General features: G+C 32.6%; 5 protein-coding genes across 13 annotated transcripts; 3 read left to right on the top strand and 2 right to left on the bottom strand.

Annotated features, from left to right (window-relative positions):
- Positions 1-890: 890 nt before the first annotated feature.
- LOC126673785 (ferredoxin--NADP reductase, root isozyme, chloroplastic-like) lies at positions 891-4357 on the bottom strand. Its single transcript, XM_050368050.2, has 5 exons — positions 4125-4357; positions 3893-3949; positions 2517-2849; positions 1826-2045; positions 891-1564 (listed from the first exon to the last, which is right to left on the bottom strand). Exons 1-5 carry the CDS (start codon positions 4149-4151, stop codon positions 1065-1067), a joined length of 1137 nt encoding a protein of 378 aa, XP_050224007.1. The 5' UTR covers positions 4152-4357; the 3' UTR covers positions 891-1064.
- A 31610-nt stretch (positions 4358-35967) lies between these two features.
- LOC126672725 (uncharacterized) lies at positions 35968-39964 on the top strand. The gene is made up of 4 exons (XM_056105055.1): positions 35968-36062; positions 36831-36904; positions 38392-38537; positions 38651-39964. Exons 1-4 carry the CDS (start codon positions 35968-35970, stop codon positions 39962-39964), a joined length of 1629 nt encoding a protein of 542 aa, XP_055961030.1.
- Positions 39965-39974: 10 nt separating this feature from the next.
- LOC126672724 (uncharacterized) lies at positions 39975-40923 on the top strand. Its single transcript, XM_050366681.2, has 2 exons — positions 39975-40181; positions 40498-40923. The coding sequence occupies exons 1-2, from the start codon at positions 39975-39977 to the stop codon at positions 40921-40923; spliced, it is 633 nt and encodes a 210-aa protein (XP_050222638.2).
- Positions 40924-42532: 1609 nt separating this feature from the next.
- Positions 42533-43874, bottom strand: LOC126672723 (uncharacterized). The gene is made up of 4 exons (XM_050366680.1): positions 43659-43874; positions 43455-43578; positions 42852-43375; positions 42533-42755 (listed from the first exon to the last, which is right to left on the bottom strand). The coding sequence occupies exons 2-4, from the start codon at positions 43548-43550 to the stop codon at positions 42533-42535; spliced, it is 843 nt and encodes a 280-aa protein (XP_050222637.1). The 5' UTR covers positions 43551-43578; positions 43659-43874.
- A 5464-nt stretch (positions 43875-49338) lies between these two features.
- On the top strand, positions 49339-56846 carry LOC126674029 (nuclear transcription factor Y subunit A-7). Of its 9 annotated transcripts, XM_050368390.2 has the most exons (8): positions 49339-49446; positions 51481-51543; positions 52266-52423; positions 54739-54846; positions 54920-55084; positions 55202-55301; positions 55876-55920; positions 56107-56186. In XM_050368390.2, the coding sequence occupies exons 2-7, from the start codon at positions 51516-51518 to the stop codon at positions 55917-55919; spliced, it is 603 nt and encodes a 200-aa protein (XP_050224347.1). In that variant the 5' UTR covers positions 49339-49446; positions 51481-51515; the 3' UTR covers position 55920; positions 56107-56186. The 9 variants fall into 9 exon arrangements, with proteins under 9 accessions (XP_050224347.1, XP_050224348.1, XP_050224344.1 ...); XM_050368391.2 differs by lacking the exon at positions 55876-55920 and having other exon boundaries at positions 56107-56250; XM_050368389.2 differs by lacking the exons at positions 55202-55301; positions 55876-55920 and adding an exon at positions 51069-51174 and having other exon boundaries at positions 49347-49446; positions 52278-52423; positions 56107-56846.
- The last annotated feature ends 15243 nt before the right edge of the window (positions 56847-72089 follow it).

The following is a 72089-nucleotide window of genomic DNA, read 5'->3' as shown; positions in this document are numbered from 1 at the left end:
TTTGAAATGAATGGTGTAAATTTATTGAGCATGGAATTCTAATCCTTAAAGAAGTGATGTTAAGAGTTCTATGATGATATTTAAAAATACAGTACCATATTACGAGTTGAATTGGTCTTTTAGGAGTTTAGAAGGATCAATTAATAATTTTCAAAACTTAAAGGTAAAATTATGATTATCAGAAAATAAAGAGTCATATTGATTTTTCACATCTAAACAAATTAAACCAACTTTATTTAAAAAAATACGCGTACCTTATCACTTCTCATTTTTTATTTATTTTTTATCTTTAAAAAACAAAAAACAATAAAATGATAACCACGTACAACAAAAATAACAAAAAGTGAAAAAAAAGAAAGTCAAACAGTCAATATAAAAAATTGAATTTAGAGAATCCATTAGATATAATTTTTTTTATTATAGATATTTTGATTTATGCTCTTAGTTAACCTTTTCTCCATAATAGTCAGGGTCGACGCGTTTAATTAAAAGCCGATCAACTTAATCAAACTAGTGAAATTATCAATTTAACCAAAATCAAATTTGACCGAATATCCAAAATCTTAAAAATACAAAACTAAACCAATTGTACTTTTAGTTGATTCATTTAATTAAACCGGCAAAATATATAGAAAAATAAATGAAAAGTATTAAAAATTTAGTTATTTAATTAGTTGGATTAATCAGAAAATTTAAACTCTTAATTTTAATCAAACTTATTATTGATCAAATTGAATTAGCCAAACAAACCAAATCAACCAAAACATTTAACCAAACCTAACCAAAATAAAATAGTTAACTCTATAAATTCGATTGAACCGACCATTTACTCAACCCTATTGATGACTGAGTTGTTAAGAAAGGAAAAGAGTTGACAGGCTAATTAGCAATTGAAAAGCCAAAAGGATTCCTAAATTATTCTGATGAACAGAATCATTTGATTATTTAATGATACAGATGAATGACAAACAACTAATCAAGTTCATGCAAAGTTAATCAAACTGAACATTTCCACATTCACCATAAATTTCTGTCTATAGAAAGACTGGCAACTTTTGAAAAAATCAGTAAACTTCAACATGCCATTGCTTGTTCTTTTTGAGCTGTGAGAGCTTCTCCTCCCACTTTTCTCCTCTCTCCTCTGCAACTCTTTTGAGTGTGTCCTGAATCCCCGGCATCATTCCCTTGAGCCCGCAGAAATATATATGCGCTCCGCCATCCAACAGTTTGAAGATTTCGTCGCTGTACTCCTCGATCTTATCCTGAACGTACATTTTGCCTCCTTTCTTGTTATTCTGTTCTCTGCTAAGTGCCTTGTCGTACCGGAAGTTATCTGGGTAGTCCTTAAGGTACTTTGTGAATTCATCGTCGTAGAGGAGACTGTCGGTGTTTGCCACCCCAAGGAAAAGCCAGGCAAGGCCTCCAAATTTGAATGTAGGAACGTCCTCCATGAACATACGTCGAAGGTACCCTCTATAAGGAGCAACACCAGTGCCAGTAGCAATCATTATGTGGGTAGCATTCGGGTCGGATTCAGGCAAAAGCATTATCTTTCCAGCCGGTCCTGCCAAAACATTCTAGTGGTTAATAAAAAGGCAACAAAAAGTAAAAGAAGATAATTTAAACATTACTAAACTTCAACAAAAAGAAGATAATTTAAACATTATCAAACTTCAGACACCCAAATTCGCATTTCCGAACATTTTAGACAATATTCTAAAAATTCATAATGCATGGAATCAAGTTGAGTTTCTGATTGCTAAGAAGATCTGATTAAGGACAATTTAAAATTCTTATCGTCTTCCAAAACTAAGTAGAGCCATACCAGTGATCTTGACTTTATCTCCTGGCTTTGCATTGCAAAGAAAATTGCTGCAAACACCCATTTTTGAAGGGTCCTCTTTTCCAGTCTCAGGATCATAGTAGAGTGCACGACGAACACACAAAGTGCCCGTCTTTCCGTCAAAATTGTCTCCATACCTTGTTGATGCAATCGAATAAAGACGCACATTGTTAGGAGTCCCTGGCTTCTTCGGATTTTCACCCTAGGATACAACATGATGTTCAATCAGTAATCATTATGCAAAATTCAGTACAAACAATATAGCAATGTGCACACCAAAATGCCAGGATAGCCCGCAAAATTAATAATACATTCAACTAGCACCATTTTAGCAAGAAAGGACACCAAAAACAGATTGTAAGGAAACAATCTTGAACGTATAAACTGAAACCAATTGTTAACAAGACAGCTTATAGTAATCCAATATGATCAAACAATCAAATGATACTGCAGATTTGATAAGAAGAGTATTTGCATCAATGCATGTATCTCTTGATCAATCAATGATAAAATAGTCAACTCTCGAGTTTTTAGCATAAATGTTTCGAAACTCTATGTAAACCAACCAAAAAAGGGTAGATGTCACCCAATTACAGTAGAAACTTAGCAGTAGCAAATTGAAAAATGATGTGCAAGATATGAAGAGCAAGGCATGCTATATGTTACTACTTACAGGAGGGATAACACCATAACTTTGTCCTTCCCAGTAAGGAACATTGCCACCATGATCAATTACAATATGGCACGTCTCTCCAGGAGCTTTTGGCCCTACAATTCTCTCAACAGAAACGATGGTTGCAGTATAAGGTTCCTTGGGCTTAAAATAATTCAATGGGGGTTCTTTGGCATCTTCAAGTTCTAAGGGTGAAACTGCAACTTTAGATCTGCTGGCTTGTTGAACTGACATGCATACTATGGATCGACTTTTTATCTGAGCATTTCTTGATTTCAAGTCCACGGACAAGGAAGGGGCCCATGATTTACCACTGAATGTTATACTGTTTGTCTGCAACAAAATCAAGAGCAAATGTCATAAGAGCATATTTCAAACAGATACAAAATATTAGCGATCATTATATTTTGTTTGTAATTAAACAGTCGAGAGGATGCTTTATTAAACAAAGAAGACAAGAACACACATGCCAGCGAACTTACTCAAGATAAGGTTTTTCCAGTATCGATCAACAACTAACAAGGTGCAGAAGCATGTAAACAGCTTCATTATCTGAATTTCATACCATGGTTTTCATTCAAACAATATTCGTAGAGCAACATTGTACTACACCTAGCTATGCATAGATGCTAGAAATCATTTTACACCATTTCATGAGAATGAAACTATACAAAAAGGCTAATGAAAAATTTGGCATATTCGAACAAGTGTTTTTCACACATATCATCAGGAACAACACAAAGGTTATTAGAAGTTGTAAAGCCACTCCAAAAAAAAAAACTGCCCAAAACATAGGTCAGATTCTATCAAGCCCAAGGCCTAAAAATTCATCTGACTTTTCCCTTTATCCAACACCTTTAGGCTTAAAGTTTAGATGATTTTCACAAAGGCCAAGAACTGCACTTAAATTGATTTCAAATCAACCTAAATCAAAAAGCTGGATGCTCATCACCACATAAGATGATTAAAAAACACAACAGAAGAGAATCTGATTTTGGACTTCTAATTTCCATTCAATCTCAGGATCAAAACCAACACGCATCTCAGGTCGACTCAAAGTAAATAAGCATACCAGCAAACTTTGTATAGCATTTAACCTCAAAACAGTAACAAAACAAAAGAAAGCAAGAACGAAAGATACAAGATCGTATCTTTATCGCTTACGCTCCTATAGCTCTGCCGAAAAAAATCAAACAAATTCAGAGATACTATTTTGATCAACCATGTAAGGCACGACCCAAAATCTCATGAACAGTCAAAGCATAAGCTACAGACATAAGCTGAGCATGAAACTTGCAATAGTCATATCAAAAATCAAAAGGGTCAATCTTTAATCTCTCTAGACTCCAATACAATCAAAAGAAACTAAAAATCACCTTAAAAACTGATCTCCTTAGAGCTGGATCACTTCCAACAGGCACACCCAAAGAAACCTGCAAAAAAACAAAAGATTCCAACTTTACTAATCAGCCAAAAGGGTCATAATCAAAAAGTCTAAGAGGGTTTTGTGGGCATGTCCACTACAAAACATGATCGTTACAATCAATGCAATTACACAACTTTTTCTTCATGAAACCAAATAAAACACAAAGCAAGGAGGCTGTTGACCTGTGAGATTGCTGCTGAATGGGCCATGGTGTGATGAGATAAAGAGATGGATGAGCAGAGAGTGGGGCTTTGATGGGTTGTGTTATATAGGAAGGGTTTATAAGATGAAGAGGTGAAGAAGATGAATTTTCAGTAATCCTTTGGAGAGCAGCAAAGGACAGACAGATCTCCTTTGTCTCTCCACCTTACTATAATGCTACTACGAACACTCTCTTCACTGTATACAATTCCTATGTATGTTTTTTTATTTGTAATTTACACATTATAGGGGCGGCCATAGTTCATAAACCTGTGGTCCCGGTTTGATTGAAACTATCGGGTCATGGTTCAAAAAACACTTGAACCGGTCCTCAACGGCTCCTTGAGCGGTTCTTGCCGGTTCAAAAACGGCCGGTTATTATTCATGGATCTGGCGGTTCAAAATAAAAATATAAATTTTATAGAAATTAGTATATTAAAATATTTTAAATTAAGCTAAAATTAAAATTACATTTGATACGAATGATCAGTTATTGATGGATATTGAATCTTACCGTAAGTACAATGGAGTTCATACAAGATTCATTCTCCAGAACGATATCGAGCTCTTCCCAAAAGGCTAATAGCCAGAAGAAACTGATAACCAAATCCATGAAATTCGGCTTGACCGAAGAAGTAAAACCAAATCACAAAGATAAGGTTGATCCCTTGAAGATTCGGATAAAACGCGTCCATCTAGGGATTTGGCCAAATACCATATCTACGAATATCTCTTCTATTTGGACACAAACTCCAACTTAGGAAGATAAGCTTATTCAAGAAGATATTTTTAAATAAGACTTCCTCTTAAATAGGGAATCTTTTTCCTATTCAAGGTCAAATCTTATTAAATAGGAATCACTTTCCTATTTAAAGTCCACAAGATATACATCCAACCACTATATAAAGAGTTTGAGGTATGCTAAACACACAATTACATTCAGATACTAAAAACGCTGCTCAAAGTCTAAACTAACTTTAGATCGGAGAGTTAATCGGACCACAACAACCTGATTAGCTTTTACGATTCTGCCCTATTTTGCAGGTTAAATCACCGGTTCATAAGACAGTCTGTTGAAAATAGCACTAAAACTTCGAACAAGAAGAAGCTTTTTCTGAACTCAAAACAAATTCTCATTGAAGGAATGGCTTCTGGCGGATTAAACCTCAAGAATAAACAATTGATGGACCCAAAGCTCCATCAACAAACATCAAGGTGATAAACATCATCGGAAACAACTGACACGATATGTCACGACCCGATTTCCGCCTCGAAACCCGAGCCGAGACTGGCGCTAGGGAATGGGAATGGTTGTTCCGAAACCCGTAGCAAGCCTAAAACCTCTATAAATTTTTCGCCTCCTAAATATAAATATATATAAATCTAGATCGTACCTCGCGTACGACCCGTTTTCAGAAAACACCGTTAAAACATTTTTCCGTTTAACGTGGAAAACACATTCTGAAAATATTCATATAGGCGATATCGCGTTTTCAGAAATGCTGGTTGAATAACCCCAGTTATTCTGACCCACGCGCATTTCTGAAAACCGGTGCGGTGGTACAGGGACTTGGCTCACGTGCCTTGCCTCGCAGGCAGCCCTGTCTCAAACCGCGCACCCGAATAATATGTTTAATAAAATATATCGAACACTTTCCTTTTCAAAGCGTTATATCAAACATATTTAAAAACATGCACAGCAGGCACACAAACGTAAGGCCAGCTAAAACTACACACAGTGTCTTTGCAGACCAAAGACACGAAGCTTGGCCCACCCGTAGGGGACACCATAAAACACCATATGCCTATTAAGTAGCCACTTATTAGAGCTAGACAAAGTCAGGTTCCTGTCAGAGTATATAGACAGAGGAACCATGACGTGGCTACAGGCATATCAAACCTATATACACTATTGCAGCAGCTAAGAGTTTAAAATGTTATTTACATAATAACAGAATAAGCTTCCCTGATGGAAAAGGGTGGAAGCTCGACCAGACCCGGTAGCTAGGTACCTGAAAATGATAAACAACAACGGGGTCAGAAATATAAATATTTCTGAGTGAGTAGATAGGTTTACAGTTAAATACCAAAATCGCGTATAGACAAAATGTTGGTATATAAAAATATTACCAGTCCTCGATCCAAATGAAACCCTAATCCTGATTACGTTATAGTGCTATCATATATATAATGCATATGCACAACTCTTGTTTAATACAGGATGTGCTGTATACATATGTATCACAACCATCTTGACTCTGTATAGGGTTGCTGGGCCGGAACTTAAATCACTGCCACCTCAGGACTACCCATTAGGTTTAAGCCGCTTTATAAGCATCTGGCTTAAAACCTAATCTCAATATGTATGCTTATAATATTTACCTCTCATCTAGTTCATTAACACCGGTGATCACACAGTCCTATTGTTGCCCAATAGATAGCTCGTTTCAGTGGATCTTCCTTGGCTAAATTTCATACTTAGTGCGATTTATGGATTTAAAAACAATTGAATACTAATATTCAAAAGTAAACAAATGAACTCACAAACACCGCTAGGTCTGGAACTTAATCCTGTGGTTGTGGTCAGACTGCTGGCTAGCTGGTCGGACTAAACACACAAAGCAAACAGGATAAAATACATCAATATATGTTTCCTATAAAACTTCTAGGTCCTTAAACCCAGATCTAGGTCAAACATATAATCATTTAAACATATAGCACTTATGGTCTGTTTTCTTTTAAAACCATATTATAGATTCTCGTTTTGAGAAAACGTTCTAACTTCTCTCTGGAAGTTATTTTAGGTATCACAATACCTAAAGAAAACCATTTTTAGCATAGACCTAATTGTCAAAACAATTCTCGGTCATATACTAAGTATTTAGCAAAACCGATTGCTAAATCTTTTAAACCGTTTAAATGTTGACTTTAACTCTTTTAAAGTCCATTATAAACGTTTAACTTTACTTTTAAAATCTCCTTTTAAAAGTCTTTAGGTTTAGTATATAAAACCTTTTCAATTTCTTCTAACACAAGTTATCGTTTTAAAACGTTTTCGAATCAACGAAACTACGTCAAGTTCTTAGGGCAAAAAGCCCCAAAAAGTCCCTATCCATCGGCGTCTCGGCACGGTACACGATCGTGCAGCTTGGGGTAGTGCACGATCGTGCACAACTGGTGCACGTTCGTGCACCCCAGATGGTGCACGTTCGTGCACCTTGGGTGCACGTTCGTGCACCCTCTCATGGTGCACGTTCGTGCACCAAATGGTGCACGTTCGTGCACCCGAGTGCACAGCCCCGGAAAAATCAATTTTCCGGGCTTTCCGACGTGCTTTAACTCCATTTTTTCCGCCCCTAACACGTATACACATTCCAATCTATCCATATTCACGTTCGAAACGTAAAACTAATACGTTTACGTTCGATTCGATACGGTAACCGTTTATAAACGAATATATATACGAAATATATCGATATATATCAAAATAAACGTTTAATACGGGTATACTACCTCGATTACTTGAGTAATCGTTGAAGAAATGGAGTTAGAATCGAGAAATGGACAAAGTGGTTCGGAAACCCTAAGTCGCCGCACTGTTTGAGAGCAAGCTGCTCAATTTTTCTTTCTGAAATGAAAGAATGAAGGAGATGGCCTTCATTTGGTGCATATGTTGTATATATATAGTATTGGCTAAAGTACTCTTTAGTACTAGCTCAATCATGCACTTTAAACCAACTTCTAAACTAGTCGTTTGTAGTCTAAACGGAAACGACTTCCAAATTTCGTGAAAATTTTACAAAAAATCAAATAAAATATAACGAGAATAAAAATATTATTTTTATTCCCATCCGACTTATATTTTACCCTTAATAAATTATTTTTGATTTATTAAGCCCGCATTGACTGCGCTTGATAAAATTTCTGCTTCCAAATTTTATCAAATTTTCACGATAACCTTTTTAAAATATTTTGCGAATATTAGCACCAAAAATATTCGCTAGGGACTTATGAATTATTCTGCACCCAATTCATAAATCCATATTCTCTCCGTTAACTATATAACTAATCAAATTTAAATTCTAAAAATTTAAATTTGTAATCCTATAGCCATATTAAAAATTTAGGGACACTTGTAAATTAAATTTATCTTAAAATTTAATTTACCTACTCCCGTCTAATAAAATATTAGACACGTGGCTATATTTTAAATCCTTAAATTTCCGGGTTATTACATGATACTGCTGGGGGGAGCAACACCGGAGGAATTTCCTTCGCCACCCCCCAGTATCAAACTAACAATGTCAGGGGAAACAATCCCATCGTTTTCCCTGACCTCGGAGCAAATAATGAGCAAACACCCACTACCATGAATTCCTCAAAAAGATGCTGGAAGCCTTCCAAGCTAATCTAGACAAGATGGCTAACGAAACCAAACGATCAAACGACAATCATGAAGAGACCATGAAAATATTGAAAGAAAATTTCAGACTACCTCATGCTCGACGAAGACAAAGAGCAGAAAATACAAGAAATCCAAGTTACCAAGGACCGACCAGAGGAGGAAACAAAGGAAGAAACAATGGTGAACAAGAAACTCCAGAAAATGAAGACCATATGAATGAAGAATCAGAGGAAGAGAATTAAGGGAACGCTGCAAAAAATGGAGAAAATGAAAACGATGTCCGAAGAGGACTTAACTCCAAAAGGGAGGAGAGAAGAGAGAAGGATAAAAAGATGCCCCTACAAAAAGCAAGAGGCAGGAAAAAGACACTAGAAAGGCGCAATCTAGAAAAAATAACCAAGAAGATGAAGGCGAATCATCTGAATCGCCCTAGAAAAGCAAGAGCACGTACGTAGCAGAACATGATCCATAAGAAAAGATAGCTAAAGCCCTGAAGAAGCTAAAAGCAGAAGAGCTGGATATAGACGACCTGAGGCTGAAAGGATCATCCCTGTCAGCTGAAATCATGGAGGAAACAATTTTCTACAATATGAAACTGCCCATCTTGCCGACATTCAACGAAGAAGGAGATCTAAGGGACCACACGTCCAGGTTTACTGCAATTATGGGCCTACTAAGCGTTTCGGACGCAATCCTGTGTCGTGTCTTTCCGACCATCCTAACAGGAACCGCCCAATAAACTCAAACCGAGGTCAATCAAAAAGCTTCGCCTCTTTGTCAACTGAATTCCTCAACAGGTACCTCACCAACATCCCGGCTAAGACTACTACCAGCATCATGAGATCATGCATCTAGGAAGAAGAAGAAACGATAAGAAGCTGCATCGAGTTAATCTATAAATTTTTATTGATATATCAAAAGTATAGTGAAATTATACAAATAAATAAACCAAATACTATTTTCAAATTTTCCGGTTCATAGTTTTAAGGCCTAATGTCTTAAAAAACCCCGACCTTTTAGCCCATTTTCAATCATACTCTGACGTTGAAAATTTGTCAATTTTACCCTATTTTGCATTTTTGTATTTCAATTGTACCCTGAAAAATTAAATTAACGTCTTTTGCGTTTGGAAATTTGTTTAAAACATTCTCCATGTCTCGCATATATTAATTGTATATTTTTAAAATTTATTTAAAATTAGATAAATTAATTAAGAATTTAAATTAGTGTTAATTTGATTATGGTTTTTAGTTAGTTTTTAAAAATAAATTACTTATTTGTACTTTTTTGAATAAAAAAGAATTTAATTTCATGTTTAAACTTAATTAATTGAATGATTTCATCATTTAAGTAAAAAAATTAACAAAAATTAAAATATTGGGGTACAATTGAAAACGGAAAATTCAAAAGTGGGTAAAATTGACAAATTTTCAACGTCGGGGTGGAATTGAAAAAAAGTTTAAAGGTGAGGGTTTTTTGAGTGATTATGCCTAGTTTTAATATACCGAAATTATACCGATATCATACCGACATTATATACACTGTGTTTTTATAAATAATTTCCATTTGTTGCTATTTTTGCAAATAATTTTAAATCAGTTGACGTTTTTATAAATGAAAAAGTTTACGGATAATTTTATAAGTATTTTTAAAATTTTGAATACTTTTGTAAAAATCCCATTAGAATTTGGCTAAGTCTAGACAAGGTTTGACTAGTCTTGTTCCGGGTTCACAGTTCAAAAAGCTCATGACCACCTCTACATTATTAGTCACTTTCCTTGCGTAACCTATTATTACTACATATTACTATTACTATTATTATATTTCAAATTAATATTTTACCTTTACATCTGTATGATTACAAAGTAAAATTATATTTAATCTATAAATAATTGGGTTCACATATATGTATACAATATATATAAAAAAATTAAATATTTTTACTGTAAATAAATATATAAAATTCATATGATCTAAACAAATCATGAGATGTTGTCAATTTTTAATAATATTTTAAAGAAGAAATAAAGAAATAACAAATAACAAATATTTTTTTTTCTCTTTAAAAAATCATAGCTGCCTAGAATTTTTTATTTTATTTTTTTTAGCAGACGTTAATAGTTTAATTTTATTGTTTATGGTAACCATCCATTTTTTATGTTATTTCAATTTTATAGAATAGACAATTTTTTTTAATTAATTAAAATATATCAATAAAGCGCATATCTAGTTCAATTACCAAGAAGTAAAGATAGATTGAATATTTTTTAACAACAAAATGAATCGTTTACTACTTATATTAATTTTATTTAGTTTTCAATGTTTGCCAGTTTTTGAAAGTTTATTTTTTTATTTTTTTTATAAAAGATTTTTTTTTTGTGAAATTTTTGTTATCCTTTTTTTATGAAGGGTTTATCGATAGGGGTGTCAAAACGGGTCATGACACGATAACACGATTCGTCTAACCCGTACGTTTGGCGAATCTGGGTTGAGGCTTAGCGGGTTCGTGTCGAAAACGTGTCAACCCGTTTATGACACGAAATAAATGGGTCGTGTCACGGGTTGACTCGTGAACCCATCTAACCCACCTAACCCGTTTATAAATTCTATTATTTATAATAATATAAAAATAAAATAGTTATAATTATAAAAAATATATAATAAAATTACTAAATTAATTATATTAATATAAAAATAAATTAATTATATTAAACTAATACAATTTGAAAATTAATTGATAAATTTGAGGCTAAAAGTATATTTATATGATTTAAAAAATTCATAAATGTTAAGTGGGTCGTGTTAGTCGTGTCGTATTGTGTTGATCGTGTTACCCATTTATCTTAACGTGTTAATCGTGTCGTGTCGTGTCACTCGTTTAAAATTTGTGTTGTGTTAGGGTTGGGAATTTTGACACTATTAGTTAAATGGGTCGTGTTCGTGTTGACCCTAATTATCAACAGAATGGGTCAACACGACACGAACACGACCCGCCAACCCATTTTAACACCCCTATTTATCGGTGATGGTTGAATCGGATGCCATGAATTTGCGGATGATTGGAAAAAAATTTATCGAAAATTGATTGAATATTGCACTTAATTAGCGAAACAGATAATAATTTATTTTAGTTTTTGCTAGTAAAATTTTCGAATCAAATAATATAGTCTATTTCATGTTAAGTTGTCGAATTTAATTGAGAGATTTAGAAATTTACCTTAAAAAGAAAAATAATAGGGTTTTATACCTCAAAGCGGAAAAGTCAATGAAAATATATCACGGTTTTTATTCTTTTGTGTTTGTACTCCCGTGTGTAAAAAAATTGGAATTTTACTCTGAGTATAAAATGTGCACTATGACACATTCTCTTTCTCTCTCTCTGCATCATGCATGTTCCATTTGCTCTCTCTCTCTCTCATGCATGGGCCACTACAAATTATTAACAAATTTGAATTTTCTTTTATTTATTCAAATGTCCAATTTTTTTATTTTTTTTATTTCTTCATTCTTTAAATTAACAAATATGCATATTATAAATTACCAATAAATAAAATATTTTCTTTTTATTCATTTTAATATTATTAAATATTTTATAATTTAAAAATATATGCTACTATTTAGATATTTTATTATATTAATAACATATTAAAAAATTATATGAACTAAATAAAAAATCATAGTATCACATTTACATATGATTATCATTGTATCATCTTACCATATGATTATCACAGCTTCATCTTATCATGTAATTATCATTGTATCATATTGCATTGGCATTTTATTATCATGTCATTATCAGTATCGTATGTAGCAGATTATTATATGATACTGTGATGATATTGCTGGATAATATAAGATAAAATCACATTATCACCTTATCATATGATCATCACTGTATCACCTTATCATATGATTATCACAGCTTCACCTTAGCATGTAATTATCAGTGTATCATATTGCATTGACATCTTATTATCATGTCATTATCAGTATCGTATGTATTAGATTATTATATGATAATGTGATGATATTGCTGGATAATATTAGACAAAATACAGTATCATATTATCATATGATTATCACAGTATTACATTATCATATAATTATCACAGTTTCACATTATCATATAATTATCAATGTATCATATTGCATTGTCATCTTATTATCATATGCCATTTTCAGTATTGTATGTAGCAGATTATTATCATCTCATTATCATAATTTTTATGTAATTTTTTTTCATGCAAGTATCATATTATCATACTATTATCATTTTATTATCGATAAGAACCTTATCATACTATTATCTTCACATTATCATCTTATTATCATAATTTTTATGTAATTTTTTTTCTTATAAGTATCATATTATCATACTATTATCATAACTTTATTATTTAATTATCATCTGGTTATCATGAATTTTTTTGTAATTATATTTTCACGTGCGTTATCATCCAATTATCACAACCTTATCATACTTTATTATTATCTAGTTATCATAATTTTTATATAATTTTTTTCCATATAAGTATCATATTATCATACTATTATTGTAACTTTATTATTTAATTATCATCTGGTTATCACTAATATCATGAATTTTTTTGTAATTATATTTTCACGTACATTATCATCCAATTATCATCATGCTTCATTATCATCTAGTTATCATAGTGTTATAATGTCATGATACTCATATGACAATCAGACTTTTTTTATTAAAAAAATATTTTTTTTCTTCAGTTTTATGATAATGACATGATAATGCAGTGATAATTATATGATAATCATATGCTGTTTTTTTTTGCAGAAAATCGTTTTTCATCATAACATCGTTTTTATGCAGATTTTTAGATCTAAAGTTGAAAAAAAATTAAGAGTAATTTATTTAAATCTGAAAGTTAAAATAAAGTGTATTTATCACCACGAATTAAGAAAAAAATATCGCTAAAATCAAATATGAAAGAACACCACGAATTAAGAAAAAAATTGCTAAAATTAAATATGAAATAACGGCGGAGCGACGGCGAAACGATGGCGGAGCGACGGCGAATCCATGAAGGAACGAGGAAGAAGAAAAGAATAAAAATAGAGAAAAAAGAAGAATAAAGAAGAAGAAGAAAAAAAAATAACGAAAAAAAAAGAAACCAGAGAAAAGAAAAAAAAAAGAAAGAGAGAAGAAAGAGAAAGAGAGAGAAAAAAGTGACAGGTGGTATAATAAATATGATTAGGGTAAAAGAAATATGATTAGAGTAAAATAATAATAAAAAATAGATATAATTATAATATAAATATGTGTTAGAGTAAAAAAATAACTATATTAAAACTGTGAGGTATTTTCTCTATCTTTTTCTTTTTGATGTAGGAAATCATATTATTTTCAAAAGGCAAAATCCATGCGGAAGCCCCTATACTTTATCTGTTTTGTTCGAGAGGCCCTTGAGGCAAAGTTTGTCACGTCTAGATCCCTATACTTGTCATAATCGTTATTTTAAGGCCCTTTAATGAAAAAAAATTGGCGAGTGTTTGACACTCTTCCTTTCTGTTAACTAACGGAGTTAAATTCCTGTTTTAATAATCCATGTCATTAATATAATTATTCTTTCTTTTTGACATGTTAAATAAGTGGCCCCATTTGGTTTTGATTCCAACCACTTCCATCGAAGAACTTCACCGTTACTTCCACATAGCTGAAAATCCTTGGAATAAATCCCCACCAACTTTCTCAGATATATGTATTCCTTCTGAATCTTGAAACACACCACCATGAAGAACTCGAGTTCCACAACCGTGGTTGTGGAGCTTGTTCTTTTCTTTGATTGGTGAAGGAGAGAGTTTTTGTTTTCGATGGCCACGGTGGCGACGGTGGTTGTTTTTATGGGCGACAATGGTTGTTATTGTGGAATGCAATATGTTAACAGTTTACTGACTTTTTCCAGCAGACAAGCACCGCCGTGGTGGCTTCCTTCTTAACCGCAGCTATATTGGCGTTGCTTATTTTGTTGTCTGCATTTGCTTTCAAAAGGAACTGATTTTGTTATTTGTTTTACTGTATGGTATGTAATTTATATGAAATTGTTTTATGTTGTAATTTATATGAAATTGGTTTGGCTTTGTGTATTTGTGTATCAAAAGCATTAGACATAATTAGTTAAAATTTGCTTTGATTCAGTTATAATTGTTTGATATAGGTAAGTAGGTAATGGTTAAATAACAGCAAAGGCACGGTGGTTGTTTTTGTGGCGGCGACGGTTGTTGGTTTAAGGGTGGTGGAGATAAGCGGCCGGTGAAGATTTTTCAGGTTTGAATTTGACGGGAATGGATATTGGGGGTGATGTCCAGTAGTGAGGACATAATGAGCAATTCAAAAAAATTGGAAAGCCACCACCATTGTCCAGGGTTATCGTTCTTGTGACTCCGGTGGCTGTAAATGGTGAGGGTTTTGAATTGGGGATTTACAAAGAAAGCAGTAAAAGAAGAAGATGCCCACTCATCACGTAAAATTACCATGTCATCACTTATTAAGAAAAATAAAATTGACATGTCATTTTCTTTTTTTTCCTCCACTCTCATTAACGGAGAGTGTGACACACTTGCCAAATTCCATCCACAAAAGGGCCTTAAAATTGGAATATTGACAAGTATAAGGATTCAGACGTGACAAACTTTGCCTCAGGGGCCTCTCAAACAAAACAGAAAAAGTACAGGGGTTTCCGCATGGGTTTTGCCTTTTCAAAAAGAGAGTATTTTTTTTAATTTTTTCAATAATTTTTGAGTTATGAAAAAAATAAAACTAAAAGAAAATAGAAAAGTCAAAATGGGAAGGCTGCTGCCAACAAAGGGGTGATTTTGGAAAAGAAATACTTTGGGCGCGTAAATAGCTTTGATGGGAGAAGCCTTTTCAAATGCACCAAAAGTTTGTGGAACTAAGGCCTAATTATTTAAAAAAATCCCACCTTATAATATTTTTTCGTTTATACCATGACCTAGAAAAAAAATTTATTTGTACTCTTTTTTTGATATTTCGTTTTCGTTTGTACCTTTTATTTAAAAAAATTAACAATTTAATTAGTTTAAGGATGAAAATATTAAAAATAATAAAATAAGAGGGTTATATCTTCATTTTTTCTGTTTAAAAAATACAAATAAATCCTTTGACTTTAAAAGTATTTAAATAAATCCTATGTGTTAATTATATTTAAATTTTTTATTAAAAAGCTACATAAATTACAAAATACTCCCGACCCACTACCATACTCCTCTGATTTATGAACTGCTACAAAATTTTTAATTTTTTTTTTCCGTCTTCCCGACCCACCACCCGGGCTCCTCCTACGTGATGGAGGAGCAGAAATCGCTGCTCCTCCTTCTGAAGGAGAAGCAGCAGATCTGCTCCTCCTTCAGAAGGAGGAGCGGTAACCTGCAGCTCCTCCTTCTAAAGGAGGAGCAGTAGACAGCTCCTCCTCGTGAAGGAGGAGCAGCTCGAGCTCCTCCTCCGGGGAAAATCGGAAGACAATTTTTTAAAAAAAATATTGTATATTTTAAATAATTATTATAAGTTTAATTTTGCAAAGAAGAAGGCATTTTTGTATTATTAATAATATTAAAGTCTAATTAGAATTTAAGTTAAAAATGAAGGACTATTTTAAATTTTTTTAAAAATGAAAAAAATTCAATTTGATGTTTTAGGGTACGGTTGAAAACAAAAAATCAAAAAAAGGGTGCAAATGAACTTTTTCCTAGGTCATGGTATAAACGAAAAAATGTTATAAGGTAGGGTTTTTTTTAAGTAATTAGGCCTGGAACTAATAAGGGTAAACCTATTTTAAAATTTCTGAACTATACGTTTTTTGTTTATTAAGTCCCTCAATTTTTATTTAGCTTCCTTAAATCCCTAAACTTTTATTATTTGATTCACCAGATCCTTCAATTTTTATTTGGCTTCTTCGGATCCGTAAACTTTCATTTTTTGTTCCTTAAGTCCTTAGATTTTTGTTTTTTTACTTAATTAAATCCTTAAATGGATCTCCCTTAAAGGAACTAATGAACCAAAAAACAAAAGTTTAGGGATATGAGGAAGTCAAATAGAAATTGAGGGACATGATGAACCAAAAAAATGAATGTTTAGGGACTTGAGTAAGCCAAATAGAAGTTGAGAAACCTGATGAATCAAAATTATATAGTTTAGGAACCTTAAAATGGATTTTAGCCATCTAATAATCTCCAACTCCGGTGTTTTACCAATTATTAACAACGAATAGCAACTCCAATTAACTCTTTAATTTAAAGAGTTTCATATAAAATTAAAAGTTCAATGAACTTTTTATAATTTAAATTTAAAGGATAGAATGAATTTGTCTCTTCATATGGAAAAAATATATAATTCAACCGTTGCATCATGTCATATACAAAAAATCAATTACGTATTATTTATGTAAAAAATTAAATGATAAAAAAATAAGTAATAATTAAAAGATTCTCTGTCGCAAATGTTTATTAACTTGTTGTAAAAATGACGTGGCGCAACAGCTGTATGAGATAAACACTCCTTCATATGTAAAGAGTCAAACTCACTTTCTATCTCATATTTTATTCATAAGATTTCAAATTTCAAAATAATTTCAACTATATATTTTTTTTAAAATATAATATTATTCCTTTTCCAACATAAAAATTAATATAAAATTAACAAAAAAGAAAATAACTAAATAATTTGATTTTTGAAAAAATAAAAAATTTTAAATTGGAGAGTTTATCGGAGTAAAATTAAAATATTATTTTTTTATTTCTAAAATACTATTTATCTGAAATTTTGAGGAATTCTACCTATATAAAAAACAAATATAGCTATAGGATTTTTTATGTTAAAATATTTGACGGACTAAAATAGTAGTATTAGTTATTTATTTTTTATTTTAATTAGAAATGCTTTAAAAACATACATAAATGAGACCATATCAACAACAATTTGAAAAAACATTATTGTAAGATATTAAAATTTAAATAATGATTCTATAATATTGTTAGGTCTCTTTTTGGTAATATTGTTCACACCGGCCGAGATAATTACGGGTAGTGGATGTGGTCCATGAGAAGATGATAACAGGCTTAACGTGGTATTAATTCTTTTTGAACATCTTTTGGTGACTCCATTGAAAACACGTTTATGTTCATCACAAAAACTGAAACTTAAAGGAAGACTGCAAGCATACTTAGTCACATAGCCGAGCTTAGTTGGAAAGAAGGAAAGTATTTTCACGTGATCTACACTCGGATATCGAAGAAACCATGGTTAAAGGGGATAACATAGTGCAGCAGCCGCCAAAGGGGACTGTGCCACCCCCTCGCTGAAACATCATTCGTCAACCCTACATGAGTTGAGGATTCGAACCTTGATTTCGAGCAAGCTATGGATGATTTGTGATATGTTAAAGTAAGTATTGTGCTTATGTAAGGATAGTATAGTCTTTTACTTATCTAATTAATGTAGCCTATTTTAGACACCTATTTTCCGGACAGGTAAAAAGTGATAATGGACTGAAGCGTGCAACGATGACTTCCAGAGAAATCCGTCCAGATGACGAGCTATCGATTTGCTTGCTAAATTGAAGCAGGCTGCGGACTTGGAGGATTAAAGCGTAATTAGCCGTAAATGATCTATAAAAATCCAAAGAGATTATAGTCTAAGTCCAGAAATTGGTCTAATTGCAATATATTAAAAGTTTATGGGCCAATTTGCAAGTTTGACAGACTAAAATTGACAATATCCAAACCCATAGGGTCCCAAGAGTCTTTTTAATACTTTCGGACACCAAAATAACCTTTTAGCACTCTTTTACTTAAGGGTTTAATATAATTTTGGTGTATGAACTTGTTCAAAAGTTACGAACTGGTGTGTTTTTAGCAGGTCACCATCAGGTTGCAGGTTACCAACCAGATTTTTAACTATAAAAAAAAAGCAAGTTTGGTTCCTATAGTTTTCAAGCAATAGTACTAATAAGTACAAAAAAAAAATTAATTTAGTCCATATTTTCAACTAAGAAGGAAATAAACTTCTGAAATAGTGAAATCAACACTATTTCAAAAATAATTAATTAAATTAAGCTTAATTAAACTAGTTTAATGGGTAACCCAGCCGAGAGTTCAGACTATGTACTTCATCAGGATTGACTTCACTACACAACGTGCAAAGTGAAGTGCATCAACTCCTTGAACATTTTTATGCAAAAGGAATTTTAGGTGATTTACCAGAAGAAATATCTACTTTAGCAAATGAAGTAGGAAAACTGGTAAATGAAAGGTTAGATGCAATTGAAAGGGAAAAAGGTTTAAAAAGACAAAAGGACCAATAACTGAAAAGGAAATTCTTCAATTAAGAAAAGAAAAAATTGTTCCTTTTATTGCAGATCCGGCAACTAAAGCATCCAACATGAATAATAATAATTTGGCACAAGACCTTAGAAAATATTTAGGTTCGGCAGAAGAAGCTCCTCTTCATATAAATGACAAAACTTTTAATGAGCTAGTCTCTACGAAAAGAACAATGTACAAACTCAAATATCCTCATAGGACAAAATAAAAATTTGTGCCTAGGGATAATCCTTTTGCGACCGGCAATTAGCCCGGCGGTATTTCTCAATTTAGATTGTGAAAAATATGCGTTTGAAAAATAGATGAGTGAATTAATATGATTAGATTTACAGTCAAATCAGGTGGCTACACTCCTGGAGGTGCCTACGAATTGTGCAAAGGCACCATGGTTGGCAATGCTTAAAAATACTGGGAATCATTAATAGCTCACACTCCAATAAAAGAAGAGATTGATAAAGAAGTATTTGCAGATGGAGTGCTAGCTATAGTGGTAGACGCCTTGAAAAGAGAATTTTGTGATTTTTCGTTGTCAACAGAGTCATTAGAAAAAGAACAGTCTTTAATAGCTTTAATAAAAATACAAATCCGTGACATGTCCTATTTTGATAACTTTGCCTGTGAATTTCAATAATATTATTATAATTTAAACTTGGCAGCCCAAAATTACATGTCAGAATTATTTTTTGCTAAACTCTCGGATCCTTGGCTGGAAGTAGCAAAGACTGCATTTCAACTTCTCCTAAATGAAGACAAAGTGGTCGATGGTTTAGGAGGAAGGATACAAGCAGTGAGATATGCTATGACAAAAGCATGCACTGAACTCCAAATAAGACAAGATGCAAAACGTCTTCCTTATTTAAACAAGAGTTGTTGCTCTCAGATTGAGTATGTTTCAGGAAGGTATGGATGTTCTTCTGGAACAGAAGACAAATTCAGAACAGGATATTTTTCAAAAAAGAAAAGTTTCAAAGGATATAGGAAGAGAAGAATATTGAGAAGGGATAGCGAGGAAAAGAGGAAGTCTGATAGACCAGGTAGGTTTATTAGAAAAAGAAGTAACCTTAGAGACAAAGATAGGATAGATGCGCTTAAGAAAAAATATGGTAGAGAACCAAAATGTCCTAAGGCAAAACCTTTGAGTAACTGTTCTTGTTGCTGGATATGTGGCTCTAAGAGTCATAAAGCCGATACTTGTCCTCAAAATAATAAGCGAAGAGAAAACCTTAGGAGAGTATCCTACGAAAATGAGATTCTAGCATATGAGCCAATTGACGAAGAAGAATTTTCTGATATTGACTCTGAAGTAGATTCAATTTATGAACTAGTTTCTGAATATGAAACTGATAATGATGAATCTGGTTTATGGACAACTCAATTGATGAACACTTCAGGAGCTGACACGCATGACGAGTTAATACCATTGGATACTACTCTGGTGCATGAAGAGTCCTTTCAGTACGAGGATCCATCTAGAAATTGTCTAGAACGGAAACTGCCTAAGGTAGACATCAATTTTATTTATAGTAAGTCTAGATTTAACTTCAAGTCAATAGTCGATGTCTCCCATTCTGAGTCTACAGCTCAGGTTTCTAGCACGGAATTAGAAACATTGAATGTATCTCTAATTACACTTGCCAAAATTAGAGAAATGATGAACAAGTCTAAAGGTGAATACAAATACATCCATGTTGGTTTAGTTCAAGTAGGATTAGTCCCTTTGTTTAATCTCCCAGCGGACAGTCCTGTGATAGCAGCAGTCTTAGAAAAAAGATGTAAGGAATTTAAAGACCAGTTAATATCAGGTGTTCAGACTAACCTAGCAAATGGTCCATTCTGGTTTCAAGCCTATCCAAATTATTTGATGGCTTTAAGCGATAAATATTTGGGAAACTCTTTGACTCTAAGGATAAAATCCTATAAGATAAATAAAATGAGTTCTCAGGCCAAATATTTGACATATCACACTAGGATTGTCTTTAGACTCATCAACACAACTAATCCAAGAGTGAGGAACATTTCTAAAGTAACAGAATTGTTCGAAGAAGGTTCAAATAACTATAAGCAATTCAGTAGGAAAGAAATAAATCCGGCAGAACTTAGTTGGCCCAAAGTTAGGTGCTTACAGAACCAGATGAATAATCAAGACAAATAGGATCTTCTCAGATAACTCAAAGGGAAAAAGACATCATTCTAAATCTAGAAGAACCTATGAGAGGTTTTAGAATCTCTGATCCTATTCTCAAAAGATCATTATCCTCTAGGAACATGTTTAATTCTACGATAGTAGACCAACTACCTAGAATATCAGTATCTAGTGAAGCTTGAAATAGAGTAGAAATTCCTAGAACATCAATAAGAGAAGAAGATGGACAATCATCTGATAATAGGAGAATTATAGGCTACAAATAAATAAGTCTATTTATCTATGCAGATGAAGAAGAAGTTCAGGAAAGTGTAAGATTAATGAGACAAGCAATAATACTTCCTGAGGTTGTTCAAAAAATCCAAACAATTTCGCAACAACGTTCAATGCCTTTTGAAAATATTTGGAATATGATATCACCTATCCCAATGGCATCACAAAAGATCTTTAGCCTAAAAAAAATAATTTGAGCACTTATATTTCACCAACATTATAATTTTTAGATTATTATGATTATTGTTTAGATGCGTTAACTGACACAGGAGCAACAATCAGTAGTGCAAGACTTAATGAATTACCAGATGAATGGTGGAAGCCATTGGCCGAACCTATTGTTTTACGTATGGCGGGAGGTGAGATAAATCTAGTAACACATTATGTTGAAAAGGTTCCTGTTATCATTAGTGAAAAACAATTCATTATTGATAACATTTTAGCCTTTCTTGAACTAGATGCATATATTATTTTAGGAAATGCTTTCTTAAAAGGACAAAAGAATATCGTCCTTTTGTGCAAGATGATGAATTTATCTCAATTGTAGGTGTCAAAATCATAACTCTTACGAGTCCACAACTAAAATTAAAATTCGGTTTTTATCTAGTGAAAGTTTTTGAGTTTTGTGGATCTATACCTTGTAAACCAGCTTACAGAGTGTGAGCACAGCGTGGTGAGTCATGGATAAGATTAAAACTAAATTTGATGGGTTTATTGAAAGATATAAATTTCTAGGATCTCACTATTATAAAAGGAGTTGAGGTATGCCTTTAAACAAACGTTGAATACACATTTTTCCAGCTTAAACCTATACTGACTTAAGCATTACAGAGCCAATCGGACCACTACCGTCCGATTAGCTATCTACCTTATTTTATAGGTCGGGGGGTCCGCATTCCATCAATTACCGGCCGTCTGTGTCAAGAGCTTAGAACTTCGGTGAAGGGGTTTTTCCTGCGAACTAAACAAATCTATTGATTAGAATGATTCCTAATGAAACTGAGTTAATCATTAGAAAGTCAATCGGACCACCACCGTCCGATTAACTATTTACCATATTTTGCAGGTCACGACGGTCAAATAGAGTCCACAATCTATCAAGTATAAATAAAAATTATATTTTTATGAGGTTTAATGGTTTAATAAATCCAATTTATTTGTTTTACTTTTGTACATATTTAATTTTTTTTACTTATTTTTTTATTTTTCTTCTTTTACTTTTTATATAAAAAATAATAAGCTATTTTTCCAATAAAATATTAAAAAATAAAATTATAGTCATCAAATTTAAATTCCACAATATATATATATATATATATATATATATATATATATATATATATATATATATATATATATATATATATATATATATCGATTAAAAATTATTTTTAACAATTCTAATATATTTTAATAAAATATTAAGATTATATGATATATGCATTTTATTTTTATGATGGATACATACACTATATAAATATATGTATATATATATATATATATATATATTGTATAGTAGATCAAATAAATTATTTGCATAATGGTTGAAATTGAGGTAAAATAAATAATTATCAAACAAAAATAATTCAAATTTACTGGTGCGTTTCTATTTGGCATGGTTTCGTTTTGAAAAATTTGACAAACCTAGAGTTTTTGATTTTTATGTACCTATAAAGCATTGAAATTTTCGGTTTAGTGCCTCTTTGGACTTTAATTCCAAAAGAGTGTCTGGGCCCACGCGTTCTGCATTGTGGGAATGCGGAACATGTGGCGTTCCGCATTCCTACAATGCGGAACGCACTAATTAGCTGATTAAATCAATAATCAGCTAATTAAGCAACTTTAATATTTTGGGCACTTTAACAATTTTAAAAAATGATATAATATTAATAAACGATTTTAAATTAATATTAAAAAACGATATAAATTAACAAATGATATAATTTAAAAAAAAGATATAATATTAATTTTATTTAAACAACGATTTTCAAAATAAATAATATATTAAAAATACAACATCTACTATAAATGACAAAAAGCAAATCTAGTGTACCAATATTATCTAAATAAAAATTTAATCTAAAAATTATATATCCATTTGGTCTCAATAAAGTTTGATAACTTAAAAAAAGTATATTATTAAAAAAAATCGACTTGACATTTATAAATTTAAAAAAATTGTATAGTATTGATAAAAAAAAAAAAATTAAAACGCAATATGATATTTTTAACTCATATTAAACTGGGTTGTTTCAATTTTTTTATTAATATTATCATACTAATTTTTTAAATCTTACAAATGTCAAATCGATTTTCTCAATAGTATATTTTTTTTAAGCGATCGAACTTTATTGAGGCGAAATGAATATATAATTTTTAAATTAAATGTGTACGTAAATAATATTGGTACACCAATAATTGGGGAGATAAAAGTACTCCTCAATTATAAGGGAGTAATTAATTAACTGATTAAGTAATTAATCAGTTGATTAGTTCGTTCCGCATTGTAGGAATGCGGAACACCACGTGTTCCGCATTCACACAATGCGGAACGCGTGGGCCCAGACACTCTTTTAGAATTAAATTCCAAAGAGGTACTGAACCGAAAATTTCAATACCTTATAGGCACACAAAAATCAAAAACCCACAAACCTATGTACTTTATCTGTGCGATTTCAGGTAACTATGCGATTTAAGATTATGGTCAAAATAGAGGTTCATCCTTATCGTATTATTTTACTCATCAAGGCAGCCCTTTGTTCATCAAAGGTGGCTTGACTTCTAATTTCCAGTAACAATTGCTGACTGGAATTTCACGAGGAAATTATAAAACCAACCCATTTTGACTTTCTTTTATTTGATGGATGCTGTAATTTAATTAATTTATTAGTATATGAAATTATAGTAATAAAATTATAATAAATTGCAATCTTAAGGTTAAAGAGTAATTGTCACGACCCATTTTCATGAATCGCGACCGGCGCTAGGGTATGGGTATGGTTGTACCAAAACCCGTAGCTAGCCTTACAGTTAACTCTATAAATACATAACATGCAAGAAAACAATGCTCAGGAGCAACCGAGACTTCAGCCTAGTTCTAACAGTTCATAAAATACAATATTTATATAATAGATGCTAGATGCTCGATCAATTCTGAGTCTCTAACATAGCATAAATATTTAATAACCCAAGTTACTATATTAATGCCAAAACAACAATTAATCAATTGAATAATTCTGATAACAAGTATTAGACAAGTACAACTTCTAATTACTACTGCGGTCTAAGAATAAAATCAATTTAATAGTTTTAATAAAATAAAATAAACCTCTGAGGAATTAAAGAATCAGAGACCAGCTGACTCGCTCAAATCATAACCCTGGGGAAAATTGGAAAAAACAACGGGGTCAGATTTACTGAGTAGAGTTTATATAACCATTTACATTTATTAAGTTGAAAATCTTTAAAAAAAAACGTTTAATAAAACATTTTCATTATGGATTATCAATGAAACCATAAACCACAATTCTAAATCCATTGTCGTGTCGGTGAGACGTATCTCAATAACCGATCTCCGACGATCACTTAATAAATAGTGAGCCCAGGAGACGTATCTTCCACCGGTGTCCTCACTAAGGTGAGACGTATCTCAAACCTACCTCAATACCATAATCATTACCGGTGCGCACGCAGTCCCGATGATGCCCATCGAGTAGCACGTTCCAAATCAAATCCACAATGCCGAAAAACAGTTCGAAAGCTGTTTATACATATAAATATACAAAATATAACGTTTGCTTAATAAAGAGGTAAATAGAGATATAAACTCACTGCTTGCTATTCCACGTGAAACTTGACAAGCAATCTAACTCTGGTTCGCCTCTGAAGTACGAACAGTCGATGGGTCTAAATAAAATATTGAAGTCATAATTAAAATCAGACCCTAACTCTAAAGAGTACTAGACACCACATAGGACTAGCACACCACAATACCAAGCCACATTTAATAATCACTTATATTAAATGCATTTCAAATATAACCCAACTTACAGAGTACAAATCATATAAACATTTTTAAAATGATTCGTAAAATAATTTAAATAGATCCGAGTTAAAATCCATATCAGTGAGTCAGCCGAGTTATTAAAAACTACCAAGCTTCTTCCCACTTGTTGGGCGACCATAGTCTAACCCAAACTAAAACTTTAATTAAATTTATAAACCCGAGTTTATAGATTAAAATACTTGATAAAAATAATTGTCTATATTAAAATAAAATTCAATATCTTCAAATACAAGTAACCCAAGTTACGACCCAAAACTTGGCCATTTTAAGTTTAATAAAGTTTAGGGACTAAACTGTACTTTAGCCAATTTAATTTTTGAAATCAAATTTAACTACTCGTTTTCAATTTACTAAATTATAAATCAAAATAAAAGTTCAAAATTTATCCTATTGATAAAAACTCAACTTAAAGAAGTCTTTTAAAAACTTTAGGGGCTAAATTGTAAATTAACCAAAATTCCATGCCAAATTGATATTAATATAATTTAAGTTATAAAATACATGTCGTTTTCAATTTACCAATTTACAAATTGAAATAACTAAAAGTTATTATCAAATCATCTAACATTAAATAAAACTAACTTGAAGTATCTACTTGATTTAAACAAGATAATTTGATGATTGAAGTGGCCATTTAGCCATCTTCTCAATTCAAACAACAATTTCATGCTTCTGCCGCCAACAACCATGAAAGAATAATAACTCAAGCTAAAATTTATTCAATTCCTATATCATCAATCCAAACACTAAATCTATAACATGATTATTATTGTATAATCACAATAATTTAAACCGTAGCAACCTCACCTAATTAATACGAAAACATATTTTAAGAACAAATTAACAGTAAACCATGACGGTTCACGGCGGCAATAATAATTTAACAAACGGCTGTTCGAAGAGATCACAAGTTTAAACCAAAGATTAACTACTAATCCACAACATGACACAACAAGAAAAATTGATAGCAAATCATTAAAATAATTGGCAGAAACATGAATATGAAACGGCGAATCGGAACGGCAATGAACGGCGAGATTTTTACGTACCGTTAATGATTCCAATACGTGAGATTCGAAGAGATCGACGAGTCGATGCGAACCGTCAAATAACAATCGAATTAAAGCCTAAGAATGAGAGACGAAATCAAGAACCGTATTTGACGATAATGAAACGAAGAACAAGTTAAACATGAACTTACCAAATTCAAGTTACAGAGAAGATGAATATGATTGATGATGAAGTTTCATATTTGCTAAGGAGGAATGGCTGCTAGGTTTTGTTTCAAAACGATATGAAATTTTAGGTTAAGAAAAGAGAAACGTGAAACAGATGAAATAGGAGGAAAAATAAGGTTCAGATTAAGGGAATTAAGCTTCACGCCACTGCTGAATTAGTGATCATAAAGGATGGCATGGGCTTTTGGCCAATGACATATTAAATGGCCCAATCATTCACGTGAATAACAAAATGGAACAAGAGCATGCATGGCTTAATTATTCTAAAAGGAATAATGGCTAATTTTGCATGGTAGTCATATGAACTTATATTTCATATGAGTTTCTTTTTTTTCTTTTTTTTTAAATCTAATAATACACACTAAACACGAATCGAATCACGATCGAATCAACGAGCGACTAAAATAAAATTAAATAAAAATATATAATAATAATAATAATAAATTATCTAAAACTTGACGGAATGCAAAAATTATAATTAAAATTTAAAAAAAATATGGGATATTACAGTAATATCATATAAATTTATCAATTACATATATTTTTTAAATTTAATCTCTATAGATAAAATTATCATATTTATATACCAACTATCATTTTTGATAAATTGATACACCGATTGAAAATCCGGTGAAGATTAATAACATAAAAGCCAAAGGTTCATATTATTAGTCACATCATTGACATATCAAAACACATCGTTTGTGATATTTATAAAATAAAATTATTAAATTTATGATTTAGCTTTATACAAATTTTAGATTTTAATTAAATTGAAATCGACTTATAAATTTAAAGTTTTTCTCTATTTTTCACTATTTTTTTCTATATTAATTTACACCGCACTAATATATTAAAATTTTATTGTACTCATAGTTTTTGTTCATGAAAATTAATTAGTCTTTTAATTTATTCAAATATTAGTTAATTGGCTGACTAAGCACATTAATAATAATTAAATAAGTACATGCCATTTATAATAAATATAATCAACATATAGAATATCTAATTTAAACTTTGAAATAAACTAATAAAAATTGAATATATTGTGTTTGGAACTTGTAATTAATTTATTATTAATTATGTGATTTTGATTATTTAAAATTAAATATAAATTAGAATAAATTGAATTTTAATATTAAAATTGATTCAAATATAGTCTAAATATTTATTATAAATAGAAAATCTAATATTATTAAAATAAGTGAGATATTTTTAATAATAGTGTTTACTTGGTTAAAAATAGACTATAAGAATGGCATTAATTAAATTGCATCATCATTTTAAAATATTGAATAATTAATTTATGTAATTTATTGATTTTTTTAAAAGTAAAAAAAATCAAAGAACTCCATAATAGTAAAAATAAAAATATAGGGATCTTAGTTTAATAATAATATAATTATAGGATCCTAATTGATATAAACAAACTCTCACTAATGGAGAGTGGAATACACACTAACAGAAGGATCTTAGGAGATGAAAATTTCAAATACAAAGACCTTGAGTATCATATTTTTTGTATAGGGACCGTAAATAAAAAATTCGCCAAATATAGGACCACAAAATGGGTTTGGCCAAAATATAAATTGATAACTATGTGGAAAATTCAAAGAACATTGTAATTTTTTATTTACACCTTTAATAGATTGATTTGATTTTTGGGTTAATTTTTTGTAACTATCTTTATATAGTGTTATTATTACTAGTCGTAATCCTGCGCGGAAATAAATGAATAGTAAGCTAATTAGATTATCTATTAAATATAATTTATATAAAAAATAATACAAAATTTAGTTGAATTGAGAACTTATAAATAGTTTATATAAATTGATATAAGTTATTAACTAAATAGAATAAAAATTTATATTAATTGAAATTTCTTCATAATTTACTCTTAATTTTATAAACTTGATTTATAACTAATAATTCTAATTAAAATATTAATTCGTTATAATTTTTTGCATTTCAAATTAAAATTTTACTTTTATTTTAACTTGTAATTGTATGTAATTTACTGTCTTTTTTATTTAATCATGAGTTAGTTTGAGGTTTTAGTTGTATCTATAATGACTCTCCCATATTTTGTGGAGCTTTTTCCCGCTATCCTAGGCTTTTAGGCTTAGGGTTTTTTCCTCATATAGTAGGAGTTTTCTATGATTTTTCTGTCATTACAATTTCTATTTCTTTCCTTCTATACTCATTAGTAGTGTAGTGAGGTTTTACTAAGACCTGGCAGGATGGATGGAGATATAGTTACGAGATATGCTCAACTTTGGTTGACATATGAGGAGCAAACTGCAATAACACTAAGGGATGTTGTAGATGAATAAGCTAATAAAAAGGCAATTATATGTCTTATAGGAAGATTATGCACTAGAAAAACGTATAATTTTAACTCAAAAATATTTTTACAGTTTCTTTGTGGAAAGAGTCTGACATGAGATAGTAATTTCCGGTAACTCATTTTCGAGAACAATATAAGGTACTAAGACTGGAAAATATAAATTACAGATAGAAAGAATATCCTTAAACGAGAACACACATACTAATGAACAATAACACAAAAGGAAAATTTAAAAGTAAATAATAGTGTGAGGATAGGTGACCAGGACTAGGAAACCTTGAAATGACATAGAGAAATAGTTTGAAAGAAACCTATAAAAATTGGGTGTTTTACAGCTTAAACGTATAATTGTGCTCAGATGCATTGAAAATGCATGTTGCAAAAATCTCTATAGAAGAAGCATACCTGTATTTTATGTATTATACATATATACATAAAATGATTTTGATTAGGGCATGCGTCATATATATGGATATATCAAAAAAAAAAGTGAATTGATATAACAACTCCTTCGGGATGAGAGATGTCATTACCCTGAAGCACAATTGTATGAAAAAAGTTTTGAACCATGAATTTGTGAATTCACAGTTTTGACAAAAGGAATTTTAAAAAAGCTTAAAAGCGAGACAACTGTATTTGTTTGAAAATAAGTGTACTCGATTAAAAACTTTGTGATAATGATAAGGAAGTATAAGGAGCTAGTAAAAGGAGTAAAGAACAATAATTTTTATTATAAAAAATAAATAATAAAAACTTAAATTCTAATGTTGTCAACCTGAAATATTAGAGATCAATAAAAGTATATGGATGATAGAGGGGATGAGAATCTATATTCTTATTCAGATTTAGATGTGAACTTTTATGAACAATAAAAGATCTAAATTATCGTCAAGGTTAAGAATAAGAGAGTAAGACCTAATTGAACACGACTCGGTTTGTTTGACTTCAAGTAATTATATATGAATAAAGTCATATGTACGTGTTTAATTAGAAGGATCGGAGATCAGTCTTACAGACAGCAAAGATGTCAGTAATGGACACATCTCCTTAATCGATACAAGTGGTTAGATATCTAAAATTCATAAGTCTGACAAGAATAAACCTCAGCACTCAAATGATAAACAACAATAAAACATTTAAAAGAAAGATTATGGAAGGAAGTATAAGCATTCTCAGAATCAAGTAGGTACTCTACTAGTTCTAATATGAAAAAGAGGACCGACATGTATATTAACGACTGACATAGTTTGTTAAGCCGTGATAACAAATATTAATTAATAAAATGATTTTCAAATTTAAATAATGATTAAGTTATATATTTAGACTATATATTAAACCTTGAAACCAACACTACACGAAGATGTTTATCAAAGTATAGAAGATGGAGATGGTGTATTACTGAAATGAGTTTCAGATGTTGTCTAGAAACCGACAAGGTACAGTAAAACCCTGATATCTTTTAATTGAAACATTGGATCAGTTTGATGTTGGAATATCATATTCCTAAAAACGTTACCTAAAGTTTAACCGTTGCGATCGTCAAACGAAGAGTTAGACGATGCTCGATTATGAAAATGTTGTTGTGAAGCTTGCGTGAATTTTGGCAAAGAGCCAAAAGTGAAAGAGACAAGAATAAGAAGTATATAGTTTAATTAACTTAAGATTATCAACATAAGCTCCATATCCGAGCAAACTCCAAAAATAAAAGTCCTGCTCAGCCAACCGAGCAAGATCTCTCAAAGCACCATGACCATCTCGGCCGACCGAGCAGGATTTGCTTTGGTTACAAGGACAGAGTCTGGCAGAAGGTACTCTGACATTTTTAACATTCTTTGCACAGATAAAGAGAACTACATCAGATCTGTCGGCCCAGACAAACATGCAACAAAGGCATAGTATAAAAGATTTAGGAAAAGTAGGTAAAAAGGTTAATACTTGTTTTCTCTCAACTCTCAACTCCTTTTACTTCTCACTTCTTTCTCTCACTAAAACAGTTATTGTTGTATAATTAATCGAATGAACGGAGTGTTTAAAGCTTGAGGCGTGATGCCACTGCCCTAAAAGTATATCGAAGTATACTACAGGATACAACAGCTCTTCTACGTAATGAAGTAGGAACAGGAGAAACAGTATTTAATATCTGATTAATTGATCAACCCTAATCCATCAAGTTTAAATTTAAATAACAGATAGAAATCTTTTTAGTTGCTAAAAATATGAGAGTAAAGATAATGGAGGTTTAAACAAATCAGTAGCTAATTAAACGTGTTGTAATTGCTTAGTCTAAGTTTGTTCCGATTTTTTTAGGCATTAACCAAAACAGATTTTACTTAGTCAAAATATGGGTCTTCTCATATAAAGCTTAAACATATGATTAAAAATATAATTTTTAATTTCGGGTAACAAAAAATTTAATCAAACCTCGGACCAAGCCCACATCCACCCACACCCAAGTCCAACTCCGAAGGGGGGGGGGGGTGGCGCGAGCCCATTCCCTTCCCCCCAACACACTTATAATAAAGGGTTTTCACATATAAACACATTTTTGTCTCTTTAAACTTCCAATGTGGGATTATGCACTTTTGAAATAACACTTACAAACAAAATTCACAACAATTCCCCACTTATTTCAAAAAACATTTGCTGGACTAGATTCTCTATTTAAATATAAATGCATCACTTTCGGTGTCTTTTTGACTATGAACCAAAACCTAAAAGAAGAGGTACAACCCGCGGTAAGTCTGATGAAGTTATAAACTTATATGAACCAAGAATTCCATTTGTAATTTATAATTCTCAACAATCACATTATACTTTCACAAACTGCTACTCAACGCGATTGTGCGCATTTAGGCCGTGCACTTGTCTGTTTATTCATGAGTGCTCTAATGACTTAGCCACAAGTCATATAGGAGCGGCCTCACTCCACACTCATATAGGTGATTTCATCAAGTTTATATAGCAACTAAATATAAACTATCCTTAAGGACTATGAAATCATTAAGAGTTACAAACTCAACCTCACAATAGTTGCTTCTAGCACAACCCACACCATAGGAATGAAATAAATCAAAATTTAGTACTAGCAGGACTAACACATGACTTGTTATTACCCGTATGAACCAAATTCATGGGATCTCCAATCACAGAGGTCGGGTTATCATCACGGTTAATAATCAAATTGGCACAAATCCATTCCCCTCGATATTTCAAGGATCATTTTCCTTCCCAAAGGTTTAGTCAGAGGATCAGCCAAATTCAGCTCTGACTTCACATAGTCAATGAACATAATTCCATCCTTTTGCAATTGCTTTACCACATCATGTCTTAGACGTAAATGTCTATTTTTACCAATGTAAGCTTTATTCTTCGCAATGGCTATTGCCGCTTGGCAATCACAATGCATAGACACTAAAGGAGTCGGTTTTATTCCCAAAGGAATACTGACTAAGAAGTTTTTCAACCACTCAGCCTCATTGCCAGCTAATTCCATAGCTATAAACTCGGACTCCATAGTAGATTTGGCAATTAACGTTTGCTTAGATGATCTCCAAGCAATCGTTCCTCCTCCAAGTGTAAACACATAACCACTAGTGGATTTTGTCTCATCTGAATCAGAGATCCAGTTAGCATCTCTGTACCCTTCTAGTACAGCGGAAAATCCACTGTATAGGATACCATAATTCATGGTTCCTCTCAAATATTTCATTAGTCTGACAATGCCATTCCAATGATCACGGTTGGGATTATGAGTATATCTACTCAATCTGCACACATCATAAGCTATGTCAGGTCGAGAGAAATTCATCAGATGCATCAGACTCCCAATAACCTGAGCATACTTAGTTTGAGCCACAGGATCTCCTCTATTTTTCATTAATTAAGTGTTAACATCATAAGGAGTACTCACAGATGTGACATCAAAATGTCCAAACTTCTTAAGAAGTTTCTCAACATAATGCCCTTGTGATAGCATAATACTATCACCATTCCTTATGATTTTAACACCCAAAATCACATTTGCTTCACCCATATCTTTCATATCAAATTGAGAAGCAAGAAAAGACTTTGTCTCATGTATTATACCAAGGCATGTACCAAAGATAAACATATCATCCACATACAAATAAATGATGACAGACTCACTTTCAATTACTTTAGTATAAACACATTTATCGACATCAGTAGAGGAAAACCCATCACTAATCAGAACTTGGTCAAATTTTTCATGCCATTGTTTAGGAGCTTGTTTCAAACCATATAATGATTTTAAAAGTTTACAAACTTTGTTCTTTTGTTTTGAAACAACACAACCCTCTGGTTGAGTCATATAAATTTCTTCTTCTAACTCGCCATTTAAAAACACAGTTTTAACATCTATTTGATGAATAAAAAGTTTATGAATTGAAGCTAAGGCAATTAAAACTCTAATTAAAGCAATTCTAGTTACAGGGGCAAAAGTGTCAAAATAATCAATGTTTTGTTTTTGAGAAAAGCCTTTTGCAACCAATCTAGCTTTATATTTTTCAATTGAACCATAAGGATTCATTTTTCTTTTAAAAATCCATTTACAGCCAATGGGTTTTGCGCCAAAAGGCAAATCAACTAAAACCCAAGTATTATTTTGATTAATTGAATCAATTTCAGTTTTAATAGCTTCTTTTCAGAAAACAGACTCAGAAGAAGAAACACTTCATTAAAAGTTAAAGGTTCATTATCAACCAAATATGTATAAAAATTATTTCCAAAAGAATTTTCAATTCTTTGTCTTTTGCTCCGTCTCAACTCCTCAGTAGAGTTCACTGCTATATTTTCAGTTTCATTTTCATTAACAGTGGGCATATGAGAAATTGACTCAGTTTTTAGTGGATACACTCTTAAAAAATTCAGCATTCTTAGTTTCAACAATTGTATTGCAATTAAGTACATCACTTTTCAATACAAGAAACCTATATGCAGCACTATGTTCAGCATACCCAATAAACATACAATCAGAGGTTTTAGAACCTATTTTTCTTTTCTTAGGGTCAGGCAATATTACTTTAGCTAGACACCCTCACACTTTCAAATATTTCAGGTTAGAGCTATAACCTTTGCACAGTTCATAAGGTGTTTTACTAGTTTTCTTATAGGGTATTCTATTATGTAAATGACAGACAGTTAATATTGCTTCACCCCACAAGTTATCACTAGCAAAAGAACTAACTAATAGTGCATTCATCATTTCTTTTAGGGTTCTATTTTTCCTTTCTGCTACACCATTAGATTCAGGGGAATATGGAGGGGTTACTTCATGTATTATTCCTTCCTTTTCATAGTAGTCATTAAATGCTATGTATTCACCTCCTCTATCAGATCTAATTCTTTTTATCTTTTTATTAAGTTGGTTTTCAACTTCAGCCTTATAAATTAAAAACATATTAAATGCTTCATCTTTATTTCTTAGCAAATAAACTCTAGCATACCTAGAACATTCATCTATAAAGGTCACATAATATTTTTTACCACCTCTAGTCATGGTCTGTTTTAGGTCTCCTAAATTAGTGTGAATTAAACTAAGTAGTTCTGATTCTCTAATAATATAATGACAGGTTTTCTTTGTTGATTTAGCTTCAGCACATATTTGACATTTATCCAAATTTGTTTTATTAATGCCAGAAATTATTCCAATTGATTGCATTTTCTTTATATAGCTAGCATTCACATGTCCTAATCTAGCATGCCATAAATCAATAGAGTCAATCAAATAAGCAGAAGAAGATACAGTCTCTTTCATTATTTCAGCAACATTCAAAACAAACAAACCTTGATTACAATAACCCCTTCCCACAAAGACATTATTTTTTGTCATTACAATCTGGTCAGACTCAAATGACATCTTAACTCCACCCTTACCCATTAGTGCAACAGGCAACAAATTAGCCCTAATATTTAGTATATGAAGTACTTCATTCAGAGCCAATGTCTTCCCTGATGTGAGCTTGAGAAGAACCTTCCCTTTTCTAAGAACAGGGGCTGTTCAGGAATAACCAAGGAACACATGTTCTTCTCCATCCCCTACTGGTTTGTAGGAGGAAAAAGTATCTCTGCTTGCACCAGATATGCCTGGTAGCACCAGAGTCGATCACCCAGTTTCTCGCATCAGCCACCAAATTCACTTCAGAAATGACTGCAACAACTATGTCATCTCCTTCGACCAAATTCACATTTGGCTTAAAAGGATTGCCATTTCTCATTCGTTTCCTACATTGAGCTGCAAAGTGACCTGGCTTTCCACACACAAAATAGGTACTCTTTTTCTTAAAAGCAGTGGACTTAGCAACCTTGGGCATGTAATCGGAATTAACAACTACAGGGGTTTTTTGATCATACCTCCTGAAGTTCCCCTTGTTTTGCACCAAGTTTGCCCTTGCTGTTAGTGCCTTATTTCGGGCAGCTTTGATCTCCTTTTGGTTCGTCTCCTCAATGATGATGTGAGTGATCAGTTCCTGCAAAATAAGCTGTTTGTGCTTATGTTTTAGATTCTGCTTATTGTCATTCCATGATTGAGGCAATTTCTCAATCAAAATTCCAGCAACGAATTCTCAGGGAGTGTAATCGATTCTCCTTTAAGATCCTCCACCAGTTTGTGGTATTCATTAATCTGAGCAATCATATCCTTGTCCTCGGCGTCGTCCATTTGTAAAAGTTGCCAATTACAAACTTCTGTTTGCCAGCATCCTCAGCCGTGTACTTGCTGATCATGGACTCCCATATCTGTTTTGCTTCGTTGTACGCACAATAAAGTTCATTAGATAATGTATTGATTATTGTGTGTCGACAAACCTTATTGGCATAAAGCCATGTTTCGGATTCCTTGACAGCAGTAGGAAGTGGTTTTGCCTCGGTTAATGTAGAGGCAACACCGTGCATGTCGAGAAAATTCACTCCTGCCATCGTCGAAAGTTTTCACCGTCAAAGACTTGTATCTTTGAGATGTCTGGAAAGGGTTTGGCGTATGGAACGGCAGCCATTAAGGTCGGCGGAACGACATCAGCAGGAACGACGACCGTAGGTGGAGCGTTGGTCTTGTCAGCACCAGTAACACCTGTATTCATCGTCTCAGTAGACATAGCGATTTACTTTAGATTGTTGTATAATTAATCGAATGAACAAAGTTTTTAAAACTTGAGGCGTGATGTCACTGCCCTAAAAGTATTTCGAAGTATACTCCAGGATGCAACAATTCTTCTACGTAATGAAGTAGGAGCAGAAGAAACAATATTTAATATCTGATCAATTGATCAATCCTAATCCAATAAGTTTAAATTTAAATAACAGATAGAAAATCTTTTTAGTTGCTAAAAATATGAGAGTAAAGATAATGGAGGTTTAAACAAATCGGTAACTAATTAAACGTGTTGTAATTGCCTTGTCCAAGTTTGTTCCGATTTTTTAGGCATTAACCAAAACAGATTTTACTTAGTCAAAATATGGGCCTTCTCATATAAGGCTTAAACATATGATTAAAAATATAATTTTTAATTTCGGGTAACAAAAAATTTAATCAATCCTCGGACCAAGCCCACTTGATTTGCAACATCCATCCACACCCAAGTTCAACTCCGAAGAGGATGGGGGGGGGAGCCCATTCTCTTCCATCCAACACACTTATAAACCCATAAAGGGTATTCACATATAAACACATTTTTGTCTCTTTAAACTTTCAATGTGGGGTTGTGCACTTTTTGAAATAACACTTAAAAACAAAATTCACAACAGTTATTGACTTGACCGTCAGAAAGGTTTGCCGGAATCCCCTTCCGGCATCCTTTTAACGGCTGTGTTGTCGTTTTCAGGTACCTTCCTGAAGACATTTCAGACCCAAGACTATCCGCTCTTCCGCAAGTTATCATTTCGCATCATTTCTTGGGTAGCACACATACTCCGTCAAACATAACTAGGATTAGGACCCACTTTGCTTTGTGATAGTATAAATTTTATATATCACAAACGATATAAGCGCTCTGTAGTATTCTGTTAAGGTGGGAAGTTCACTTTCTCGCATAAGTGCTTCTCTCCCATTAAGTATAAAAAAATATAGAAATAAATAATTTAATCTAAAAAATAATAAAAAAAAAGATAATATCTAATTAGAAAACATAAATTTCTGAAAAATTCAAAAAATAATATTTAAGTGTAAGAATATCTAAAAACCGATGGTGGTGAGCAATTAAAATAGTAATTAAATTTTACTTTTTTTAAAGCCAATTAATTTTTTTTATCAAATAATTAAATTTTAGAATAAAATATTATATTTTGATAAATTCTGTATTAAATAGCATCATTTAGAGTATTAAATATTAAAGGGATTTTAGACAAATATATATAAAATAGGAAAAGAATCTCACAAATACAATTTGACCAGGACTTATAGAAATTCACGGGTTGACTTTAAAATCTAGCAAAACTATGTTTCCTCTTTCGCATATATACGATTCAATATAAATAGGAAACAAAACCCATGCAAAATCAATCATTCAAAAAGTTAAGAGATTCTGTTAAACTCAAACAACAAATTCTCTCAAAATTCAAAACAGAGCTTCGATTAATCACTGATTAGAACACGATCAATTAGAAAATTGATCATCGCGATCAATCACAGTTCAACAGAAAAAGGATAATCAATCAAAACATCGGAGAAAAAGCGATGAATCACGACGACATGTGTTTACCAAACGATTTCGGTGAGTTTGATCAATCACATTTGTGCTAACTTTCAATCTTAATCGTGATTTTTAAACGAGCTGAAATATCATACAAATTTAACTAAAAACATATAATAATCAGTTAAACAGCTCAAATCAAACTAAATTTAGGTTTTGAATGATTCTCAAAATGTTTAGATGTGTTTATTTAGCTGAAAGCTGTGTAAATTGTTAAAATTATGAGTTAAGTTATGTATTATGAGTTAAGTTAAGTTGTGTAAATTATTTAATAATCAGTTAAACACTTTTAGTATTGTTAGTTTACTAAAAGTGTTCTATGCGTTTGAATATGTTACAATGTGTATGTGTACTGAGTGAATGTGTTACAACGTGTATGTGCATGAGTGAATTTCAGCTTTTGAGAATTTAGAAAAATTAAACTTACAATATTTTTTTATAAGTTTTCAACAATTATAATTATCACTGTATTTTTAATTTATTTTAATGTACATTTCTTAGTTTAGGTATTCTGTTTATAGATTACGAGAACTTTTATAATAAATTAAGTGCTAGTAAACAGTTAGTAAACTCATAGATTACCACTGGATTTCAACAGTTTAATAGTTTTATAATAAATTAAGTGTTTATTTTATTTTATAGATAACTAATGCAATTTTTATAAGTTTATTGATTTTATATAAATATGATGCAGCAAAAGCAACACTTCAAGGTCTTGTATACTACAATGGAGTATGGGATAAAGATTTAAATTACTCCAACTATAAGGTGAAAGGAATAATAATAAAGGAAGACATAAACTTTCAAAAACTGAAGGAAATGATAGCTGGAATACTGAAGGTAAACCACTGGGAAACAGAACTGGAAATGAAATATCGCTTAGAAGACAGCTACCAGATTTTAGAAGTTGAAGACAATGACAGCCTACAATTCTACATTGAACTAAAAAAAAGGAAATGCGAGTAACCAAATTTCTTTTGTGTGTTACTAATAAAGTATGCGAAGAACAGTGGCAATCACCGGAACCTGAAAGCTTCAATTCTGCCACAATGATTGAAGGACAGTCAGAAAATATGATCTCCAGTGAAACAACAATGGATATTGTCAAATATGCTGAAATTTTGGGAGAACAGAATAGCAAAGAAGAAGAAAAAGCTGAGAGAACACCAGAAGACATCTCAATGGTCACTGAACCTAGTATAAAGGATATATATGTCGGACAGATCTTTAAAGATAAAAAGATCATGATAACTAGTTTTTGTTTTTACACAATTGCTAACCACTTTCAATATAAAGTGAGTAAATCATGCCCGAAGGAATATATAGTCAATTGCTTAGACGACAATTGCAAGTGGACTGTAAGAGCCTCAAGAGATGGAAAGACAAGTATGTTTGTTGTTAGAAGAGTGAATAACATCCACACCTGTCCACCAGAAATTAGAATGGAAGACAAACGACAAGCTACATCATTAATAATTGGGGAATATATAAAAACAAAGTTTTTGGATGTTAAAACAATTTATACCCTATCAGACATAATTGCAGACATACAAAAAGATTTTGGGGTGATTTTGAGTTACAATAGGGCATGGAGATCAAAAGGAAAGGCGCTAGATCAGATTAGAGGTAATCCATGTGACTCATATTCTATTTTGCCAAAATTTCAACACATGCTTTTACAAACTAATCCGGGGTCAGTAGTAGATATACATACAACCGATGGAAAATTTGAATATGTTTTTATGGCTCTCGATGCATCCATAAAAGGTTGGAAGTACTGTAGGCCAGTGATTGTAGTCGATGCGACATTCTTAAAATCAACCTATCGTGGAATGTTATTGACAGCATCCACCCAATATGGGAATGGTAAGATTTTTCCACTAGCATTTGTTGTTGTTGATTCTGAAAATCATGCTTCTTGGGAATACTTTTTTGCAAAATTACTGGAAACTTTTGGTCGGAGGGCTGGATTGTGTATAGTATCAGATAGGCACGATAGCATATCTGAGACAGTCAAAAACATTTTTCCAGAAGCAAGTCATGGAATTTGTGCATACCATTTACTAAACAATGTTAAACTAAAGTTCGGAAAGAAAACAAATGCAAAAGCGTTGAGAGAGTGTTTCTATGGAGCTGCAAAGTCTTACTCAGTTCAGTCTTTTGACTATTTCATGGGACAACTAGATGCTATAAATGTTGCAATTCGACCCTATTTGGAAAAAAATTGGGGTCAAAAAATGGGCAAGATCACATTGCAAAGACAATAGGTTCTCAACAATGACTTCAAATATAGCCGAATCTATGAATGCAGCTATCAAAGCAGCTAGGGAGTTACCAGTAGCGACACTTCTTGAATATTTGAGATTCTTGACGCAAAAATGGACTTACACGAATAGAAATGCTGCAATCTGTACAATGACTAAGTTGACAAGCAAAGCAGAAAATAATCTCAGAGATAACTATGCAATTTCTTTGAGAATGAAGGTACATTTTTTCACTCTTTTAGCAATATGTTAGTTAAACCTTAATAGACTATATATATATATATATATATATCTTTGACTTTTTTATCTTTACTTCTATGTTTTTAATTATTGTGTTTTATGTTTTATTTTTTGTATATATATTTTCTAAACCTATTAATGCTGTTATTATCTGTTTTCACTCTTTTAGTAAACTGTTAGTTGCTAATTAGAGGACTAAATGTTTTATTATTTTTCACTCTTTTACTGACAGTGTTCTATTTATAATTTCTAATGTATTCTATAATTAAGTTATAACATGTTTTTTTATAACACAGGCTTCAACATCAGTTACTAATGTGCATGATGTGCAAGATGGTGAAAAGACATTTATAGTGAAACTGAGAGAAAAGAACTGTACATGTGGCAGATTTCAAATTGATGAGATGCCATGTCCACATACACTTGCAATATTATCCTCACTACACCTAGATCCTTATCAATACTGCTCTAAATTCTTCACCAAAGAGAATCTGCTTGCAATGTATGATGGAGTTGTGTATCCAATGCCAAGTCAAAACAATTGGGATATACCTACTGAAATTGAAAGGATTGAAATACTTCCACCAATAGGAAAGATACCAGCTGAAAGACCAAAAAAAAAAAGAATAAATGGACCATTGGAGACAATTAATCCAAGTAAGTGTGGAAGATGTGATCAAAGAGGACATAACCGAAAGACATGTCGAAATCTACCAAAGTAGAATGTTATTTTTCAGTAATTGATTTGTAATAAAACATCATTGAAATTTTTTAGACACTATTATTGTTTGTTTGTGAACAAGTTACATATGTTTACTAATAAAAAACTGATTTTGCATCTGAATACTAATTTACTAAATATTTTAAAAATATACTAAGTAATGTTCTTTTATTAATTTTTATACTCTTTAACAATTTGCATGTATATATATATATATATATATATATATATATATATATATATATATATATATATATATATATATATATATATATTTCAGTGAGTTAAGGGTTAACTAACATTATATATACAAAAAAATTAAATGGTCACTAACAGTTTACTAAAGGTTAACTAACTATTATCTATAGTTTTTATATATATTTCAGTGAGTTAAGGGTTAACTAACATTATATATACAAAAAAATTAAATGGTCACTAACAGTTTACTAAACGTTAACTAACAATTATCTATAGTTTATATATATATATATATATATATATATATATATTTCAGTGAGTTAAGGGTTAACTAACATATTACTAAAAGAGTGAATATAATAGTTAGTTTACTAAAGTTTAACTAACTATTATCTATATATATATATATATATATATATATATATATATATATATATATATATATGGTAACTAACAGTTTATTAAAGGTTAACTAACTATTATCTATAGTGTTTTATATATATGTATATATATATATATATATATATATATATATATATATATATATATATATATATATATATATATATATATATATATATATCAGTGAGTTAAGGGTTAACTAACATATTACTAAAAGAGTGAATATTATATACAAAAAAGTTAAATGGTAACTAACAGTTTACTAATGATTAACTAACTATTATCTATAGTGTTAAAAATTTATACTAATTAATGTTCTTTTATTAATTTTTATACTCTTTAGCAATTTTTTAGTTAAATCTTAGTTACTTCTTTATCCTTAAATATAGTCAGGAAATCAAAGTGGTAGCTAACAATTTACTAAGGGTTAACTAACATATTACTAAAAAAGTGAATATATATATATATATATATATAAAAGTTAAATGGTAACTGACTGTTTACTAAGTGTTAACTAACAGAAATTTATACTCTTTTAACACTATTTTGATCTTTCCATCATAAAAGAGATAAAACACAATAATACAAACATTCAAACTTAAAAAATTTAAAATTATATACAGTCTTCTAAGAGTTAACTAACAAGTTTCTAAAATTTTAAAAAACATTTGAAAAAACATTAGTTAAAGTAAAAAAGCATTCATAGTTTTAGAAAATCTATATAGAAAAAAAAACATAAAATAATCGAAACATATAAGAAAAGGCAAAAATTAAATATCACATATTGTTTTCTAAAAGAAAACTAAAAGAAAACTAAAAGGTTGCTAAAAGAGAGAAAAATTTAAAACAACATTAGTTTAAAGTAAAAACATTCATAGGTTTAAAAAACCTATATACAAAAAAAAAACACATAATAATCCAAAAACACTAGTTGAACTAAAATCCATGCTATACTAAACTTTTACTGATTCAAACATACCATTAAAAATCCATACTATACTAAACATTTACTAATCTGACACCTTTTTCTTCCCTTTTTTTGTTGCTTTTTCATCGTTCTTCTTCGATTCAATCTCTTCATCACTAACAATATTTTCTGCATTCTTCATCATGCCATACCGGTACAACAGATATGAGAGACGCATCTGATAGCGATTAATATCCAGAGTCAATGGAATAGGTTTATCATGAATCAAATGCTCTGCAAACGCAAGAGTGAACACTCCACAATCACTGTTTAAAAAAAGACTTAATTAATAATCAACAAATGACCTATTTAATGCACAAAAACGCAGATGTATATAAAACTATAAATATATAAATACTTACGTTTCTTGTTGCTCTGGAAGGCTGGAAACAGATACAATATTGAAAGAATCACAAAAATGCTTATTCTGATAAGCAGGAGAGTTGAAATCAATGTCGCTCCTCATTTGATAAATATTCATACGAGTTAAAAACAGAGGAATGAGAACTGAATATTCCGTGGCTGCTTCAATTCCAAGAGCCCTCGACAAAGATGATTGCATGGAATTATAGACATATATGCATCTCTCTTTAAAGACCAAACGTCCCAAAATCCAATGTTTCTGACTGTTCACGTGTATGGGAAAAAGAACCTCATCCACGTCCTTCCAATGAGTATTGCAAAGAACCTTATCTCCACGAATAAAATCAGCTACAGTACCACACTCACTGACAGTAGATACATCATGCTTCTTCTTTTTTGTATATGCCACATACGTTGCACACATTCTATCGTCAAACAGACAGTCAGTTGTGGTAATTCGCAAACCATCTAACAGCTTATACTTGGCTTTCTTGCGGATGTAATACATAACCACATTGATATGCTGTAAATAAAAGTTAAATGGAAATTAAAACCAAATGTAGTACTTAAACACAATAATAAAACAAGTAAAAAATACTTACAGATGACGTCAAAAATTGACCACTACACTTAATCGCATAAAACCATGATTTTTTCCAAATATGTTCCACTCCAAAATCCATTCTTGGTCGAATCATGTTGTCATTATCTAGATAAAACTTTTTCCTACAAATATCAAAACAAAAAACAGTTAAATATATTTATAATGCATTAAAATAATAAAACGTAAAAATAGAAAAATGTACTTAAGATCAGGCCTCAGGCCACACTGAATCCAATCAACAAAATCTTGTAGTTCTGCACATTGGATATCTCCATCAACATTGTCGTCAAGAGGATTCAGTTTCTTCACACATTTTACGTTCTCTTTAGCCTTGATAAATGCTAGTGGCTTTGCATAAGGAATTTTGAACTCAGAGGCAATCTTTGAAATTTGCTGCCATTATTATTATTATATCAAATAAAATCACAAAAATAACTGTAAAAACTAATTAATAGACTATTAGTAACTATTTAGAACCTACTTACTATAACAAAAAACAGTAAATATAATTGAAATACTACCTCTAATGGACTGCCTCGATACACAGTAATTTCTTTCAAAGACGCCTTCTGCAACTATTTAAAAAAAATTAATTTATAAAAAAACAACAATAAATTATTATTCACTATTAAATTTTAATAAATACCTCAGAAGCTTCTTTTGCAACTTGACCAGCGCAAGCTTCTTTTGCAACTTGACCAGCGGAAGCTTCTTTTGCAACTTGATCAACAGCTTGTTGTTCAATACGATCAGCAGCTTGTTTTTCAATACGATCACAAACATAAGCAAGATCATTGAGACAAGCTTCATCAAATATAGATTCATCCTCTAATCCCTCATCAACTTCATAAACCTTCTAAATAAAAACTATATATTAATAACAGTCAAAAAACAAATAAAATGTATATTGGTAAACTATTAGTAAACTATTGGTATATTGTTAGTAATTTGTCAAAAAACTTACTTTAAATCAGAATAAAAGTAATAAACAAATTACCTTGCCAAGAAGACCAGCGTCTCTTTCAGCTTTATCAACAACGTCTATTTGAGCTTTATTGATAGCGTCTCTTTCAGCTTTATCGATAGCACGTATTTCAACTGAGTCAAATGTACTAGAAGTCCCTTGTGTACTTGCTTCAAAAGTATTGAGAGTAGGACGACTATCAACTAAATCAACCTTAAAAAAAAAATTAATAAGAATGACAAAATCACAAGTTAATTAATTAAAAAGTGTAAGGGTAATCAATTCTACCTTTCCACTATCTTTGATATCATTTTCACCCTTTTGCATCACATTAATCCCCTCATCAACTTTCTTTTCAAAAAAAGAATCAACGGCATTAACCTTAAAAAATATATTCAATTAGCAAACTATTAGTAAACCATAAGTACACCATTAAATAAAAAAAAAAAATTATTGAAACAGGAAAATAAAAATAATTACATTAGAAACAAGACCGGCTTCTATTTCAGCAAGATCAACAGCTTTGGTAAGACCCATTATTTCAACTGAATCAAATGTACTAGGAGTCCCTTGAGTACTTGATTCTAGAAGATTGAAAGTAGGACGACTATCAACAGAATCAGCCTTACATAAAAAAATAAGAAGTTAATAACCATATAAAGCCAGTAAATAATTTAATAAAAAATACCTAGAAAAAATTACCTTTTTGCTACGTTGTCTAACTTTTTCATTCTCTTTTGATACATCATTACCCTCATCAACTTTCTTTTCAGAACTTTCACCATCCTCACGATCTTTGTACGCATAATTGAACCTCTCGTCAACTGCATTCCCATAGCTTGAGTCATCTCTTCTCTCATCATCCTTTTTTATATCACCTGCTCTGTCATCTCTTTCACTCTTATCATCTGTCATGTCATCATCACTATTTCCGCTATCATCACTTTCCTCTCTATCGCGAGTCTCATTCGGATCAACCTTATCCTCACTGCCGCTATCATCGCTGTCATCAGTATGGTCATTCATATGATCCTTAGAATCACCGACGTCATCGCTTTTCGGTATGTCAGTAGGATCGTTCGCATTACTTTCCACTTTCTTATTCTGCTCATTCTCATCACCCTTGTTATCAATGCTTTCTTGATTCACTCTCATCGAATGTTCACTAACAGTTTCTTCTGAAGAAGAAACAAGACCACGAGCATCCACCTACACAAAAGATCAAAAACAAAATATAACAAGGTAAATAATGAATTACATAAAAAGTTTACTAACTATAAAACAAAGGATTACTAAATGTTTACCTCGACAGTATCTCGACGAGCAGCCGCAGTGATTAGACTTTTCAATTCAACCAATTAATTCTTGACATCAAAGAATTCAGTCTCTATGAATGTCTTGATAGCAGCAAACTCATTGAACATCTTCGATCAAAACCAATTTATTAATTTTGGTTTTAAAATTGACTCCTTCACTATCCTCTAGCTCCATTTCGACTTTACGCTTTCCTTTTAAAAACAGCCCCTCTAAGTTCAACAACGTCCTCTCCTCATCGGTTGGTGTAATATTGCATAATTTTAACTGAACAAAAAAGACACAACATAAAAAAACAGTTAAATAAACTCAGCTACGTGATAATATACATACTGTTAAACAAATTCTATTAAATAGTTTACCAATAGTGTTCCAACAGTGTTCCAACAGTGTATGAGTGTTTATTAACATAAATATATAAAACCAGGGTTTATAAACAAACTCTATATAATTTAATTAAACTATATAAAATATAAACCTGTTCAGCAGATTGATCAAAGAGGTTTCGGCACAAATAAGACCAACTCTGAAGAGTTGTAACCTTCCAACGCAAAATGCGAGGAATTTCAGTTCCACAACAAGAAGCTATTCCACCTTCGAGAGCAGGGCAACACTCGAAAAACCAAGTTGGTAAGGCCAAAGGGAATCCGTCATATCGGCTTGAAGGTCGGGTATCAGAAGATCTCGATTTTTTCTTTAAAAAATCACAGTTTTTTCATAAACTGAGTTTACTTTTTAAAAACTCCAAAGTAGCATGAAACAAATCTTTTCCCCATGGGAAATTTTCAAAGTCACCACTACAAACAAGGTTAAAATGTGCATCACGAACATTTGACTCACTTTTGTTATTATATAAAAATATTTCAATGAAATACAAGACAGCCATTTGAAAAGCCTCTTCCTCGTTACTCCAACGCTTCGAAAGAAAATTATATTCCAAAAACTTTTCTGAAACTTTCTTTATATTTCCAAAACAGTTAGTTTTAAAATCAGAAGTCTCATTTTTGTACAACTTGAGATCAACACTACCAACACATTTCAGTCCAGTTATTAAAGCAAATTCATCAATAGAAAATTTTAACAACTGACCAGAAACTTTGATCCATAACTCATAAAACACAGGTTGTTTTACCTCTCTAAGAAGCAAACAGTGGATCAATTGGCCTTGAATTAAAAATTCTTGCATATTTAAAAACTTTCCAAAACAAGTTTGTGAAAATATCTCCAAAGTTTCAGGGGTTAAATTCTTTTTAATATTAGAAATGACATCGACACCCTCATTATGAGAAACCTTTAAATGAAAATGATCATCAGGCCTGATGAAAAAATCCCATTCCTGAACAAATGCAAATAAAAGAATACAATATATTACAAAAAACATAAAAAAAACAAAAAAAATAGTAGACTGAAAGAAACTAGTTAGTAAACCTATCTTAAATTTGAAAAATAAGAAAAACCAAACATAGCAAATACAAACACAGAAAAACCACAAAACTCAATAGAAAACCATTAACTAACATTAAGTAAACTATAAAATAGGTTAATAAATTGTAAAATTAGCTATTCAAAATTAATCATAACCAAAACAATTAAATCAGAAAAATATTGCGATATATGAAAATTAAAAATTCCTAAATCCTGAAATAAAATTTTATTTTTAAATATTATTGCTAAAATCAACAAATACACATAACAATAATCATTAATAAAAGTAAAAACACAGATCAAAAATAAATAAAATATCATAATTATTAAATAACTAACAAAATACATGAAAATGCAAAAAAATTAAAACTATAAAAAGAAAAAGTCACCTTAACGGTACGCACAGCCTTTGAACTAGAAGGAAGAACAGATTTAGCAATTTTTTTTTTCGAAACTATAACATTTTCGAAATCATCATCGTCGTCTTCAACAACAACTCTCCTTTTGTGACCACTACTCTCAGCAAACTCAATCTTTCGTTTGCTTGAAGGATTCTTAATTTTAGGCATTACAGCCGTAGATTTAGGAGATCTTTTGGAAACAGACCTAATAATCACCATAGTATAGAGAAAACTAATAAAATTGAAAAATGAAGAACACGATGATTAAGTGTGGAGAAACAGTTGAGAAAATTGGAGCGGTTGAAAAAGAAGTGTGTGGGATTCGAATTTCAAACACATGGAGACATGAATGCTTAAATGTAGTGAGGAAATCAAAGTTTTGATATAAACTGTAATCCTCTAAATGTTTAACGGTAAAAAGAAGAGAAGAAGTTATTAATCGTATATTTCTAATGAACTGGACCGGACTGTAAAAGTGAGAATAATTAGGCCTTTGGTGGTGCTGGGCCTAATTTCCTCAACACATGGACGGGTAAGAAGGTGGCGAAGTGAGAGAGCAACAGCTATAGATTTGAGTATGTGTCCGCTAGAGAAGGTGCTAGAAATCACTATGCTCCCTTATCCTGGACCCATCTCCACCAGATCCCTACACTTCTTCCACTTGACACGTCATATTTCTTTTTATTTTTTACGGAAGAAAATCAAAATACACGGTCAGCGGTCACCCTTCCATCCTTTCTATTCTTGTACGAGCCCCACGACAACTCTTGGTCCATATTTGCTCTTCCTAAATTCCAGGTCAGTGTCTCTCTCCTGCCCGAATCTCCCCTTTCTTTATCCCACGATTCTTATTTCATTTAATAATATTTTAAAGCTAGCTCTTTATACGAAAAAGAATTTGTAATTATTACTAAAATATTACTGGTATTTATTTTTAACTAAGGCTAATAATTAACCATCCTAAAAATATTCTGCAAAATAAATGGATTGGCTGATAGTTCAATATTTTGATAATATGAATTTTAAATTGACTAATAAGTATTAATGATGGTATTAATAATTTATAAATTTTGTATTGTAGTACAGAAATTGAAAAATACTTCTTAAAAAACTACAAATATTGTGTACTCAATTTTTATAAAATAGAGTTAATATAATAATAAAAATTAATTAACTAATTATTATTATCCAAATAAATTTAAATTTATTTTTTTTCCATCAATTTTGAGAAATTACTAAGATTTTTTTTTATTATAATATCTTACATAACTGAAATTCTTCTATAAATAGGAGTTTTAATTCAAAAAAACTTAAAATTTGAGAAAAAAATAATAACTTTTTGAAACTTATAAAAAAATATTTTGAATATTAATCAAAATAATAATTGTAATTTGAATTAAACTACTTAATATTATTTAACTGAATATTTAATTATTATATGACTAAATTTTTTATAAAGGATGTATATTTGATTTTTTATGTTGCAAGTTAAATAAAAAAATAAAATGACGTAAACAAATAAGAAAAAAGAATCATTTATACTTTTAAATCTGCCTCCAGGATCAAGTAAGTTCTCAACATTTAAAACAGTTTAAATATGGCGAAGAAGCGAATAACCATACCCTCATTTTGACTTATAAATAAGATGCAGATTGTCGAAATTAAGGGGTCTAATTGATCATTTTTTAAAATATTATTTAAAATTTTCGGATGTTGAATGCTTAATTAATTGTAAAAATAAATTTTAAAGATATAAATGACCCTTTTTCCAAACAAATAAAATTCCCCTTTTCTTATAATCCCCTTACTTTGATTTGATTAGATATCACCTGCAGCGACAGAGAATTCTCCAACATCGAAAGTCCCAATCTTTCTTTCTTTATTTGGTAATTTTCGAACTACCAAACCCTAATTCACTCACTCACTTGCTGCTCCCTGTTTTTAGTTTCAATTACTTCTCTTGATTTATTGATTAATGCAATTATATTATAGCTGCATGAATTAATTAAGCTAATTTTGTGGAATTTCGGATTATTTTGGTAGATTAATACTTGTAATTCATCACAGCTATTTTGTTAATTGCTTTTGATTTAAAGTTCTGATTTTATTGCTTTTGATTGCACATTTGATAGTGTTATTCATGAGATAAGTCTGCAAATTGCATTTCTCATTTGCTTCTTTTAAATTTTCATAATCAGAGGATAAAATTCTACTGCTTTTTTTAGCTGGCGACATTTTTCCGAGGTTTTAGTGCTCTTCGTTCCATGTCATAATTCTCGGTACCATTCTTAGAGTCTCCGCGAAAAACTGTTTGGTGCTGTAAACTTATTTCTGGAGGATAATCTTTGATTAATGAAGCAATTTGATTTTTACCACCTGTGATTTTACTTCCCTTTAGAGGTAGCCAACTGTGATGTATGTCTGTCTGCTTTACCAGATGATGTATAGAAATATAATCAAAACAATGCTTCTTAACTTCAAACTGACTTGGTATAATGCTGAAGCGTAGGAACTAGTATGTAAATGGGCTGCTTTTTTATTCTCTTCAGTCTTCCCTGTTATGCTACAGAGATCATCAATTTATCTTGTTAGGTAAAGGCAGCTGCTGGCTGACCTACTTTCTTGCTATCCTGTGCATGTGCGGACAAGGCACATAAACATGGTTCACGACATTTGAAATAAAAATATCAGTGATAATAGTTGCATCATCCCAAAGTTTTGCTCAAGTTATTTGTTGTTTGCAAGATTCTTACTCTCATTTGCCATTATATATTACATGTTTTTTTTCTCATTACCTATACATCTTATCTTTAGAATCAACTTTATTATAGTCAATTCTCTGCTACTATGCAGTTATTGCGCCTTCTCATCTCTGCAGTTTCCAAATGATATAGGAAAAAAAAATCTTAGAATAACCTTGGAATCAAATCTCGTGAAATGAATATTTCCTTTGAAAGTATAGTAGTTTGCTTTGTGCTTATTAATGATTTTATGATTACATGGTGTAAACATCAAGATTCAGTAATGTCTAAGAAGTTCATAACTATATTTTATAGGAAAAATTATACTAGTAGTGTTTGAACTTTTTTAATTATTAGCTTATCAAATGAGAGTTTTTAGCTGTTTTTTGGTCAGACTACTGAGTACTAAGTTTAAATAACTTAATAATTTGTTGATATTGTTTACCAATTTTGATCTGAAGTATATCATTTACACAAACTATCATCACTATTTTTGCTAATATGATGGTATCATTTAAACAAATATGGGGTTAATTTTGCCTTTTGGCACACCGGTGACTGAAAAATGGTTAAAAGTGCTTGTTTGATATTTTTTAAAAATAAAGTAAAAGTTCATTGAAATGGTCAGAAAAATTCAGTCATTAATTTATTTGTTCCTTTCTTGCAATGATTTTTTTTTGTACCAATACTATTTGGTCCTTGGTTTTGATAAGCTTACATTTGCTTATTCAAACTCAAGTATAACAGACAGGAGTTTATGTGAGCAGGTTCTTTATTAATGTAGCATGATGAATAAAGGTTTGCATGGGATATTTGAAGGGTTGAAGCATGGCCTGCAGCTAGATAACAGACTTACTAACTTGATGCTTACTTGTACATTTCATTGTAATTTCTTTTGGTGATAAATAGGAGTGGAATTTTTTTCTCTTGAATATGTTTCTTATTTTCTTTGTTCTTCCCTTGTATTTTATGATAGGACTGGATATTAGTACTTCTATTATGCTCTTTTTTCAATATTTGACTTTCTTAAATATGGCATTCACATTTCTAGGGACATTTTTAGCTTTTCCCAGTTCTGATGATAAAAATGTTGGTAGATTTTGCAGGCTTTGCTGACATTTGACTAGCATCTCATTATTTGGTATAACACTGATATGATTATTTTAATTATGTTGTCAGATTGATATTGAGGATTCGATTTTCACAACAGCACCATGACTTCTTCTGTGCGTGGCCGCTCAGGTATTCTTGCTGAAACTGTTTTGATGATGACTGTGTGAGCAAACAATTGATTTTCATTCTGTGATGAATGATTTTAATGTAGCTCATGCTCAGAACTTCAGATATTCTATACCAAAATGCATTTATCACTTATAACTTCTCAGAGATAAATGAGATTTTTTATTTTTGCACCCAAGGACTTGCATATGGTAGAGATATTTTTCTTAGGAGAGCAGCATCCTGGATGTAATGGGCTAGATGCTTGTTTTAGGAATTTTCAGGTTTCTCAATTTAATATTAGGATTTTGTACACCCTTCAACTTATGTGGGTAACCAATATTTCCTTGTTGATGGAATGTTTCTCTAATAGTTAAGAGATCAGCAGTTAAGATATTTGATCTTTCAATTTGTATATATGGATGCCAATGTAAGTTCACTCTTAAGTCTTATCCTTACTAGATATGGTGTTTGATGCTAATATTGAAAAAGTGAATTTGGAGTCAATGTACGATATCTGGAAGTAAAATAATTAGTTACTTTTTTTGTTCTCAATAGCGTTGACATAACAATCTCCACATTTTTACTCTACTCCACGACTAATACTTTTTTTGGGTTGAACACCGTGAGAGGATCTTGTACATAACAAATGTTGTGATAGCCTCTATTAGGCGGTTAAATTGAATTGACTATGAAGTGCTCTCTAGCATACTCCTAATGTGCTTAACAGTATGATATTTATGAAGATGATTCTTCAGATAATAGTGAAGCTAGTGAGCAGCAGAAACACTCAGAAAATCAGATCCAATCATCTCCTCCCGCAACTGTGGCAATGCACCCTGGGATCTCAACCCCAAATACTCAATATGCAACAATTCCTCAACTTGGTTCAACGCATACTATGGTATTATCTTGAAATTATATTCTTTTCCATTTTTATTATAAGCGTAGGGTTGTGTTTCTAAAAAAAAATATTTAAATACTATGTATGCAGTTTCTTCTTTGCTTATGCTGTTTTATCTGTTGCATTTATGCCTAAAGAAATCAGATTGAAAGTAGTAAAGTTTTTTAAGGCAATTTTTCTATATAAACTGAAATGCCAAATGATTCTGCCATGGTAAAGGTATTCTCATCTGATATAGTCACTTTAGGGAAAAGTGAAGAGTTGAGTTATTTGTTATTATTTCATTAAGGAAGTCCATTAATACATATCTGAAGAAGGGCATTCTCAACATAGTAGATTTATTGTGATGCCTTAAGTTATGAGAGTTATCAAATGTGGTATATATGGCTGGCTTCATTTAATTAAGGGTGCCTTCTTATCAATGGATGCTCAAAGTTCGATATTAGATTTGAAAATAGAATATGCATGCATTGAGGTAAACATCATTTCAGACTGACTTAAAGATAGGGGATCAACTTTTGGCTTAGGTTTTCCATTTGCTGTGTTGATATTCTCCAAGTTTGAGTGAAGTATATTCACTTCTGTTTGTTATTCTTGTGACTAGTACAGAGTTTGATTAGAGAAGGATTAATGAGGTAAATAATGACATTGTGACAGTTATAGTAGTTGAAGGGAATGTAATGTGGAATCAATGTTCAATAAGGTGCCAACAACCCTATGCGCGTTTCTTTGGACCTTGGGCTCTGTTCTCGTTACTTTTGCTTTCCAAACTTGAACTCATAGCATAATTGAAGGTGGCGGCAAGCTAGCAAAGCTGTTTGGTGAATATGCTGTTACCCTTGGAAAATTGTGCTCTCTCATAGTTGTGGCAACAATTACTGATTGCCACATTTATAGTTCAAGTAAAAAAAAAAAGGTAACTAATGAGTTTATATCTCTGTAGTTGGTGATAATGGTAATGTTTTTCTAAGGATGTGATGTGGTGGTTGCAAGGAACATATGTATAGGAGACATTTATCCAAATTGATGATGACTATTTGGTTTCAATGTCTAGCAACATGCAACTGTATGCGGACCACTTCTTGGTATTATTATTTTCGCATGATATTGCTTATATAGCGATGCATATGTTCTTTGTTCCACAAGCACTGATATATAAGAGGATGTGGCTCATTTAGGTGTTGCAGTTGACTGGTTCAATGAGATCAATTCGGTAGGGGCTCTTCCCTTCAACATTTTTGCATGGAGTGATGACTCTTTAGGTTTAAAGCTTGGAATTAGACTTTGTCAGACAGCTTTTAGAGCATCAAATTGATACCTCAATTTTTAAAACAGACTACTGTTGTTCTTCTTTCTCTACTTCTCGAAATCTCTCCATCTAGAAGAAGAAGTTTGTATAGCTTAATGATGGTTCAGTATAGAAAATGTTATGAGACTGCAGAATTTATTTTTTACAGAGAGGGAGCTCTAGACATGGAGATTAGTGCTCTAGTCATTTATTACAATTTCAGCACCAGATAACAGTGCCCTAGTATATAAAACTGCTCACATCAGTTTGTTTTAAGTTTAGTGAAATAGTACTACTGGTTGTGGAGCCTCATGCTACTTATGCATCATCCTTTTCATAGGGAACGGAAGTTGAAGGAACTAGATTATCAAGCAGGGAATTTATTGATAGTCATCTCCTTTGCTGCGGGATCAAGCTGATTTTCGGTTCTAGAAGTTGATATTATCAACAATAAAGAAAGCTGCTTTGTTTGTTGCTTTGGAAAAAGTACAGTAAGGAATTAATTCCTCTTTAAGAATAGCTAAAAAGAGAATGTAAAAGTTCCCATTAGCAAAAGAAGAGGCGTTCCCAGTCTTGCTGCATTGACTTTTTTAGTTCCCTCCAAAATTAAATGTAATACAACATTTATACATGAGACTCTACTATGAAAAAACATAGAAAATGCACTCGCTTGATGATGATGTCTCTTCACGCTATTAATTTATTAGTGATATTACATAGCAAACAAAGGTCTTAATTACAGAGGGAATTTTAGTTTCAGTATGTGACTAGTGATTTTTGTTTTAGATATTTTTAATTTTATTTTTATGCAAATTGTAATTTGATGTTATTTGAACTATGAAGATTTTTGGCGTTCTATCTATCTGCTGTTTATTGACAATGATCAATTTCATTTGAGGGATCTATTTTATTTTATTTTTGTCTTTTCGATTTTGAGATTCTACAATCTTAATTTGGCATTTGCTCAAAGCAAATTGCATTTGGCACTTTATATGCTGACTTTTATCCGTGACTTCTGGAACTGAAGGCAGCAGGAGCAGCAGCTTACCCGTACCCAGATCCCTATTATAGAAGCATATTTGCTCCCTATGATACTCAGGCATATCCTCCACAGCCCTATGGTGGACAGCCAATGGTAATTTATTCTATTTGGTTCTGATGCTCTAATATCTGAACTCTACAGAGCATAGACTAACATCTTGCTTCAGGTACATCTTCAGCTAATGGGAATTCAGCAAGCTGGAGTTCCTTTGCCATCTGATGCAGTGGAGGAACCTGTATTTGTCAATGCAAAACAATATCATGGCATTTTGAGACGTCGGCAATCCCGTGCAAAAGCGGAATCAGAAAATAAAGCCATCAAGTCTCGTAAGGTATTATTGTTATCTTCCAGGAGTTAACATCCTTTTCTTGTGTTTGCTTCATCTTATTGGTCAGAATAAAAGGAATAAAAAAAGAGGCTTATTTAACTCTGCTTTATTTGTTGTCAGTTATGGCAACTGCTTTGCTGGTGCATCCTGAATTTGCTAGAACTATTTCTATCTTCTTTATGGCTTGAACATTACCGGGTCAATCATGTGTATGACACTGGTTAGTTCCCAAAAATTATCTGGATATGGGCAGTCATTAAGAGTAGTAAGGAAAAAAATAGTTCATCTGTAGAATTAGGCATGGGATTTAAGAATAGATAAAATTAGACAACTAGATGTGAACTTTTGGACTCACTCCTGTTGTCAGACTTCCACCTGCAACTTGAGAATAATAATTTCATTGTGAAATGGTAATTATTGTTTGCTTGTAATTATTAATAATTTCCATTTCTAGATTGCTTATTAGGCCAATATTTCAAATCATAAAAGCAATCAATAAACAATCAATACTTGGATTATGCCCGTTAGAATACTAATCAACTATCTATACTGTGGATTATGCTAGTATGAATACTAATCAACAATCCATACTGTTGATTATGCAAGTAGGTAGACTTTAACGTAGATCGCAAAAAGAAATAACAATTCAACCCTCCGAGTTGCTAATAAGCCCTTGCTACTGTGCACTAGATCGAACCTATGGTACAAATTGAATTTTTACTGTATCATCTGTCAAATCAAGGGTTGAAGTTAATGAAATATTCTCTTTTCCCACGTTGTTGGCCTCTTATCAGTCAGCACATGCAATGGCAAACCATTTCAAACTTCTTGGTATTAAGGTAGGAGTTCTATATTTAGATTGAGCTATTGTCATATGAAACAGTCTACAATGACTGAATAATCTTACAACTCTGTGAGCTTTTTAAGTTTTTGGAATGTTTTTGTGCTACATGCAAAACAAGTGTGTTCATTCTAAATTGCTTGAAATTGGATTCTTTATGACCCGATTTGGACCATTTATGCAGCCATACTTGCATGAATCTCGACATCAACATGCATTGAGAAGAGCCAGAGGTCTGGGGGGTAGATTTCTCAATGCCAAGAAAAATGAGCATCAAGAACACAATGGAAAAGCATCGGATGAGAAATCGCAGTCAAATATTAATCTCAACTCTGATAAAAATGATATTGCTTCCTCAGATTGAATATCGTGAATCGTGATACGCTGGAAGGTGGTTGTACAGGCACTGGGTCATCAAAGTAGGTATCATAGGCGAAATCCAGGAAAGCCATTCTCCCCGGTAGTCAGTATTGCTTCACTCTGGCACTATACTTACAAGTCAGTACTATGTATAGCTTTTTTCTAGTAGTAGCGGGAGTTTGTAGGAGGTTGCAAAGATGAAGCAGACAGTGTAATTAAGAGGCACGAAACCGATAGTCATAGTGGATTCATTCCTTTCTTTCTTTCATGAGAGGAGTGAAGGTTAGATTTAGTGTGTTATTTTTTTTTTAAAAGAAGCCGGTCATGATCAAAATAGAGGCTTTTCTAACTAGAAAATTTGTAGCCGTGTTAATGGATTGGGTTGAGTTGTTTGTTTCATTAGCTTAGTGAAGATCAGGTTGGCGGTTGTTACTGTGTAGTATTAGCTTAATATTGTCAGCTTTTTATAAGTTGGATGGTTTGATTGCAAGTATTACTCGTGGTACACTTTTGTGTGGCAGGCATTCTTGAATAGATTCGATTCAGCACAGGGTCCTTTGGTTATCGACTATGTTGTCCGGGGATTTATTGGGTTTTATGTTTTGACGTTTAGTTTGTGTTTTTCTTTTCAATATTTCTGAAGTTTCAAAATTCGTACTTATTTACTCTTTCTGTAAAATGCCATTTTTTTTATTTCAGTGTTTCTGATTAATATTGACGGAGCATTGGGAGCTCTACTGTACAGTTTATCTATTATTCCATTCCAGGCATATGCATATTTTATCTGAAACGCGGGATTGTATAAGTGCCATCGATCTATCGACAATAATGCCACTGCTAATGAGGGAGTATGGACGCTCTTTAACCCTTCTGAGATGAGGGCGGAACTTCAGAATTTATTTGGTTCAGATGCTTTGGACATTTAATTTAAACTCTTATAAGAACAAAAACACCATTTATAAATCAAAATAATCATCTGTTAGCTTAAGGAATGCTATTGACAAGTTGCTAATAATTCATGATTATTAAGCGGTTTGATTGAAATAATAAACTACATTAGTATCTACATTCATTTCTAAAGATATGCACAAGCTAGCATATGTTTGATAACTATAAGGGCCATTTTCAATGACAATCATTAAAAATTAGATCATCAAATATCAATTTGATGAAAATTATCAAATCCACTCCAACAACCATCATCAAAACAACACCTAAAAGTATTTTTATTTTTAATATTTTAATCATTTTTAACCTTAATTTGGAAGACCAAATCACAGTTTTAAATTTGCTTCTTAAACAGAATGTTTTGTGTTTATGAATGGATCTGTTCCTGTCATCGCGTTGGATGTCTGTCCGTTTCAGCTTATTTTTAAAGTTCAAATCAGGTTCATACAAATATAGTCCAAATTCTTAGGAATTCTACTATTTGATAGTGATTGGACAATGAAAACCAAAAGATTGTTACAGGTTTGAACAAGAATTGAATTCATATCGAAATTTATCAAATTCATTTTAGTTCTAATTCAAATTTGTCTAAACTCGACCCATGAACAAAGTGCTAAGTGTGGGTCAACTAAAATTCTAATGGAAATGTTGATTGAAAAATCAAAAAATAAAAACAAAAATGAAAGAAATGAATGATTACTTTTTTAGTTCATGAAAAAATAAGGGTTGGAATATTTTTTTTTCTCCCATGCTCATTTAAAATATTCATTTTAAAAAGATAACATAATATGTAAAATCTAATTTTAAGCTAGGATGACAAAATGGGGCCACCTAAAAGGCATACAATAAATCAGATGATAGACTCTGAGAATGATACCAAATTTTGTTCTTCATAAAATATAGTAGTGATGGGTTGCTCCCGAGCAAATTGTTATGATAAACTTCTTTCTCTTCAATTAAATCATAGTAATTAAGCAATTTAGAACAGTCTAATCATAGACATAATTTAAGTTTGAGTCTTGTTTAGTATAATCAAAACTAATACAAAAAAAAAATGTGTGTGTATATATATATCACCGATGTGTGGTTAAGGGTGTGTAAAAAGCGTACCAGTAGTTATTTTAGAAGTGACAGAAAGAAAAGCAACAACAACTAGAGGGTACAGTAAAATCTGGTTCGGATCGATTTGTTTTGATGTTGTAAAAATAATTTTATTCTTCAGTTTAACTTTGGACGTAAAATAAATTTAGTTAAGTTTTAATGGAAAATGAACTAAATTAAGTGATCAACCCTTAGAATGACATTTGAACTATGGTTAGTTATAAATTTAGAAAAGTCATTAAGAGGAATAGACTTTCATACTTTTCAAAACCATGTGTTAAATAGATTGCATGTTATGTTCAAACAAGGATAGGTTTCCATAATAAATAAAACAAAAACATTCCATCATTTCTTTCTTGAAACTAATTCTAGCACAATAATGTGTTTAAAACAACAGTTTTGCTCTTAAAAATCCAATTTAACCCATAATTTTTATACCTGATGCACTGTCTTTTCCAATTAACAGGATTTTTTTTATGAGAATTAACAGGATTTTTCATTGGTTGGAAGGAGAGGACATGTTGAAATTTGGTCAATTTAAAGTGGCTTTTACGGTCAATGGTTTATTTATTGTTAGATAAGTAAATTCAAAATCAAACACTATAATTTCTTTCAATTATCTTCTCATCAAACATGTGATGAATATTTTCGTCCAAAAAAAAACATGTGAGGAATATCAAAATATCACTATTTCCAAATAATTTCATTATGTCAAACTCCAAAGATGTCTTCCTAGATAACACGGACACTTCATTCAATTGACGTTTTCCATTTCAGAAACGTTTCAGACACTCGATATTTCGAACACGAAACTTCATTTTTTACATAAACAATTTTAAAATTATACCGTTTCGCCGCGTCCAAGTGTCCCTTTTTCCCATATCCGTGTCTGTCTCCGTGCTATCCAGATGTCTTCCACTAAAATCATTTCTTTTTTTTTTCATTGCCACAAGTTCCTCCTATTGTCCTTTCATTTGACTTTCAATAATTTATTTTAGTAATAGTTAGCAAAATACCTAAAAAAAGTATAATATTAGCTTTTGTTAAACTCCATTTTCCAACTTGATTTTCATATCTCAGCGTGTTATATGTTTACTTTTTTACTCTGCTCTTTTATTTTTGTACTCTCTATTTACTCCATATGGAAATATCGTCATTTTTTTTCTTCCTATCTTCTTCTTTTTCTTCTTTTTTCTTCTTCTTTTTCTTCTTAATCAAAGAAAATTAACTATTCAACAAATTAATTCAAAACTTTAAGCTCATAACAATTCCACAAATTAATTTCTATCATTCTATTTATTTCTTAAAAATTTATTGTGAGTTTCAAATTTGGTTTCCGATCCACTCAAATTTTTAATTCGTAATCGAATTGCTTCAAATTTTACTTCGAATTCAAATCCAACGATCATAACTTTATCCAAAAACAAACAAAACTGTAAATTATAACTTTATTTGTTCTCATTAAAAATCTTTAAAAACGGTTTCAAACAGTTTCAAATGCAGTTTTAAATATAGTTTCAGACGAATGTTTTCAAACAATTTGCAAGTGTTTCAAACAGTTTCAAAATAAAAAGCTTCAAACTGTTTATAAAGGTTTCAAACAGTTTACAAGCGTTTCAAATAGTTTCAAAAAAAAAACAGCTTCAAACAGTTTACAAAGGTTTCAAACAGTTTACAAGCGTTTCAAACAGTTTCATAAAACATAATGTGCAACCTTTATCTAAAAACAGTTTACAAGGATTTGAAACAGTATAAAAAAACATTTTCAAACAGCTTACAAAAATTTCAAAAACAGTTTACAAAAGTTTTAAACAGTTTATAAAAGTTTAAATTAGTTTAAACGCTTTCTAAAAACACTTTCAAACAGTCTCAAAAATAATGGTTTCAAACAGTTTTGAAATAACAGTTTCGAACAGTTTACAAAGATTTCAAACAGTCTAAAACAGTTTGTAAAAAACAATTTCAAACGATTTCAAACGGTTTCTAAAATTAACTTAAAAACGTCTAAAAATCATGTCAAAACATCATTAATAAAGAAAATGACAATTTTTCAAAAAAAATTGAAAAAATTACCAGAAAACAATACTAAAATAATTTAAAACAATATAGAAAGAAGAAAAGGAAGAAGAAGAAGAAGATTCCGGAAAATAAGATCATTAATGGCGATGGCGGAATATTTCATTGCTTCAAATTTTTTATGACAAATTGATTTTTTATCGTTGATTCCTCATTTGTTTCAGATCTTTGATTGTTTGTGTTATAGATCGAATATATTAGATAAATTATAGAGAATTTAGATAGAATTTGTTAAGAAATTTCATTGAAATGAAAAAACGTAAAAAAAACTCAGAGAAAAAGAAAAAACAGAAAAGGAAGATAGAGAAAATAAAGAGAAAATAAAGGAGTACATGTGTTATATATGAGTAGAGTAAATATGCTAATAAGTTAAATTTAGTTGAGAGTATAACTAAAAACAATAGAAAAATGAGGTAGAAAAATAAATTTTTTAAATTGAGGTATTGAATGTAAATAAATTTAAAAAAAAAGAGTCTTTTGTATAAATTCCTCTTTATTTTAATATATCTCCGAGGGTATAAGACTCGGGCTATTGCCTTATGGACCAAATGTTATAGCATTTTTAATGGAGGAAATGACGCCATGTACCCTCTTTTCTCAATTTTTTTCGTATTTGCCCTCCTAACTTTTAGGGTTTCAGGCGTACGCTTTTTTTAACTTTTGGTTTTCACTTCTACCCTTTTTTCCTTCAGTCTGATTCTGTCGTCTTCTTTCTCCTTTCTTCGCCTGACTTCACCGTTTCTTTGCCTGATTCCACCGTTTTTTTCGTCTTATTTCTGGCTCAATCTTCCTCTCTATCATACCTGTTTCTACTTGTTCATTCAACTTTGGAAGGATATTTATTATAGAGGTAAAAAATATAATTTAGACATTTGAATTTGTTTTCTTAAATTTCTGTTTTTTTGTTTGTTAAATTTGGTTATAGTAATTTATGTGTTTTCTTCGATTTTATTTTCTGCACTATTAGTCTCATTTTTGTTGTTGTTTGATTTGCCATTAGATTCTTTCATATAGTTCTAAGTCCATGATTGTTCTCCTTTTTTGTTTTTTGCTTCAATTTGTCAATTTTACTACTGAGTTTATCTGACTTGAATTGAGTTTGAGATTTTATTTTGTTTGCTTATGTTTTATTCATTACTGAGTTTGAAATCTGTCTATATGCAAACTAAAAGGTTTAGTTTTCTCTGTGTGTGTCTAATTAATCATATTTGCTTGTTCATTAAGGTTATTCATCTAGGTTGAATCCATTATTTTTTTTAAAATATTAGGGTTTGTTGTGCTTTTGCAATAACATATACAATTTTCTGAAATTCGTTTATATATGTTATATATCTGTGTTTCACTCTTATTAGTAGGTGTTGTGGTATTAATTTATAACAGCATTTGCTTAATTTTTCCAATTGTCTTTTGGATCATTTTTTTTTTGTTTCTGGATTTTTGTCATTTGTAATTTAATCAAACTTATAGTAAACTTTTTTCTGAGTTCTATAATCATATGATAATGTTTTTGTTTTTGCTGATGTCCTTACTTGCTTTATGATCCAAATTTCACAATTAGTATGGTAGAGGTGTCACGACCCAATCTCTGAGCCGAGACCGGCGCTAGGGAATGGGAGTGGTTGCTCCGAAACCCGTAGCAAGCCTAAAAACGTAAAATAATTTTTCGCAAAACATAAATGTCATGCATGACATAAGCAAACACGTGTCATGCAGAAGTACACATGCCAGGCACACATAACCTCTGGCAGTCACAATATATATAACGCAGCAAGCGTAAAACGTTTAAAACTTTAAAACGTTAAAGTAATATTTACAGAAAACTTTATATACAAGCTGACTGACAAAATACTTATCTACTGCAGCTCTAAGAGTAAAGTACTGTTTCTTTACATACTAAAAAATACAGACTTCTGGAAGTAGGATAGAAGTCCGTTGCTTCAAAGCGTCTTTATCCTGAAAGGAAGTCTGTGAGGGGTCAGTATATTGGGATATACTGAGTGAGTTCATACATTTACTAATAAGCATTCAAATAAAACATTAAACTGTAATCAATCATATGCAGCCAAGTACAGGATCCGAATGAAACCTTAATCCTCAAACATACTAACAATCAATCGATCAACCCAATCATAAATATCAATTGCGAGTCCAACTCGCTGGTGGCCCAGCCACTAGATACGGGGACTTCCAGGCTACACCGTAGCTGAGTTCACTCTCGTATCGAAATCATAACCCAATCGTAAATTTCATATTCATCATCAGCTCCCAGCTGAATTATATCAAAAACTGGTGATCACAGAGTCCTATTGTCGCCCAATAGGTAGCACGTTCCATTGGATCAATACTGGTTTCAAATCAAGCATATGCAATTCGTATAAAAGTTTCACATATAAAACATGCGGTTCAATTAATAAGCAATATAAAATAATTGCTTAAATAAATACTTTAAAAGCAAATCATATAAACTCACAGAAAACGCTTATCCAAAAATACGTCGGGGCTTTAGAAACGTCAAGCTTCCCGAACTCCTGGTCCAGCTCCTTCTTGCCTCGCTGGATCTAAAACAATTTCAAAACATTTGACTCATATCAGAATCCTATTCTAAGATTGACTCTAGACTCAAGATTCGACACATTTTACTTTCATTAATCGTCGTGCTTCTCACGCTTATCCCATTAAACGATATCAAACTCGTTTACGGATCGTAAATTACTTCCAATTAAATCTTCTTATAACCTCATTAGGTTAACTACTATTCGATTTCCGATTCAATACGTAAATTCCATTAATTCAATCGAGGTACGAAGATTCGGGGTGGTGCACGTTCGTGCAGGGAGGTCGTGTACCTTGGTACACGGTCGTGTACCACATGTTGGTACACGTTCGTGTACCTTGGTACACGTTCGTGTACCATTGATGGTACACGTTCGTGTACCATTGATGGTACACGTTCGTGTACCACAAGTACACGATCGTGTACTGTCGTGCACGATCCCCCGGAATCGATTTCCGGGGTTTCCGACCTGCTATATACGTAAAAACGCTCCAAACTCAACCAAAATGCGTATTCTAAGCTCAAAACACTATATATCAATCCTAAACTCGATAAAACGATAAAATCGTTTCGTGGCCTAAAACTTTGAATCGATATAACTCCAAATATATTCGTTTAAACGATAAAACGTCAAGCTTACCGTGATTACCCGTCGAAATACGATCGTTTGGAGTTATAGAACGTCGGAAACGGACGAGAAACGGAAACCGCGCGACGAACCGTAATTGATCGCCGTTGAGAACGAAGAAAGAAAGAAAAGAGATGAAGGTTCTGTAACCTTCATCTGAAGGTATGAATCATATGTATAATGGCTAACTTGCCATTTGGTCCTTGAAACTTTTCAAAGCTTGCAATTTAATCCAAATCCTATTCAATTAATCTTTCTATTAATTCAAATACGTATTATTTATCTTCGAATAAATAATACTAACTTAAAATATAGATTTTCATCGAAAATCCTCCAATTTCTATTTTCGGGATTAATTGGCTAATTTGCACTTTAGCCCCTAAACTTTTCAAAATTTACAACTTAGCCCCAAAATGTATTCACATCCAAATTTTCAAAATTAATTCCTTTAATCCCGCTAATTGACTCATTAAATTTTATTCTTGAATTTCCGATATAATTAAATTAAATTCTCCTTAATTTAATTTATCGGAAATCACAACACGTGGCACGACGTAATTATCTTAAAATATTTTGGGGTATTACATTCACCCCCCCTTAAAATAAATTCGTCCTCGAATTTAAAATTAGCCACGTACCTTGAGTAAACAGATATGGATATTTCTACCTCATATCCTCTTCTGTCTCCCACGTGCACTCTTCTACAGATTGACTTCTCCAAAGAACTTTCACCATTGGAATTCTTTTCGTTCGCAATTGTCGTATCTGCGTGTCGACAATCTGCACTGGCCGTTCTTCGTAAGTCAGTTCCTCGCTCACGTCCACCACTTGTGGTTGAATTATTCGAGAAGGGTCTGGTACATACTTTCGAAGCATGGAAATATGGAAGACCGGATGAACTTGCGACATCTCCTATGGCAAGTCTAGCTTATAGGCAACTAAGCCTATACGCTCCACGATCTGATATGGTCCGACATATCTCGGAGCCAATTTACCCTTCTTTCCGAAACGAATTACTCCCTTCATCGGTGATACTTTGAGAAACACGTAGTCTCCGAGCTGAAATTCGATATCCTTCCTCTTGGGGTCCGCGTAACTCTTCTGTCGACTGGAAGCAGTATTCAAACGTTGCTTTATCAACGGTACTTTTTCTGACGTAATCTGGATTATCTCTGCTCCAGTGAGCTTTCGTTCACCGACTTCATCCCAACAGATAGGGGATCGACACTTGCGACCGTATAATGCTTCGTAAGGAGCCATCTCGATGCTTGAATGATAGCTGTTGTTGTAGGCAAATTCGACTAGAGGTAGGTACGTATCCCAACTACCTCCGAAGTCTAATACGCAAAGTCGAAGCATATCTTCTAACGTTTGAATCGTTCGCTCAGACTGTCCATCCGTCTGAGGATGAAACGCAGTGCTAAAATTTAATCGCGTTTCTAACGCGTCTTGTAAGCTTTTCCAGAAATGAGAGGTAAATACGGAACCTCTATCTGAAACGATTGACACGGGAACTCCATGTAGGCTCACGATCTTATCGATGTAGATCTCTGCCAACTTTGCTGCAGAATACGTCGTCTTGATAGGTATGAAGTGTGCTGACTTCGTCAAACGATCCACGATTACCCAAATAGAGTCAAAACCTTTCTGCGTCTTGGGTAGTCCGATTACGAAGTCCATCATGATCTGCTCCCACTTCCACTCCGGGATGGGTAACGGCTGAAGAAATCCGTAAGGTCGCTGATGCTCCAATTTGACTTGCTGACAAGTCGGGCATTTCGCCACGAACTCTGCGATGTCTTTCTTCATTCCGCTCCACCAATACGTTGATTTGATGTCGTGGTACATCTTCGTGGAACCAGGATGAACGCTATAGATCGTTCCATGAGTCTCCTCCATGATCTTTTGTCTTAGATCTTCCATATCTGGAACGCACATTCGATTGCCGTATTTCAAGATTCCGTTGACGATACTGAAATCTTGACTCTTTCTTTGTTGAGCTTCCTGAATTAAATGCTTCAATTGAGGGTCGTCTGCTTGCAACTCTTTGATCTGATCTATCAATGTCGATCATATCGTTAACTGAGCCATTAGGTTTCCGAGAGATGAGATCTCAAACTCAACCCCTTGGCTAAATATCGTATGAATCTCGTTGATTAATGGTCTCCGCCACGTTGTTGTAACGTGCGCGAGACTTCCTGCCGACTTTCTGCTTAATGCATCCGCCACTACGTTGGCCTTGCCTGGATGGTATTGTATCGTGCAGTCTTAATCTTTTAGTAGCTCCATCCATCTCCGCTGTCTGAGGTTTAACTCTCGTTGGTCAAAAATGTACTTCAAGCTTTTATGATCTGTAAAGATCTCACACGTAGCGCCGTATAAATAATGTCTCCAAATCTTTAGCGCAAAAATCACCGCCGCTAATTCTAGATCATGCGTCGGGTAGTTCGTTTCGTGCTTCTTGAGCTGTCGCGAAGCGTATGCAATCACTCGACCGTGTTGCATAAGGACACATCCTAGTCCAACTCTTGACGCATCACAGTAAACTGTGAATCCTTCCGTTCCTTCTGGTAGCGCTAAGACTGGTGCCGTCGTTAGGCACTCTTTCAGTTTCCGAAAACTGAGTTCACATTGGTCCGTCCAGTTGAATTTCGCGTTCTTTTGAGTTAGCTTCGTCAAAGGTACAGCGATCTTTGAAAAATCCTGTACAAATCGTCTGTAGTACCCTGCTAAACCAAGGAAACTTCTAACTTCCGTAACCGATTCAGGCCGCTTCCATTCTATCACAGCTTCGATCTTCTTTGGGTCAACCTTAATGCCACTTTGTGAAACCACATGACCTAAGAAAGCCACTTCCGTTAGCCAAAATTCACATTTAGAGAATTTGGCGTAAAGCTGATGCTCTCTTAGCGTCTGTAGTACTATCCGCAAATGCTGAGTGTGCTCTTCTTCTGTACGCGAATAAATTAAAATATCGTCAATGAACACGATCACGAACTGATCCAAGTACGGTTTGAATATTCTATTCATCAAATCCATGAAGGCTGCTGGGGCGTTCGTCAATCCGAATGACATAACGAGAAACTCATAATGTCCATATCGAGTTCGGAAAGCAGTCTTTTGTATGTCATCGTTACGAATCTTCAATTGATGATAGCCTGATCTTAGATCAATCTTGGAGAAAAACTTCGCTCCTTGTAACTGGTCGAACAAATCGTCGATTCTAGGTAACGGATACTTATTCTTAATCGTCACCTTATTCAGCTGTCGATAATCGATACATAGTCGAAGCGATCCATCCTTCTTTTTCACGAACAGCACTGGTGCACCCCACGGGGATACACTCGGCCTGATAAAACCACAATCAAACAATTCTTCTAACTGATCCTTAAGTTCTTTGAGCTCTGCTGGCGCCATTCGATAAGGAGGTATCGATATCGGCTTCGTGCCAGGAGCCAATTCGATACAAAATTTAATCTCGCGATCTGGGGGTAATCCAGGTAATTCCTCTGGAAAAACGTCTGGATATTCCGACACAACTGGCACGTCACTTAAATTTACACTTTTCTTCTCCACGTCTCGTACTACTGCTAAGAATCCTTGACATCCCTTCTTCAACATACTACAAGCTTTAATAGCTGAAATAATACTCGTAGAAGATTCCATCTTATCACCCTGAATTGAAACCGCTTCAATTCCAGGCGTGTTAAACGTCACCATCTTCTTCCGGCAATCCACATTGGCATAGTGCTGAGCTAGCCAATCCATTCCTAGTATGACGTCAAAAACTAATACTTCGAGTAAAATCAAGTCAACTAACAAATCTCGTCCTTGAACTTTCACAGGACAAGACGGGTAAACGATACTAACTTCCACACTTTCTCCAACGGGAGTAGCTACGGATAAGGGATTCCTAAGATACGCTGGTTGCACTTCTAACTTACTAGCAAAACTAGGCGAAACAAACGAATGCGTAGCGCCCGGATCAAATAAAATTAATGCGTCTTGAGAAGCGATAGGAAAGGTACCTTGCACCACTGCATTGGAAGCCTGAGCCTCCTGAGGATTCAGTGCAAAGACCCTAGCCTGACTTCCGCCAGCCTGCGAAGTCTGGCCAGTACCGCATCCTCCGCCATTTCTTCCTCCACGATTTCCATAGCCACGGCCTCTCTGGCCAGTAAAGGTACTTCCTGTCTGATCATATCCTGACGCTATCTGCTGCGCGGTTCTCTGCTGCTGATAAGAAGGTTGTACTACAGTAGTCATTGAGCCTTGGGGCATCTGCCTCAGACAGTCTCTAGCGAAATGGCCCCGTTGACCACAATTAAAACATGCTCCATTAGCAGTGTAACACGCGCCGTAGTGCCTCCTATTACAGTTCAGACATAAAGGAACTCCGCCTCCCATGTCACTCATCGATCTGGCACTAAATCCGGTGCCTGAAGTACTGACTCTAGTTCCATACCGAGCTCTCTTATTTCTCTGTTGACGTAATGGAGATCGAGAATAACTCCCAGCATATGATCGGGTGGGTGCGCTCTGTACGCTATGAAACGTATTATCTCTCACAGGTACAACATTGGAAGGGTCAGGAATTCTTCCAAAACGGATCAGAGAAACTTCCATTTGCCTAGCACTATCAATCAGTTGCACTAGGGTCCTTCCTATATCAGACGTCAGACTCACAAATTCAGCTCCTAGACCCTCTACAAACCTCGAGTTCACTCTAACAGAGTCTGTAGTCAGGTCTGGTACAAACCTATTCACTCTGGTAAACTCCGTTACATACTCTTGCACAGATCGATTGCCTCTACTCAGGGTCAACCACTGACTACGATAACTCTCCGTCACCGCATATGGTAAAAAGTATTCCCTAAAGTGGTTTGCAAATTCAGTCCAGGTCATAGTATCCATGGTTGGCTGAATATGCTGCTGAAACCAATCTTTCGCAGGTCCTTTCAATGACATTTCCACCATAATGATGGTCTGTCTCTCATTAGCTTGCAGGCGTCGAGCATTACGTTCTACTTCTTCGAGGAAATCGAGAGCATCGCCTGTACTGTCAAACTTAGTTGGCTTAAGGCGCATATAAGCCAAAACGATATCTCGATCAGTGAAAGCCACATTGCGTAACTGTTGCTGCTGTAGTTGTTCACGATGCATATTCTGCACCTCAGCCTGATTAGCTTGCATAGCCGCAATTCCCGTAAGGAACTGATTCAGATCAAAACCCACAACATTAGGTTGCTGGGCTTGCGCTTGCACTCCAGGTGCCTGCGCCTGGGCCTCTTGGCCACCTCCTCCTCCCTGAACAGAAGACTCATCTTGAGCTTCTGGATGGACGTCATGCGCCCCTTCTATAACATTTCGCGCTGCAGCGGCAGCTCGCTCTACTTCTTGTCGTTGGTCAGACATCCTGACCGAGACAAACATCGTTACTTAGCTACATAATCGTATATTATTGCAAATGCATATCGTATTGAACGCGCATCTCATCACAAGCGAACACACACGTAAGACAGACTCACATCCTAGAGGGAAAGCTGAAAGTTTGAAAATCAAATGAATACGTAACAAAGACAAGACTCGAGTCCTATGTGCTGCAATAGATTCCTAGGAAAAATCAATCACTCTTCTGACATAAGCAATGGTAACTGGACCATGCTCTGATACCAACATTGTCACGACCCAATCTCAGAGCCGAGACCGGCGCTAGGGAATGGGAGTGGTTGCTCCGAAACCCGTAGCAAGCCTAAAAGCGTAAAATAATTTTTCACAAAACATAAATGTCATGCATGACATAAGCAAACACGTGTCATGCAGAAGTACACATGCCAGGCACACATAACCTCTGGCAGTCACAATATATATAACGCAGCAAGCGTAAAACGTTTAAAACTTTAAAACGTTAAAGTAATATTTACAGAAAACTTTATATACAAGCTGACTGACAAAATACTTATCTACTGCAGCTCTAAGAGTAAAGTACTGTTTCTTTACATACTCAAAAATACAGACTTCTTGAAGTAGGATAGAAGTCCGTTGCTTCAAAGCGTCTTTATCCTGAAAGGAAGTCTGTGAGGGGTCAGTATATTGGGATATACTGAGTGAGTTCATACATTTACTAATAAGTATTCAAATAAAACATAAAACTGTAATCAATCATATGCAGCCAAGTACAGGATCCGAATGAAACCTTAATCCTCAAACATACTAACAATCAATCGATCAACCCAATCATAAATATCAATTGCGAGTCCAACTCGCTGGTGGCCCAGCCACTAGATACGGGGACTTCCAGGCTACACCGTAGCCGAGTTCACTCTCGTATCGAAATCATAACCCAATCGTAAATTTCATATTCATCATCAGCTCCCAGCTGAATTATATCAAAAACTGGTGATCACAGAGTCCTATTGTCGCCCAATAGGTAGCACGTTCCATTGGATCAATACTGGTTTCAAATCAAGCATATGCAATTCGTATAAAAGTTTCACATATAAAACATGCGGTTCAATTAATAAGCAACATAAAATAATTGCTTAAATAAATACTTTAAAAGCAAATCATATAAACTCACAGAAAACGCTTATCCAAAAATACGTCGGGGCTTTAGAAACGTCAAGCTTCCCGAACTCCTGGTCCAGCTCCTTCTTGCCTCGCTGGATCTAAAACAATTTCAAAACATTTGACTCATATCAGAATCCTATTCTAAGATTGACTCTAGACTCAAGATTCGACACATTTTACTTTCATTAATCGTCGTTCTTCTCACGCTTATCCCATTAAACGATATCAAACTCGTTTACGGATCGTAAATTACTTCCAATTCAATCTTCTTATAACCTCATTAGGTTAACTACTATTCGATTTCCGATTCAATACGTAAATTCCATTAATTCAATCGAGGTACGAAGATTCGGGGTGGTGCACGTTCGTGCAGGGAGGTACACGTTCGTGTACCTTGATGGTACACGTTCGTGTACCTTGGTACACGGTCGTGTACCACATGTTGGTACACGTTCGTGTACTTTGGTACACGTTCGTGTACCATTGATGGTACACGTTCGTGTACCACAAGTACACGATCGTGTACTATCGTGCACGATCCCCGGAATCGATTTCCGGGGTTTCCGACCTGCTATATACGTAAAAACGCTCCAAACTCAACCAAAATGCGTATTCTAAGCTCAAAACACTATATATCAATCCTAAACTCGATAAAACGATAAAATCGTTTCGTGGCCTAAAACTTTGAATCGATATAACTCCAAATATATTCGTTTAAACGATAAAACGTCAAGCTTACCGTGATTACCCGTCGAAATACGATCGTTTGGAGTTATAGAACGTCGGAAACGGACGAGAAACGGAAACCGCGCGACGAACCGTAATTGATCGCCGTTGAGAACGAAGAAAGAAAGAAAAGAGATGAAGGTTCTGTAACCTTCATCTGAAGGTATGAATCATATGTATAATGGCTAACTTGCCATTTGGTCCTTGAAACGTTTCAAAACTTGCAATTTAATCCAAATCCTATTCAATTAATCTTTCTATTAATTCAAATACGTATTATTTATCTCCGAATAAATAATACTAACTTAAAATATAGATTTTCATCGAAAATCCTCCAATTTCTATTTTCGGGCTTAATTGGCTAATTTGCACTTTAGCCCCTAAACTTTTCAAAATTTACAACTTAGCCCCAAAATGTATTCACATCCAAATTTTCAAAATTAATTCCTTTAATCCCGCTAATTGACTCATTAAATTTTATTCTTGAATTTCCGATATAATTAAATTAAATTCTCCTTAATTTAATTTATCGGAAATCACAACACGTGGCACGACGTAATTATCTTAAAATATTTTGGGGTATTACAAGAGGTTATTGACTTTTTAGATTATTGGCAATATATTTCAGGAAAATGATTTTAAAGGCACACCAACTGAAAAGAAGGATGAAGTCAGTGCAACAAGAAAAGAGGACAATCGTGTTGGTCTAAGAAGTAATTCAAAGAAAACGCTTACTGATGTTGATAATCAGCCTAAGGTCAGTGTTTTGTTGTCATAAAATGTGCTATAAATATGACTTTATATGTTTAGTTTATAAATAATTTAGCACTGTGTGATTGATTATTTGTATATGTTTTTATGTTGGTTTCTTTTCCAGATTTGGCAATATTCAATACCTGCTGATGAATGGTTTATAGCAAAAGGTGCAAACTACTCTATCTTATGATCCCATTTTAAAGTTAAAAACCAAATTGAATGATATTGAGTTAGATTTGTTTAGAAAGAGTCCTTATGGTTATTTTCTTGACATGCCATTTTTTAAGGTGCAAACACAACTTTTGCATTTCCTTTTTTTGAAGTTGCTTAACTAACCAAATGCAAATGAATTGTAGTTTAATATTGGGGGAGTGAGGCTAAAATTTAGAATTGACGAATTTACCTTAGTTACAGGACTGAAATGTCATGGAGATGTTAGTAAACTTAG

This window comes from Mercurialis annua, linkage group LG3 (genome assembly GCF_937616625.2).
Source record: "Mercurialis annua linkage group LG3, ddMerAnnu1.2, whole genome shotgun sequence".
NCBI classification, from domain to species: domain Eukaryota; kingdom Viridiplantae; phylum Streptophyta; class Magnoliopsida; order Malpighiales; family Euphorbiaceae; genus Mercurialis; species Mercurialis annua.
This window is presented reverse-complemented; position numbering and strand designations above follow the sequence as displayed.

Bases quoted from the DNA above. Each gene is read 5' to 3' on its own strand.
- LOC126673785 (XM_050368050.2), bottom strand. From the start codon at position 4,151: ATGGCCCATTCAGCAGCAATCTCACAG. The intron at 2,046-2,516 runs GTAAGTAGTAAC...GTTGTATCCTAG, and splicing joins GTTATGGTGTTATCCCTCCT to GGTGAAAATCCGAAGAAGCC. The intron at 1,565-1,825 runs GTATGGCTCTAC...ATGTTTTGGCAG, and splicing joins AGATAAAGTCAAGATCACTG to GACCGGCTGGAAAGATAATG.
- LOC126672725 (XM_056105055.1), top strand. From the start codon at position 35,968: ATGTCTGGAAAGGGTTTGGCGTATGGAACGGCAGCCATTAAGGTCGGC. The intron at 36,905-38,391 runs GTAGCACACATA...AATATGATGCAG, and splicing joins CATTTCGCATCATTTCTTGG to CAAAAGCAACACTTCAAGGT. The intron at 38,538-38,650 runs GTAAACCACTGG...ACTAAAAAAAAG, and splicing joins TGATAGCTGGAATACTGAAG to GAAATGCGAGTAACCAAATT.
- LOC126672724 (XM_050366681.2), top strand. From the start codon at position 39,975: ATGACTTCAAATATAGCCGAATCTATGAATGCAGCTATCAAAGCAGCT. The intron at 40,182-40,497 runs GTACATTTTTTC...TTTATAACACAG, and splicing joins CAATTTCTTTGAGAATGAAG to GCTTCAACATCAGTTACTAA.
- LOC126672723 (XM_050366680.1), bottom strand. From the start codon at position 43,550: ATGATTCGACCAAGAATGGATTTTGGAGTGGAACATATTTGGAAAAAA. The intron at 43,376-43,454 runs GTAAGTATTTTT...TTTTATTTACAG, and splicing joins GTCAATTTTTGACGTCATCT to CATATCAATGTGGTTATGTA. The intron at 42,756-42,851 runs GTAAGTATTTAT...TTTTTTAAACAG, and splicing joins CTTCCAGAGCAACAAGAAAC to TGATTGTGGAGTGTTCACTC.
- LOC126674029 (XM_050368384.2), top strand. From the start codon at position 51,516: ATGACTTCTTCTGTGCGTGGCCGCTCAG. The intron at 52,424-54,738 runs GTATTATCTTGA...CTGGAACTGAAG, and splicing joins TTGGTTCAACGCATACTATG to GCAGCAGGAGCAGCAGCTTA. The intron at 54,847-54,919 runs GTAATTTATTCT...ATCTTGCTTCAG, and splicing joins CCTATGGTGGACAGCCAATG to GTACATCTTCAGCTAATGGG.